Below are 68,586 nucleotides of genomic sequence, written 5' to 3'. Positions count from 1 at the left end.
CAGACTACCTTGCTTACAACACCTATCACTGTCAAGGAAAGGGATTGAGAACACTTCCCCTTTTCTCACTGAATCTAAGACCCTGACAGACTCTTAGAACAGGAAGAGGGACTACATACTACCACCACAGGACATTTAGTGGCCTTCCCCACCATTGAAAAGGTCCCAAGACAATGTGACAAGTGACAACATATATGCATCTACACACCATCTTGTGGAGGCATGTGCCTTCCAATACCTCGCATATAACCTCAAACATGAGTTCTGCATCACGTCACAGATAGAGAGCTGCTCTTGGCAGATCAGAACTGACTACTCTGGAGTCCATCACACTGCATGAACTCAATCACCTGCAACACTTTTTTGAAAGATTATTTCTTACAGCTCACCAGGAAGAATGAAAAATGAGGTTCTCAGACTGTTCCTCACACCTCTGTTCTGCCCATCATGTACAAACAACATCGATGGAATGTAATTAGAGTATCTGCTTCCATTAGGATGCAAAGTATGTCAAAGTGGGAAGGAAGGAATGCTCTAGGGTACTACTCAGAGGTTATGATTCACTCATCAGCATAACAGCTTCCATCCTTGCCAACCCACCTTCAGTCCAGAGGGATCTTCAGCTGCTGTCTCCTCTGTTGGACAGGATTCTAGAGATTTATGAAGATGATTAATAGCCTCAAATGTGGCCCTGTGTACAGCCCTGATTCGGTCTTCTGTCATTCTTCCCCCATACAGATTCTGCACACCAACACTCACTGCAAAGATAGAGTATCAGAGATGTGTTTACAAAGCTAACTTTCCAAGCAGATCTTTCACCTCAGAGATTGACTTCAGTGGCTGCAGATGCCTGAGGGACAGTATGCAGCTCGTAGTAACAAAAAAGGTTTAGTACTCTCACATATATCCACAAGTTGCAGGATTATTTCAGAAATAGTACTCAACAGTGTTCTCTGTAATGACAGAATCTTTCTATACTTACTTCCAAACCTTTGGCCACTGGAACCCAAAGCAGCAGCAGCCAAGGGGTGACTGTGTGAGCCTGCAGAGGCCTTTGCTGAAGAATCCTGGAGCGGGAGTGGTGCTATCAGCTTTGTACCACCTGGCCTGCCAGCTGGGTTAGACAAAGATTCTTCATGGTGGCAGCTGCTGCTCATGCTGTCCTGCCCTTAAGGAGAAAGGAAGCACAGGCTGAAAAGGTTGCACCGTGAACCTCAGAGCCTTGCTCTACAGCCCAGAGAAGAGCCTTCATTTTGCCCAACAGTCTGCTTGCAAAATACTGTGAAGTGGTGACACCAATTTAATAGCAGGTTAGCACATCACCTGAGCCACTACAACATGTGCTCTTGGCCTGCTGCTGTGACAGGCAACGTGTCCAGCTCCAGCTTCAGTATGTGGTTTATAGCCACACAGTGAACTCTGCAACTGTGATCAGAGCAGTGCAAAAAGGTCAGTTTTGCACACTGTTCCCAGACAATTTATTAATCTTGAAGATATCTCTCCTGTCAATATTTTGAACACAAAAACTATTGAAACATCCAAGAACAAATGGGCCAAGAGCTCATGAGCTTTTCTCTCTCAGGAATAGCACACTGGAAGCTGCTCATTTTGAATCTGGTAACTGGAATATTCAAATCACAACAACATGCCTAAACAGCACAGTTCCATCCTGCAACAGAGGGAGTTAACACTTCACTGGCACGTTCTCATGGAGATACCCGTCTCAGTCATGTAGCCAAAGCTGGAAACCTAGATCCTAATGGTGGGAGGAAACTCCCTTGGGAAGCCACCACATTTCACAGGAAACTTTTGAGTTGTTCCATTCATCTGCTCCCAGACACGTATTTTGCAATTTACACTTTCCATCTTCAGTAAATCTCAACAAACATTTTATAGACCACAGGCCATATATAAGTTTATGCTGTATTTCCTCCATATTAACAACTATTTTTAAGACAAATTGTTTTGTAAACTTCTGGAGGCAAAAAAAACCAATTATCCCTACCTTTTTCACTAGTATCTGCTGTTGAAATGTTAAGAGCACTGAGTGCAGCTTCCAAATCCTGCACTTGCTTTAATAACCGTTCCCCTTTATCTGGCAGCAGCTGAATGTTCACTGTAGCCAATGTACTCTGCAAACACGAAAAAAAACCAAAACCTGAGTGTGGTTACCAAGCTCTCTGCCAACACAGAACAATCTGGTCAGAAGTCTAAGCAGAACTAATCTTATCTCATTTTGATTTGTATTTTGATACTGTTCTGTAATCGCCAAAAGCTTTCAAGTGTCATTCAGTACAATTAAACAGTCTTTTAGCAGAAAATAAACTAACCATTAGTGTTCTTCAGAAAAGATGGAAGGACACAGGGACTCCTTTTTATGAAACAGGTAGTCATGTGACTTGGACAATCCTGACCTCTCTCAAAGCATCCAACATTTAACCTACTTGAACAAACAACACTTCTGACTTTATTTTGAGGTTCTTTTCTGAACTCTAGGCAAACAGAGAGGTTCACAGTAAAAACTGTAGAACATAGTGATTGGCAATTACTTAAAAAAAAAAAAAAAAGCAAACAGGTAGTTAAGTTTACTTCATCCTAGTGTGAACTTTCATAGCTAGATCACTCCTACTGCACAAGGCCAAGAGAGGCTACCAGAAACAGCCATGTTACTTACAAAAGTTAAGCTGGCTGTGCACTATCCCATCTTATGCAAATTACTTTCAGGGTAAAAGACAAGACACAACCTCAGGTGGGCATCCCCAAATGCAGAAGGCTGTATTACCTTATAGGTAATTGTTTTGTATCTGCTTAATACAACCAGTCTGTACATAGGCTGAATTCCCTCTCGCACCACATCTTCCTACACCACATTTTGAGTTTGTGCTGCAAAGAGATACCATATTCTGATGCCTGTCATGAGTAAGGGAAGTGACTCTGAAAACAATAACACCCTCCCCACCCCCCAAAATAGGTGCAATAAATGACCTTTTTCTGTTTCAGCTGGACTACAAGATGGTTATGAAGCATTTTAGGGTCCTTGGGTCCTTCCATGTGACATGATGCTCCTGCTCCTGGCAAAGATGTCCCCTGCACACTCTTTCCTGAAGGAATCTCAACTGATTTCTCAGGTTTACTTTTACCTGAGGAGGAACAACCAAATTGTACTTCATCACTGTCACTGCCAGAAGCTTCCCCAGAAGACCCTGGTCCAAGCTGTGCCTTGGGCAGCTCTGCCTGTGCACCTCCCCTCAGGGCAGCACACTTCGATGCTGACTGTGCCCCTGAGGGGGAAAGGGCATCTTCTTTAGACACCAGTTTAATTCCACCATTCTTCTGACCAGTGCAATCTTTCTCTCTTGTTTCCTTATCCCCACAACTTTTTAAGCTTTTGTCTCCAAGCTGCTCCTCCACTGGAGGCTTGGTACTTGTACTTTGCTTTCCAAGACTTAGTGGCAAGAGTTTTGATCTCGCGCCTGGCTCCTTGTCCACATGCTCAGAAGGCTTATTGGATTCCCTGCCACTGCCACCATATTTCTCTTCCTCTGAAAGCATATTTTTCCCTTTCCTGGTCTCAGAAAGGCCAAGTTTAGATTCAGACACTGTAGTCTCCTGAAATTCTGAGTCACTTTTACTTCCTGTGGATGGTTTCTTTTTATTTTTGAGTTCTTCTAGAGGTTCTGTCTCTGTGGAGGAATCAGGGGTTGATTTCTTTTCTTTATGTGACACCAACACTCTCTCATTCTCTGCTTTAACTCCTTTTGCTTTACTTTCCTCTCCATTTCCTTGATTCATCTGTTTCCAGGATGATGGTGCACAATTCTTGTCCAGCACTTTGAATGGATTTCTTTGGCTAGTGGGATTGAAGAAAGGTGCTGTGCTGGGCTGGGATTCCACGGCTTTTGACGCTTTGGTAGCTTTTGGATCCTGTAATTTATACAAGGGAATAAATGCTAACATATAAATTATTAAAGCCTGTTAACTACACACACAACCTGATCACCTCAAACAAGACTTCATTCTCTACCAAGATCATCTTTCCTATCATTCTAACACAATCAGGATAAACGTTTCATTAGAAATCCAAAACAAAACTGCTGGTTTTCTACTTCCTTTGCCATTCCCATGGTTTTTTGGGATCAAGTCCCAACACCACAATCTCTAGAAAAGAGGACAGCCAGGAATCAAATCCAAGTTCCTTCTAAGACTGAAGAATAGTGAGTACTTCACACAACCTAAGAGAAAGAGAAGTCTCATCTAGAGAACAGCAGGCCTCGTACACTTTTCAGTTAGCAGACAGAAAATCTCCCACTAAGTACTTTCAGAGGTGACTACTGTATATGGAATGAAATATCATGCTGGAATGAGGTGATACTAGAATACAAAGGAAACACTCATACCTGCCATGGCACGCTTCCACACCATTTCTTCCCATTCAGCTTACTTTTAAGGCACCGGTAAAACAACCTACCAAGGATTAAAACAAGATTTCAACCCCAGGAGCCAGTAAAGAAGCTCTAAGCACTCTTTAAAAAGTATTTTGCACCAAAAAGCATCACAGACAAGTTCTGTTCATCTTTACATTCAGACCTTTGCATAACAAAAGGCCATGAACATGGGCAACAGAGAACAGTGTTCTCTGGATAAAGATTCCTAGGCTTTGGGGTTTTTTTTTTTCATTTTAGCTATAGAAGAGTAACTGCTCAAGCAAAAATACCATCTACGTTTAGAGCCTTAGAAGCATCTTATGATTTCAAGGTGTAAGGAAACAACTCTTCTTTTAGCTACACTGCACAGACCACCTCATCTTTACAGCAACTCAGGGACAGAAACACTTTGGATGTGATTTCTTTTTCAAACTAGCAGCCAACCAGAACTGCTGCAAGTACTTTATCAGAAGTAACACTGGTGAATTTGATGCTAAGTTTGGATGAACGCAGCCACAGAGCCCTGTTAAATTCTGTTAAAAACAAACATTATCTGATGACCCAGGTTTATACTATTGGATATAACTGCTAATAAAAGTGGCAAACATTTGGAAACAGGGTAAATGAAGGCCTCAGGGCTCGACGACCCTTTTCAATTTTAGAAGGAAACTGCAAGTCAGTCACCATAAAACAATTCCAAACATTTCAACATGCACATTAAACCCCCATTTCCACTTTGAATGGCTGGCATTCAACTCTCACTTCTCATAAATAATAGAGAGAGCTAAGATCCTCCTGATCCTAAGAATGATGATCTTTATTTCAAATAGGCAGTATACTACAAAGTAAGTCTTCAAATATACCATAAAAATGAGATACTCTAATAATAGCCCTCCTTTCCCCACAGGACACATGTACAGCCTAGGTGGATGTTAAATCCTCATTTCAGAAAAACTGCCAAATCACAGGATTCAAGTTTTCTGACCAGTAACTGCAAAAACGAAAGGACCATTAGTCAGAAGCACTTCGAGAAGATTATTTTAAGAACTAAACATAGGATAAAGAAGGAAGAAGGAACATAGGTTTTACCCTAAAACCATAGGTTTTAAGGCAGACACACGGGTTTAAAAAATTTGAGGAACTTACTGGTATTCCTCTCTGTCCGGCTGCTGAACCAGGACTTGCAGCTCCACCACGCACCCCTCATGGATCAAGCAGTGAGAAGCAGGAACCCTGAAAGGAGGAAAGGAGAAGCGGAATAATAGAGACAAGACGAGCTGCCCAGGAAACTGCCACGGCAAAACAATCACTTGCGACAAAACAAAGATTACGTAAGAAAACAGGTTTGAGGCTGCTGACACAGCAGTGAACTTCCCTCAGGACAGGCACGTGTGTTCCCTGTCCCACAGTCCCCCTCCTGCCGCCCCCTGCCCTGCACCTACGGCGCCGGGAGGACGAAGCCGCAGGCAGCGGGGCCCTGCGTCCCGCACACGTAGAAGCTCTTCCCTTTGTTGGGGCCATCGCGGACGCCCGTTTTCAGCAAGCAGAGGGACCCTGCGGAGCGGAGAAAAGCAGAACCGGTCAGTCCGAGACCCCCACACCAAACCCCGCCGGGCCCCCCGGGCCGCCCCTCACCGTGCTCGGCGCACGGAACAGCCTCCATGGCCGGGCAGCCCTTTGAAGCGGCCAAGGCCGCCCGGCCGGCGCGGCACAGCCAATCACCGCGGCGCTGCGCTGCGCGCGCCCCGATCCCCGCCCGCCCCGCGCCCTCCGGGCCGCGAACAAGCGCGAGGGAGACGCCAACGGGGCGCGGCCACGCCATGAGGGGCGCGGGCGGGGCGTGGCCGTGGGCAAGGGCCCCGGGCAAGGGCCCCGCCTCGGGATCACACCCGGCACGGCCGCGCTCCCAAAGCCGGCCCGGTGCGCAGGGAGGAGCCGTGTTCTACCCAGGACACCTCCCCGTCCTGGAAACGGCTCCAGCTGCCGCGGCTAACAGGTCCATCCTGCCAGCTGGACATACGTTTGAAAGTAAAATATTCAAACATTAATTTAAGTTGAAATAATAGTACAAACAAACAAACATCAGGAACTGAGGATAAGTTGTTTTTTCTCTCTTCTGTATTTAAGATGGGAAATACAGTTTTACAAAATGTGTGCATTTCTCAATTACCGCTTTTGTTAACGACAACTCAAGTGAGAGAACGACTCCGGTAATAACAGAGTTACGGAAGGGTTATAAGGTGTGTACAAAAATACGAATAACATTAGCGATATTAACTCTGGCAGCCAAATTCAACCACGGTGTAAACTCTTGCAACCCCCCTGACCTGCCTGAAGGCTGTATTTGTCTCAGAACCTGTGTGAAAAACGTGTTTTTTACACAATACTATCGCTTTTGTGCTTTCACACGTGCCTTGGAATTTTTTCTCCTACACAAAAGAGCGTTTTGGGCCAGCACTGACTCCTCCACGATGCATTAATACTTGCACGTGCCCTTCTGACATTCAGCAACGACTCTGCTCAACTTGTTCTGAAGCAGGAATATGGAATAAAAGGGATGCAGACAAAATACTTCCAGGCAAGTGTATAGCTTAAGGAGTGTTCAGTACTACAAGCAACTGTGATTGTAATGTTAATGACAGCAATAATGACCTCGATGCAGGGTGTTTCCCGGCAAATACTGGGATTTTTGGTTCTTTTTTTCCTAAAGTGTGCCCACAGATGCAAATTTCTCTAACACATAAGAAGTAAAAAACGCAGGAGTTAGAACCTCACTATTATTAATTGGTTTATTCCTGCATTATGCTAGGAGCCATCTTACTGGAGCTTAAGTGTTCTTGCTCTAACAGCCTGTTCTTAAATCAGCAAACCATGTACTGAATTTTAAGCATGCAGTTATATTTTACATGGGAACGCAGTGGGATTCAGGCTAGTTCAGAAAGTCAAGTTGCTTTGTCCAGAGATGGACATAAGCTTGTGCTGAAATACATCTCTGAGTTGGGAACACAGACAAATAGGATGTCTAAATACAGTACTGGACCGAGGCTCTGCCTCACAACACTTCGCTTCTGTGCCTCTGAGCAAGTCACACAAAGACAAAACAAGTATACGCCTCGTTTTTGCCCAGATGGAAACATCCTGCTCCTGATTTCCAAACAACCTGCAGCAAAACCTCATACAAAGAAAGCACTTCTGGGGAAAGGTAGAGGCACAGAGGAGCAGACAGAGTAAACAAATGCAAATCCTTGGTCCTTAAGTCCATTTGCTACTGACACCCACCCCCAAGGAATTATCCTTCTCACATGTCTTCCTCTCTTTGAAATACGAAGTAAGGCAGGGCTGTAACCCACCAAAGTAAGGAAGGGGATAGCCCAGGAAGGCACAGAAAGGTTCCTCAAGCTGAACATACACATATGATCCACCTCATCCCTCTTTTCCTTACAAACCTTCCCACCTTTACAGCTTGTTTCACCGCCAGCAGCTTGGCTGTGCCGAGTTCCCCTTCTTTGGCAAGGAGGGCTCATCAGCCCTCTGACAAAGGCCTAACAAGGTAATGTCTGTACAGTGCTTAAGAACATGCAAAGTGCAGTGTAAGTGCCAAATGTTCTTATTTTTGAGATTACTGAATTAATACTCCAAAGAAATAGAAGCACTGAGGTAACTACAGCTTAAATACTACATTCCCTCAGGATTTAAAAAAACAACTTTCTTCTCTCTAGAAGATGAATCCTGAATATGAAGTGGTAATATCTTACTTAAGTTCTCTCAAGCTTAGCATGGCCACTCAGTGCCCTTTTAATAACAGCAAAACCAGGGACATGAGCTGAAGTTCTCAGAGAAACTAAGAATTCTGCACTAATGATTTCCTCAAATCCCATCTCTATGCTGTTCCCAGCCCAGGTCTGCTTCTAGCCATTACACCCAGAGGAGCTGGAGTCCTGTGCTGCCAAGCAAAGCAGAGTCCAGTATCAGATCTGGCATTCTGAACAGAAATAAATATCCCCCAGCAAAGGTAAGTAGGACCATAATCCGCACGAGCTCTCTGAAAAGTTCAGGTTTTGCCCTTAGTGAAGTCCTTGTTCCTCAGCTGGGAGTCTCTGACAGTAAGGCTTTATCCAATGCACAGGCTCATATCAGAGCACTCCAGCTATCAAGTACCAACTGATTATCCTGGTGGTCAGAAGAAGATGGATGCAACAAAGAATTAAACACTGCACATACGTTTTCTGTTTTGTTCCTGTATCAGCTTTGGCCAATAATGGACCCAAGATTCAACTGACTAATGATCTGGTCAATGAAACCAACCCCTGCATTCCTATGCACTGTGTGATAATGACATGGCAGAAGACTCAAAGAGCACCCTAAGCAGTAAACAAACACTGCTGCAAAATGCTGATGCAAGTACCAGAATTCAGCTGTTTCCATGTGTTGAAAAAACATTGGAAACATCCCGACACGGTATCCTGGTTCTGGTGAAACACTAACAGCTGCAGTAGGCCCTGCTTAGTGGTTTCGTTCTGTTTTCTTACTCCAGTGCTTGTGTCAAATGTTCCCTTCATCGATGCTCTGCAACTTCAGTCTTTGGCTGGCATGGGGCCTGGCACCACGCCGCGTGTTCCCACTGCTTCCTGCCAGAGTCCGCAAGGGGAACAGGGCTCCTGGTAAAGCATCTTCCCCAAACAGGCTGAGTTTCGCATCAGCTTCAATAGCTCTGGCCAGACTGGCTGCGTAACTGTCCAGAGATTTATGGACTTCAGCTTTTACATGAAGAACAGAATTCTTTGCAGCTTCTGAAAAAAAAAAAGATAACAGTTGATGAGCATGACTGTGCAAATGCTTGAAAACTAATATAGATCCTGTTGTAAAGGCATGATCATGCTCTCTGCAAAATAACTACCCAACAGAGCACATTTACCAACAATATTCAGGCTTCCTACACCATTCTGTGGCCACAAAGCTTCAGAGTGGGATAATCTGCATTGATGCAGTCGTTTTTGTAGCATTTGTATACCTCTCTACCCACCAACATGTTGAACAACACAAGAGTTCATCCCAAATGTAACTCTTCAGTGAGGCTGCTGAAATAATTTAAAGCCCCAGGGATCCTGAAAACCCTGAGACTCACCAGGGAGAACTACTAAACCTTTGGGGACCTGAGCACTAAGATTTCCCTCTTTCACTCAGACAAGAAATTATATGTCTGCTCGTATGTAATCACTCAGAAAGATAGTGGGAAATGTATGCTAATGTATTTGTACAAGGGAATATTCATTTCATGCTGGGAAGAGGACAAAAGGGAATTTTGCCAAGATCTTTATAAATTCTATTGAAAGAGTTTTCTCATTATTTCAGGTTTTATTATTACTTGATTCTTAAAGGCATTCTGCTTATTTTCATACTGTCCACAATCATATATTGTTTAGAAAATTCAGTTGTTATTATCGAGTCTTCTATTGAAATTATTGTAACTATCAGCCTAAATTAATGTTCCAACATTTTACAGATGATCACAGCAACATTCTGGCAGCCCAGAACCAAAAAGCAAGTTGACTGAAAAAAGTGCATGTGGTTCATCTGTTTTCACCCGTACCTGCTGAGGAACACACCCAGTAAAGTGAAGTGGAATTTAAGTAAATAAAAGTAAACTAAACAGAATAAAATTATATTCAGTTCATTCAAGTCTGTAAATGGAAGAATTTCAAGTCTGTAAGTGACAAAGTTGAGAAGAGACAGCAAGTGAGAAACACAGGGATAATGCAATCAAAATATGAGGGCAGGAAAATATATGCCCTGAGAAACAAAACAGACTGTAACAGCCACCAAGATGAGTGGAGTTGCAGAGAGGATACCGCTGTGCAATATAATTTTTATATGGCAGGGAATCCCAGCTTCTAACTCTTGTCCTTGCTTGCTGCTCCTTGAGATCTGGAAGAAAGACCTGATTTTGCTTTCTGTTGTAGCTGCATGAATGATCAGGTCTGTTAAGGCAAACAGTGGTCAGATACTTTTCAAGACAATTCTCAAGGTCCTGGAAGGCTTCCTGAGCCTACAATATAGTTGACTCTGAGCATTTTCATACTTACTCCTACACTCACCTTTAATTTGCTCTACTTCATCTTCAAACGTCACTGAACTCCTCCTTCGAGGGGGACAGACGCAGTGTGGGGCGAGAGGGCCATCTGAGCTATAATCTTCAAGAAGCATTGTATCTGTTCCTGAAAAGAGCAAGAGTCCTCAAGTAAAACAGTAAGACTGGGATACAATATGGTGGCAAAAAATTTTCAGCAGTTCCTTCAGAAGATGTCTAAACCCAGCTTTTGTGAGTAAATTTCAGCTCAAATTAAACACTGCATGGAAAAAGAATGAGGTCAGTTTTCATTCAAAGGATTGGGAAACCTTCTCATTAGAGACTGGGCATTGCAGGCCCCAGGATCATGTACTGCATGCAGCAGGTAACACTGAAGAGGGACTAAGGCTTCCTTCTGCTCTTCAGTAACTCACAGTAAAAGCATCCAAGTGAAATAGTATTTCACAGTGGATCACTGTATATCCATTCCCAGACTATGGACTGTGCTCCCTCCTTAACCAACAGAGGTACTTCTAACAGCATTTGGTGTCTCTTTAGTTTTGTTCATTTGTTTAAACTGCTTTCACAAGATGGTAACACCACATCCTCTTCACTGAGGCAGGTTTACCAGGAGGCTACTCTCCTTTATCACATACAGCTGCAGAATATCCACAACAGGCATAAAGCTACCACCACAAAACAACTACCAAAAATAAATCCCAGCTCCACAGACTTCCTTTACAATTGTAGGAAACAACTCCCTTACACCAAGCAACCTTTTAAAGATCCCCCTCTGGTGTCTCTAAAGCAGAAGTACTCTCTAAAATAACTACTGTAGTTAAGGACTGGTAGCTGAGTTAACTGCCAGAAAAATCTAGTGACAGATCTGGACAGAAAATTACCATCAGAACTCTTTTTTTGTTTTCCAAACCATCTTCAGTTGAGAGATCTTAAGTAGTAATGAAATCATAAGCTGAAACCATCCCAAGTGTTTATGTTTACACTGCAGGATGAACAAGACAAAGTCTCTTACAGAATAGGAAACAGAGAAGCACATTCTTCAGAGCACTTTGTTGCTCTGTTCCTTGTGGATACAGAGAAAGTCTCTAAACAACAGAAACTGAAGAAGGGCACAAAAGCAGTGCATCTTGTTCCCAGGACACATTACCAAGGGAGGGTCATCATCCAGTAAGCAGCATTTTGCAAGTAAATCTATCAAAAGCAAGGGAGGAAAAAAGCAACTGCAGTTTTGTTGTAACAGCTGGAACAGATGCTTCATGTCATTCGTCCACCAGGAGACATCTGTGGGTGTAAATACTGACTGTCCATGAGAGTGCTGCCAAGTGCAAACTTCTGTCCAAGTAGGGAGCAAGAGACTTGCAGTTACCTGAATCCTGTGAGCAGCTGAAACCCGTGTCTCCTGTGCTGCTGCTGTTTCCCAGTGGCCTCCCACCCGCCATGAGGGCAGTAAGGTGAGGAGATAGTCCCAAATCTGCAAGAAAATTTTGCTTTTGTTACACAGTGAATGGTTAAGGAATTTGCAAGAGTAAACTTCTCTTCCAGTAATACCACTCCACTGCCTTATTTATTATTCTGCATATAAAACTTACCTTGCTGATGCAGAGAGCACAGTATCAGGACTTCTGGACTTTACATCTAAGAAATCCAGTCAGCAGCTCTCAGGTTCAGAAAGGCAAATCTACTTTCTCCCTGCAACATGTCCCTCCCACTCTTTTGCAACTGTGTGTGTTTTATCAGCCAGACAAGTTGAGCACCAAGCAAATGCTCTCACATGGATGGGGAGATTTGTCAGGCATCTTCTAGACAGAGAATAACCTGGTAGCCACTGGCAGCTGTGACAGGCCATTAGTGTGGGAAGAAGCTTATGAGCAAGGCTGAGGCACAGAGATGCCCAACTTCTTTCAAATTTCCAAAACAAGAAGGGAGGAGATCCTGGGATTTTTACAAAGGTGCTGTCTTTGGATCCCACCTTGAAATTTTGTTGTGGGTTTGTTGGGGGTCTTTTTCCCCTCCCTATCAGCCTCCAGCTAATACATCTGATAAGAAGCTGACAGCTTCAAGTTTATCACTTGGAAAGAGAAAGAAATTTCCTTTCTTTTCCCTCCCCACCTCAGTTTCCAATGTATTTATCCATACATTTCTTGGATACAGACTTGCCAAAGCTCCTGCAGCTTGTGATGTGGCTACAGCTCCATAACTCTTTTATTTACATGACAGTCTCTTGCAGTGTTCCCAGGCTGCAGAAAAGATAACGAATGCCTTGCTGCTCTCATCTTCCTTCTGCATTTTAGATCATCCTTCCCAATTAAATAATTTCAGGTTTTGCCTCTGCATTAAATATCCCTTGAAGATGTTCTGGTTTTGGAAGCTTCTGAATAGGACCAGGGAAATTATTAAAAATCTGAATGTCATTGCTTTGCTACTTAAAAAAATCCCAAACCACCAAACTGAGCAACTGGAGGTCTCAGTCTGCAACATGGGGAGACACCAAATAGTTCTATGGTTTTACACGGTTTTACTTTGTTTATGATCTTTTCTTCACAACCATTAAGCCTAAAAACTGAACTTGCAGAAGCAGTTACACTGGTGGAACCTTACTGGATTTCAGAGAGTTGCAGCATAAGGCCATTAATCAAAGAAAAAGTGCTGCAAAAAGTACTGTCGGTAGAGCTCAAATCTGGGCAACACAAAATGGAAGGCACACAAAAGGAAATGCTAAGAAAGAACAAAATAAATTATTTTTATTATCCTCATCACTATGTCTTCTCTGCCTGAGAAAGTTTTATTATAGAAGGAGAAAGATGTTAACTGCAAAAAAATGGAAAAATTCTCCATTCAAATGTCTATAACCTGACTGATAAAAGACTTCGGAAAACTCCAGAAACATTCAACTTTCGTTACAGAGCCCTGAAACATGCCAAACATAGGCAGACAGGAAGCCTTGCTCTTAGTAGTATTAAGAAAGTATCTTTTGCAGCTAAATCTTACCTGTGATCCTGTTGGAAATGCTGAATAGCCTCGATGTCCTGTGCCGCTGAACAAAGGACTCGCGGTAATACCGATCCCCAAAGCACATTCCCAGGAGTTCCTTGCGCACTGTCTTGTTCCACAGCCCATAAATTAGCGGATGGCAAATGGCACTGGAAAAGGACAGCCATGTAGCCAATGTCTCCAAAGCAGGGGAAATACTGTTTTTCCCCCAAAGTGCCTCTGATGTAATTACCACCATGTAAGGCCCCCACGTAATGACAAAAGCCCCGATGACAACCAAGATGGTTATGAAAGCTTTGCACTGATTGGCTGAGTAAACAACCCCTTGGAAAGCGTTCCTTCGGCTGCCAGAGGAGGACGTGGAGGTGCTGGAGTTCTTCCTCCCGTTCCTCTGCGAGTCCTCCTCCACAATGACAATGCTCCCACAGTGGATTTTGCGGGCCTTAATCCTTGCCACGCGGAATATGAATCCATAGCAGATCATCATGACCACGAAGGGCAGTAGCGCACACCAGATCTGCCAAAAGGCCGTGTAGGCAGCCTCCTTGTGCCAGGCTGCCACACACATCCACTTGAATTGGTCAAACTCCAAAGAGGACCAGCCAAAAAGAGGAGGGAGGCAGCCAATAAGGGAATGCAGCCACACGTACACAAGAGCTACCACTGCTCTGTTGCCCGTTATCTTCATCGGATAAACCATTGGGTACAGCACAGCGTAGTACCTGGGGGGCAAGAAAAGAAGTAGTCCACAGGAGCATATAAGACATACAATAAAGAAAAGAACATGCTTTAATGATGTTGATATCTAGTTCTTTTTTCTTCAAACAAGCTCAGAAACTCTCTTTCTAGAAACAGTTACATACAGGCATCACTGCAGTCAAGACTATCAAACTTGGATGAAGGCACTCATGCAACCATTACATCTGTTCCTACATGTGAGCGTATGCTTAGGGTATAATCTGGAATTTTAAGTCACTATTTCATGTTTATCAAATAGTATGTTATTATACCATCAAGAGCTTTAAAAAACTCTAGATGCATCTCTGCATTTTCCGTTATTGATGACATCATTTTCTCTTGCTCCACATCAAAATTTCACAAGGGGCTGGAGGAAAAATGTCACTCCAGCAGTACACCATGTTCCCCTCTGCAGTGCTTCTCAACTTTTATGCACAGCCAGTGAGTTACTCTACGAGATGTGCACATAATTTGTTGCCATTCATTACCAAAGAGCAGCTTACCGGTCTACAGCTATGAGTCCCAGAGTGAGCATGCTGGCTGAGCTGATCAGCATGTAGAGCAGGGCTGAGAAATTGCACCAAACAACCCCGAAGATCCATTCTCGCCTGATGGAGCTGGTGACAACAAAAGGCAGCACCAGCACAGAGAGTAGGAAGTTGGAAAGGGTCAGGCTGAACACAAACTTGTTGCTCAAGGTGAGAAGGTACGACTTCCGATACAGGGTGACGACAATCACCAGGTTGCCCAAACAGATGAAGATGGCAATGACGATTATAGCAATGGACTCAGTTACTCTGACTGCCCCATCTTCCTCTGTGGTCAGGTTCCTCAGGCCCTTCCCATTGCTGAGGGAGGAATTGCTGGTCATGGTCAGAGTGTGCAGATCTGGAGCAGCCAAGACATGCTGAGCAGCTAGAAGCAGAACAACGCTCAGAAACATTCAGGTAGTAGTTCTTCAAACTCTTTCCAATGACTGGAGGCCCTTTTGCCTTTGTTAAAATTTACCTGTAGTATGTGGGAAACCATTTTAGATGGGCAAGTGAAGGGGCAGTAAATTGCCTATGGTCACACCAAAGATGACAACACCAAGCCTGAAACAGGGAAGACAAGAAGAGGTGAAGGGGGGGGAATAAGAAAGAAAATAAGCACTTTTTACTTCAAAAATTTCTAAGGATCTTACTTGTTTCTAAATCCTACTTACCAGCTCCTTCATCTAGGCTGTAAAGAAACAAGAATGCCACTATCAGTCTTTGTTTCTCTTACTTTAAAGAAAGTCACTTAAAAAAAAAAAATCTGCCTGTTTACCCTGATTGTTACCTTGTATTCTGCCTATGCAGCATTTGCTGGTGGTCTATGGATGCCTGGCTAGTCATACCCTGCTGACTGTTTCGTAACAGCTGCTAAGTAACATTCAAAGACTCAGGGACCACTTCATGTACTCTCCCAACATCATTTCTCCACGTTCATAATCACCTTAGCTACAGTGCTGATTGTATTTTATTGCCTATACCAAAGAACTGGGGGAATTGGCTTTCTGTATGAGAGGTCTGAAAGACACTTCCTCACATTAAGGTGAGGTCCATGCTATAGAAATGCTTGAGAACTTTTAATCCTTGACTTCTCAGTGTTAGCATCCATCCCACTGATTCACAACCTCATCTTGTGAAACCTTGTTATTTCTCCCAATTCCTTAGCAATTCTTCTTTTCCCTGCTGCCTCCAAATGACATTCACTACCCACTTAATTCAGTTCTTCAACCATCTACAGCACAGCATAGTGAACAAACAAACAAACAAAACCAAAAAATGCAAATATGCAGACCAAAAAAGTAAAAGAGTCTACCAATTAATATAAAGTTGATTTTAGCATTACTTGGAAGTAAGAGACTCAGGAAAGTTATCTCAGCTAATTCTGCAGCTGTGCGAGACATTGGTCCCAGACAGACGGGAGTACTCACAGAAACACTTCCATCTGTGTGGCTGCTGTGGCATTAGGCAGCAGTGTCAGCCTGGAAAGACGCCTTTTTTCCATTTTTATCTGTACTTTCCTAAGAACATAATTAAAGACATTACTGGGCCATGCTCTGTAAAAGCGTAACTTAGCCCTTCCCTAGCCTCTGACTGAGGATGTTTGCAAAAACACTTCCCCTCGAGTTTCTTTCTCTCTCAGCATGCCTGCACCACATCTGTGTGCCTTTCCAACACTTTTTGGCCGGAGCGGGTTTTGGAAACGCAGCTTCCATCGCGGCCGCTCCCCTGCGATATCGATGCCCGGGGGCACCTGGCGCTCCCCGTCCCCTCACGGCCCTGCTGCACCCTGGGGGCGAAAGCGGCCTCTGGCAGAGGTGGCCCTCCCGGGGCAGGGCAACCTGGGGCGGGGACAGCACCGCATCCCATCCCATCCCGTCCCATCCCATCCCATCCCATCCTTGCCGCGGGCAGCGCGGCCAGGATTCCCGCACTCACAGAGCGGGTGGGACCGAGTTGGAAATACGGTGGGGAAGGGGGGTTTCGCCATTTTACCCCGCGCTCCCTCCGGCAGCGAACAAAGGGCTGGAACAGGGTCCTCCGCCCCGGGCATCCATCGCCTCCCCCCACCCGCCGGCGGCGAGCGGGTCCCGCCGCCGCTCCCGCCGCCTCTACCCCCGTCCCGGCTCCGCACTCACCGCCCACGGCCGCCGGAGCGGGACGTTCCTGGCTGAGGCGGCCGGGACCCCCCTGCACCGCCGCGGCCCCAGCCTCCCCCGCCATGGCCACGGCCCCGTGCCTGCCCCTCCCGCCGTCCCGCCCCGCCGCCTCAGCCAGCCGCGCCCCCTCCCCGCCCGCCATGTTCTCCGCGGCCGCCCCGGGGTGGTCCGCGCACTTCCCGGGAGCCCGGTTCAAAGGAGCGGGGCACATAATTTACATGGATGAGGTAAAGTCACTTGCTCCGGCTCGTAGTACCAGGCAGTCGCAGAGCCTAAGTGCCAAGACTTCCTAGACCCCAAAACACTATTAAAAGTATCACAGAGAAGATTCGGGGGAGTTTTTCCCACACACAGGCTTGAAGCAACACATCGGATATAGGTGTCAGTATAAAGGGCACAGTATAAAGGGTGAACGATAATTAAATGCCGTGCTTGTGCATCCCTAATTCCTGGCTTTCCCTGGGGGGAAAGAGCGCAGAGGTGACTGCCCTGATGTGAGCTGTTCTGTGTTTTGATTGCACTGGGTAGTTTTTAATGCTGCGAACATCAGTTTCCTGTGGCTGCTGTCTCAGTTTGCTCCAATGCTCCAACAGCAGGAGCTGGACCGTGTGTCTTGCTCCTGTGCCAAGGGAAGTCCATAAGGAGTTAGTCTGCCCTTTCGATGACACAGAAAAGCAAGACAAGCACCCACCCATCACTGCTGGAATACTAAGCTAATGTATCATTTTCAACCAGTTCTATTGATGCTTTTCTACAGGACTTTTTTAAACTTACCACGCCATTGCACTTTGACATTTTAAAAAGAGCATCTTTGGACAGCATTCAAAAATATATCAAATCAGCACAGGCGATTCCACAATGAGCAAAAACTGATGCACAGAAGTTCAACTTAAATGTGATGAAGAACATCATCTTGTCCAACGTCTTGTGCAAGTGACTGTGCACTGGTTGCCCAGAGAGGTTGTGCAGTCTCCCTTGCTGGAGATATTCCAGACCTGTCTAGATACAATCCCGTGCCATGGGTTCTGGAATGACCCTGCCTGAACAGGGAAGTTGGACCAGATGATCCATTGTGCCCCCTTCCAACCTTGCCCAGCTGTGATTTTGTGTGCACGTGTGTGTACTATCTAACACAGCTCAGGGCACCTGTGTGATGAAGCCAGGTAATGCTTGCTGCAACTGTGAGTGTGGCCATGGAGATGGCCCAGGGCCACCAGAGGCTTCTGAGCTTCCCATGACTGCTCCTACCCAGCCATCCCACTGCTCTTGGCAAGGTACTTATGGGGAAGTAGCTGGAGGCACAAGCACTTGTGGGGCACACAAACATTTTCTGCTGGCTTCTGCAGCCCAGCTTCCCTGGAACAAGGGCTTGGGTGAGCTTGCTGGCTCTTCATGCTGGGCAGAGGAGATTGGAGAGCCCACTCTCCCCATGGTAGCTCCAGCAGCACAGAGAAGTGTGGATCCCCACCCCTCACCCACCTGCTGCCACACATCACCTCACAGAATCACAATAGGGTAGGTTGGAAGGGGCCACAATGGGTTATCTGGTCCAACCTCCCTGCTCAAGCAGGGTCATTCCAGAGCCCATGCCACAGGACTGTGTCTAAACAGGTCTGGAATATCTCCAGTGAGGGAGACACCACAACTTCTCTGGGCAACCTGTTCCAGTGCACGGTCATCTGCACAGTAAAGAAGTTCTTCCTTATGTTCAGGTGGAACTTCCTGTGCATCAGTTTCTGCCCGTTGCCTCTTGTCCTATTGCTTGGCACCACCGAGAAGAGCCTGGATCCATACTCTTGGAATTCCCTCTTTAGATATTTGTACACATTGATGAGGGCCCCTGTCAGCCACCACTTCTCAAGGCTGAACAGGCCCAGCTCCCGCAGCCCTTCCACCAAAGGGAGATGCCCCAGTCATTTTCGTTGCCCTCCGCTGGACCCGCTCCCGGAGCTCCATGTCTCCCCTGCCCTGAGGAGCCCAGAATTACAGAGAGCACTGCCGATGTGCCTCACTAGGGCTCAGCAAAGGGGCAGAACCTCCTCCCTCCTCTGCTGGCAACGCTCTTCCTGATGCATCCCAGGATTCCGCTGCCGCCGGGGCTCCGCGCCGCGCGCGCCCCTGGAAGCGGAAACGCCAGGAGGCGGTGGTTCCGGGGGCGCCGCCGCTGCCGTGAGGGCTGTGCGGGAGGAGAGGGGAGGAGAGGGGCTCCGCCGCCTCCGCCGCCGCCCCTTCCGCCACCTCCTGCCTTCTCCTCGGCGGAGAGGAGGCCGCCATGCACCCCGTTTTCCAGAGCAGTCGGCGCGACTTCACCTTCGGGCCGTGGAAGCTGAGCGCCGCCCGGACGCACATCATGAAGTCGGCGCAGGCCGAGAGGTGGGGCGGGCTCCGGGCCGGGGGTGCAGGGAGGCACAGCACGGGACGGTGTCCCCGCTGCTCGGGGGCCGCCGCGGGGCTGCGGCCTCGGCCCTCACAGCGAGGGGCGGGAGGTATCGGGTGGCCTTGCGAAAGAAACACAGAGCGCTCCTAGGCTGGGGGAGACGCTGTTCGGCCCAGTTACGGGGGGCACTGGGGTTTTTCCTTCTCTTCAAGCTTGATTCTCTGGCTGGAGAAACTGGGGTGATTGGGTTTGCAGGAAATTTCCAAAATTAGTTAAAAATCAGTTAAAAAATCAGTTAAAATCAGTTTAATTTTTTTTTTTTTTGTTTTAATGATTGCAGAAGGCAGCCTACAAGAAAGACGAAGAGGGACTTTTTACAGGGACATGTAGTACTAGGACAAGGGGGAATGGATTCGAACTGAAAGAGAGGAGATGTAGTTTGGATCCTAGGAAGAAATTCCTGACTGTGAGGATGATGAGTCACTGGAACGGGTTGCCCAGAGAAGCTGTAAGTGCTCCATCCCTGGAGATGTTCAAGGCCAGGTTAGATGGGGCTTTGGGCAACCTGGTCTAGTGGAGATGTCCTTGCCCATGGCAAAGGGGTTGGAACTTGACCTTAAAGGTTTCTTCCAACTCAAACCATTCTGCAATAGTGTGATTATAATGGTTTTGGATCTCTGGACCTCTGTGAACTGAGACCTACTAACCAGAAGCCTCATTTTCTTAATTAGTTTTGAAAAAGGATCTTTTAAATGTCTTATACCATGTCTTGGTAACAGCTATTTTAAGATAATGGTTTTCATTAAAAAGTTATATTTTGCTGTCTTCTTGTAGTAATTTCCAGTCCAGTCAAGCCATTGGGGGAAATGTTCCTGTATCAGCATCAAGTACTTAAGTCAGATTTGCTAATGTGGAACAGTTCAGCCGTGCCATAACTGACCTTAGTGGCAGATGAATTTGGCAGATATTTCTTGGCTTCATTTTCTGGAATAAATTTCAGCATACATAGGAATCTCATTAGTCTTTTTAAATGTACTTTCGTTTATCTTGGTTTTACTTTTTCTGAGGCCAGTGAGGCATTCTCTGGGAGGAAGTGGCTGGTCCTGGCTTGGATGGGTGTGCTACTTGCTGGGTACAACACTGGCTGGATGGCTGAGCTCAAAGAGCGCTGGTGAATGGAGTTACATCCAGCTGGAGGCCTGTCAGCAGTGGTGTTCCCCTGGGCTCAGTATTGGGGCCAGTCCTGTTCAATATCTTTATTGATGATCTGGACGAGGTGCTTGAGTGCGCCCTCAGTAAGTTCACAGATGACCCCAAGTCAGGTGGGAGTGCTAATTTGCTGGAGGGTAGGAAGCCTCAGCAGAGGGGTCTGGACATGTTGGATTGTTGTGCTGAGGCCAATTGTAGGAGGTGCAACAAGGTCACAGCAACCCATTTTGTCTTTTTTATTGCTTAGGGAGCATAACTAGTATCTATAGGAATTTTATTTCTGCAAAATATATGTTGCAAAAATCCCTCAGCAACCTGTGTGGAAAGGGGAAGGATTAAATGTGCCATAGCCAAGAACTCTTTTCTGTGTGGGAGTTGGTTTTTGCGGGTCAGGATTTCCTACACTTGATGAAATGGAAAAGTCCGTAATGTTACTCTGCCTTCTCTGGGAAAAATGTAGGATCTTATTCTCCAAGTCTATGAATTTGCTATTTTTATTTTAGTTAGGTTAGTGTATTGTTCTTTTGTATGGAGGGTTACAGAAATAACCACTTTTGTTCAGAAATGCCTTACTATCAATGAGAACATTATGATTAGGACACTCTTCTTCCTCCCCTCCTTCAAATTAGTGTATTTCCTAAAGCTTTCTTCTCTTCAGATGTCACGTATCCTTTTTGATCTTGATAAGTCAAGTAAGTAGGGAGGAAAAGAAGTATAGGAAGCCTTTTGGAAATGAAGGTCAGAGGATATATCCAGTGTTGGGGTTTGTGTCTATTTATATATAGTATATGTATATATGCACATAAGTTTAAGTAAGTGTACAGACTGATGTAAAACAAAACGTGAAATAGGATGCTTTGGGATCTTCTGCAGGGATGGTGCTTACTTGGTTCATGCAGTACCTTGTTCAGTTGGGTCTGTGGCTTTGGCTGTGGCTTTCCTGCTTAAAGTTATGAATACCAGTACGTGTCTTTGACCAGCTTGAAAGCCTAGTAGAGCACAGTAGTGTCTTCTGCACTTTTTACATACTCTGCCAGGGTTGTTTTAAGTATCTTTTTTATAGGCTTCTAAATTTGGAGGTATGGACCACTGTGCAGTGAATTTAAACTTGCTGATGACGAGTCCTTGTTCCTAAAAGTTTTTTTGAGCACCTTCCGAAGTTGGTCCATCGACCATCCAAGGATTTGCTAGCACAGGTTGGAAATTGCTTCTACATGCTTCTCAAGTATTTTTTTGATTCCTCATATGTGAGACTTTTCTATGAGCCTGATGGAGAAGGAGTGTTTTAGAAATGCTTTTGTGGTGGAAAAGTCACTTCGGATCAATGACTCCGCATTTCAGGTGAAATGAATTAACCTGGGAAAACAACAAAGTCTTGCAGAACATATTGATGATGTGTCTTCTAAATTATCATGGTCTAAAGAATCCTTGTTCCAAAACAAGGACTGCTTTGACCGAGCTATAGCTGACTCATGTCTCTTTTGTTTTTCTGTGCAGGTTGGCTGATGAATTACACATGCCTTCCCTGCCAGAGATGATGTTTGGAGACAATGTCCTAAGAATACAGCATGACCATGGTTTTGGAATAGAGTTCAATGCTACAGATGCTTTAAAATGTGTCAATAATTGTCAAGGTATGATCAAAGTCGCTTGTGCAGAGGAGTGGCAAGAGAGCAGGTACAGTATTTTATCACCGGTGGGCAAGTACTGGTGTGTTGTATATGAAACCATCATACAGTAGTTAAAGGAGCAAACTGAACTCTTGAAGAGCAGGTTGCATTTGGTTCTACCCTAGATACAGCATGTGATCACAGAAGTCACTTCACTTTTCTTTGCTGTCATCATCCTTTGTTAAATTGGGTCAGCTGTATTTTTCAGCTGTATCTTGGCTTTCTTAAACTTCAAGTTTAACCTGACTTAATGCTGTTCCTGTTTATTCAAACTCACAGGGCCTTGAGCATTACAAGATTGTATTGTGTGGTGTTGCAAAGTGCTGTACATGTTCAAAATCTTAGCCTTAGGAATAAAGCAGAACAATTACCATGCATAAGAACTAATTATAATGCTTAGTATTTGCCAGATTGGATTAGTTGTAGAGCACCTGGAAATAAAGCCCAGAGAGAAAGCAAAGTTGTCATGAAAACTAAGGCAAATTGCAGTGTTAATGATTGCTGTGTGTTGTCAACAGATCACTTTCTGCCTACTTAAAGAAAAATTGATCTTGAAATACAAATTTTTCAACTGTATTGCATGAAAATCTTTATTTTGAGTCATATAACTGAGATAGTGTTACATTGAGAATTCTTATAACTGTTTTCAATAACTGTTGTTATGGAAACAGATGTTGTGAAACCATGATTGTAGCGCTTGTCTTGACATTGTAATTGTAGCACAGACAATGCTGCTGGTTTTCTTTAGGAACAGTGTGGGAATTCTAATGCGCAGTCTTACGTGAGGTTGTAGTTTTTTGGGAATTATTACAAGGCAATTACTACAAAGCTGTTTTTCACTTTTTGAGGAGTGAGACTGAGCACACTAAGGAAGTTGTCAAGCCATATGACTGGACTTACACAACAGACTACAAAGGAACTTTGCTGGGAGATACTGCAACATTAAAGGTAATAATTTTCTTCTTGTTAATTGCTGACTGCATCTGGCTTCAGTCAAACTTTTTTTTTAAAGCTGTCATTTACCTTTCAGTAGGTTTCTGTAGAATCTTTTGTGCTTCATAACTTCTGATTTCTCATGTCTCTCAGCATTTTATCCTAATCAAATCATGGCTTATTTTAATAACAGGGTGGGCAGTGTCTTAAAGTGTTTTAGGATTAAAGCACATGGGAGTCCTCAACTCTTGCTGGGGGCCCCTCTGGAACCCCGAGCTCCTCACATACAGCAGAACTGTCAGCTGTGTCATTCTGTAGTACCTTCATGCTCTGCTGCTTGCATGTTTGTCTGCTTTCTGACCTGACTGCTTTCAATGGCCTTATGTTTTTCTGCAACAGTAACTCAGTAACTCCTCATATTTAAACTCACAGGCCCTCCCATGTCTTTACTTACTTGAAAATAAGACCGAAGTTCCCAGCTTCTCTTTACTGCATACAGGTTGCTTGCTACTAAGCAGATAATTTGTATTGATTGGCTAGACTCGCTTTAGTTAGAGATCATTTGAGTTGTACTGGAATTAAAAGTACAGCATAGAAATAAACAGTATTGGTCCGTAGTCTTTGGGGACCAGGAGTCTGTGGAGACCATGAGATGGAAAACATACAAGTACTTGATTTCCATGGGAAGGCTTTACTAGAATCCTTTGCAAGGTGTGTAGTGGGCTAGGGATGCTAAATGCATGGAAATCTGTTTATAAACCTGAACTTCTCATACGTATGTTAAACACAATGCATCTTCAGATGTTTTGAAAGAAAGATTTGAAAGAAAGTGAGCAGAATTGTTTGCAGCTGAAACCCTACTGAGCCTGTACGCAGAGAGAAGTTTATTCAGAATTTTCCACTCTTAGTTTTTGCTTTGGCTTGATATTTATTTCCAAGGAGAAACTCTTGGAAACTTTGATTTTAACTTTTTCTCTTAGAAATTTGGGGTGTCTGATGCTTGGTGCCCTAAAAGTTTTTTCCTTTCTAAAACTCTGGAATTCAAAATATCAGGACAAACTTTATGTAGTTTGGCAAAAAATTAATATGCTAACTCTTCTTAATCTTTTTCTTTAGGTTGTTCCTACAACAGAACACATAAATACAGAGAAATTGAAAGCCAGGGAACAAATTATGTTTTTTGAAGAAGTACTCCTGTTTGAAGATGAACTCCATGATCATGGAGTATCAAGTTTGAGTGTGAAAGTAGTGAGTATTGGGAGGTGTATAAAACATACCTAGGGACTCAGTTGGCTGATAAATGCAAAACACAGCTGCATTTTGCATGTTGTTCCTTCTGGGATTTAAATTTCAAAGCACAAAGTTCTTCATCCTTGCTCTTAGAAATATGATCTTACTGGAAACAATGTTGACTTGAAACCTTTGTCATCTGTCGTTACTCCAGGGGACAAACTTTTGCTCCAGGATCTTTTCCCTCCTTTTGCATCCTGCCTAATAGTCCTTTGAGACACTGTCTGCCCCGCTGTCCAGCCATAGCTGTAGCAAATCAACAGCCCAAATTCTGACTTCATTCTTGAAAACTTCTCATATGGTCTTCCATTGTGAATATCTGATGTAGAAAAGTACATGCTTAAAGTAAACCTTCGTCATGTGCTGAACGGACTATCTTTATTTTTGCAGAGAGTTATGCCTTCCAGCTTTTTTGTGCTGCTGAGGTTCTTCTTGCGAGTGGATGGGGTACTCATCAGGATGAATGATACGAGGCTTCATCATGAGGTAAACCCTTACTTTCCATCATAACTATTTTATAGAGATTCCCTTGCCATTTTACTTTCAGTGACCTGATATTCCTCTAATTTAATATTGATGTTTGGGGGCATAAGAACTTCCAAGTGTATTTTATTATTGTGGTGGTAGCAAACTAGCAACCAAGTGCTGGATGCCATGGTATGTGAGCAGAGTAGGCTATCCCTCATGGGATGTAATCATTTAAATACATTTGTCAGACACAGATTAGAGAAGGAAGTACAAGAGGAAAAAGAGGCAACAGTAAAGAGTTCAATACTGGCATGTCTCCAAGTATGTTATTTTTGTCTTATCTAATAGAATTAGACTGCAAGTGTAACTTGCAAATAACTGTCCCTAGTACATTGAGATCTGGTATCTCATGAATAATACAGGATATTAAGATTCGTGTTTTGGTAATCCTGTGTAGATGTGTAGTAGTTCTAGCTGTGTAAAGATCAATGAGCATATTCAGTCACAGAATTTTTTTTGATGCATGCACACAGAAAGGTGGCTTTTGGAAAAAAGAACATTGGTATTATCTGTCTTCATGAATTTGAATGTACATTTCTTCTCCTAGGTGAAAATATGTGGTCAACCAAATTCCAGTGCTTACTAAATTCAATGTATTTAAAATGCTTAGTTTGTACTGATACCAAATGATCACTTTTTTCCATTAGGCTGACAAGACCTACATGTTGCGAGAATACACATCCAGAGAAAGCAAAATATCAAGTTTAAAGGTATAGCATTTTTTAAACTCACTTTCTTTTTCTTCTGGTTTTTTTTTTTTGTTTTATGGTCAGCATAGAAAATACTGTGACCCTCAGTCATTCTTTGTAAGATTTTGAATTAATACAGAAGAAAATTCTTTCTGCTTATGCAGCATTTGTTTTGATGATTTTAGGGCAGATTGGCATTTTGTGAATGCTCAGATCACATGACAAGATACGGGATTAGGTCACTTTTTCTACTTTTGAGTTAATAAAATGTTTTTATTATTTTATTTTTTCATGAACTGTTCAGCCACAAAATCAGGTACTCCATGTCCCAGGAAGTTAAATTTCATGGCTGGTTGTGTGCTTTCAAGCAGTATTAGGGGTTAAGATCTGTTTGGCAATAGACTCTTCCAGTTTTTTTCATATATTTGAGGTTAATAGGTCACCTTAAAACTCTAGTAATGGCTCAGAGTAATTTGTGGCACATTCGGAGTTGCAGCTGTTGATTTTTATTCTTCAGCCAACACCTGAACTTTCATTTTATTGTACCTTTCCTTCTCCCTTATTTTTCCTTTGCCTCTGGAAAGTAGCTAGTGTGTTACTGACCTGCCAAGGGAATACATTTTCTCTTGTGAGGAAAGGGGCACTGTATCACCCTATAAACAAAACTAAATCCAGACGTGAGCTTTTTGATAGTTTTGTAATTTTTGAAATATAAATCAATGATCTAGGTTTTACTTCACCTTATGTTTAAAAATCTGTGCTGTTAGATCATTTTTCCTGGCTGTTGTTACAGAGCGGAAATGCGCGTGGCTTTCAGCTTCTGTAGGTAAAGCAAAAAAGATTCCTGCTTCACTGAGGTTTGAAATAATTAAAACAGTGGTATGGTTCCTTATGTGGTGTAGAGGTAGCCAAATTAGAGGTTGCATTTGAATAGCTCTGGTTGAACTTAAAGAATGTTGTTAGAAATTTGAAGGTTATTTCATCAGTACAGATTTTTATTTCCCATCAAATGTCTTGTATGTATATGGGAGAGTGGTCTACAGGGATCTCCAGAGTAAAATACTGGTTAACATAATGAAACCACCTTATTTCTTAAAATATGAAATTAAAATCCAAGGAGTTTTAGTATTTCATATAAAAGTCTGTGGTGGACTTCATAAAAACTAAGATACGTGTTGAGATTGAGCAATTGATAATTGTTCAGTCTGAGCAACACCAGTGAATACATTGCAGTGGTGGCTAGAAGAGATGGAATTCTTCATGGCCATCCTAGTCTCGTCTGGAACTAGAACCTTAAAAAGACTGTTCCATTCACATTTAAAATATATTTTTTAAAAACATTGTAGGTGCTTATGGATATCTCTGACTTCCTTGCACTTTTATAATCTGCTGCTTAAAAATGTTCAATACTTTTCCTTGGCCTATTGATCCACATAAGGAATAAGACTGTCCATTTGAAGTTATAAGGTAAATTTTAATAATCATACCTGATTCCAGATGTTTACATCCAGTAAATTATAGATTAATTGTCTGTAAAAGTTTGGGGTTGAAATACTTTTTTCTTATCCCCCCTTTTCTTTCACTTGTTTCACGTAAAATTTTTGCTTTTTAGAACGTTCCACCTTCCCTGTTCACGGAACCTAATGAGATCTCTCAGTATCTACCCATAAAGGAGACAATCTGTGAAAAACTAGAATTCCCAGAGGAGCTGGAGCCTAAACCAGAAACATCACTGGAAACCACATGTTCTAAGTCTAAATAAATGTGACTTTATATGGACTTGAAGTAGACTGGAGATAATGTAACGTAATTGTTGGCATGGGGGGTGTTTCACTACTAGTGGAATGAAGAATTTGGCTAATTTTTCTGTAGCCTTGAGAGAAAACATTTCAAGCAGGTTTTGCTAATGGTGTTTTTTGTTAGTTTTTTTTTTTAACCTGTACCTGGAGTTGATGATAGATTGGTGGGGAGTTACAGTTTTCAACAGCATTGGAGAAATGACTGTTGGGAGTTTGCATTCTGTTTAGTTCACCAAGCAGGCAGGAGTATTGTCTGGACCCCCCTCCACTAACACTTCTATGAAGATTTTGTTATTGCTGCTTCAGATACTAAGAGACTACAGGAGTTGTAAAACTAGCATGATTTTATTTTTATTGAGAAATAATCCACAGTAAAAAAAAAAAGGTAAAAATTCCTTTGCATTTATTTTGATCTGTCACTCCTAAACTACCCATTTTGCTTGGCTTCCCCTGCTGTGAGCTGATAACCAACGAAGTTACTTTTTGTGGTCTCTGATCCAAAATCTCACCTAAGAATATTCATTTCATCTGAGGATAGGCTTAAAGTGTAGGGGAAAAAAAAAATGCATTTATTCGACACTAGATAAAGGTAAAATTATTTGTGAAGCATTAACTCCAGAGCAGGAGAAAAGCTGGAGGTTAACAGAGTAACTGGGAAGTCTCTTCACAAACGCTGGTTTAACCCCTTGTCAGCTGGAGTTCTCTGGGCAGTTGTGGGACTCTCGCTTGGGGTCCCTGTGCTGCTCCAGTCACGTACTGTGCTGGGAAGGCATTGCCGTGCACTGGCCTTCCTTTGAATGTTCCAAGTGTGATGGTTCTACTGCCCTGACAGCCAAATTGCCAAACTGCAGTGGGGCGTAAGGCTGGGGAAGTCTGATCCCTGAAGGATGCTGGTATTTGCAGTTTGAGAAAGGAGATCCTGTATGGCCTTAAAAGGATGCTAATGTATTCCAGATACATAATTTCGGTTTATTTTAAAATTCTTTTTAAGTTCTGATATTAATAGATGTGTGATCACTTGTATAGTCATGGTTTCAACACTCTGTAGATTAAACTTAAATATTGGTATTGCTTTTGGAAATCCTACAGTATATTACTGGTTTGGTGTAAGAATGGGGCAGCTGAGCAGACTTGTCTGGGTTTACTGCTGACACTCAGTACAGGAAGCAAGTAACTGCAGCAAAAAGCAGACCTTGAGGTGTAAAGTGCTTGCAGATAAGAACATGTACACATTCTGATGTCTTGGGGTTTTTGTTTAAAAATCTTCATATTCTACACTGCATGGCTTACTAGAAGCAACCCACCACAAAACCCAGTATTTAACCAGATCTTTTGTGAAGTGGTTTTCATATAGAGAAGACCCTGAGGTTTTTAGGGGAAAAAAAAGTCTACTGCCATCTAAGTGACTGTTTCCTTAGTAAAACAAGTAACACACTTCACTTTTATTTGAGGCAGCCTGGTCTAGTGAATTCAGCATCAGGTGGAAAGGCAGGAACTAGCTGCAGGTTTTCCTGTGCCACTGATTAACCATGGAGAGGTCATTTCTCTGTGCCTCTGTTCCATGTATGTAAAAATGAGAGTTAATATATGCCTACCTCACAGAGGGACTGTGAGGATTAGTTTGTACAAAGTTATTGGTTAGAATATTTTTTTTCTGAATACACCTTCAGCCTTATCTTTGGAATCCTTTGGAAAGGATTACTGCAAAAAAAATCTTACGATCCATAGGATGAGTAAAGAGAACTGAAATGAAACAATTTCTGAAAGAAGTTATCAGCCATGATAATTATCAGACATGATCTGGCTGAAGGAATTTATGGCCACTTTGAAATAGAAATGAGGTCCTCTGTGTTCCCCATTACAGTCCTAAACTTTGTTGGCTTTTTTTCATCTTGTTGCACTTGTTTCCTAAAGATTTTCGTGTCAGGATGAAGAAGGGGACTGCAAATGAATGCAGCATGGAAGAGATGAAAGTCCATTTGGTAATAGAAGATTATTTGGGTCCACTCCAGTGACAGAGGGAAATGAGGGAAGAGTGAAAAGGAAGGGAACAGCGAATGGGGATGAAGAGAGATTTTTCTGGTAGAAGTAAATCATGACACTTCTTTTACTGTAAGCACATATTAGTTTACATGCCTTAAAGCTTATAAAAACACACTTTAAAGCTGGTGTGACTGAGAGCAGATCTCATTTAGTGCTGGCATGAAGGAAACTGTATCTGCATTTGTTAATTCAAACTGTGATTTGGGCTTGGTCGGTGATGCTAACATTAAACTCCTTTGGGCTGAAGTAGAGTGTGGGGGAAAGCCACAGAGTGGAGAGGGAGCAGTGGGAAAGGCACTCTGCATGTTTAGCTTATACTGTGTATTTTCTCTTGTCCATTAGACATCCTAATTTGTGACCTGTTGGTAAAGTTCTATGGAATGGACTTGTATCCTGACTCTATAGATACGTGCTCTCCATCTGTTCTAAAGGGTGATGTGCATTTCAGTGGAACACACGTGTTGGGGAAATCACAAGAACACATTTAGGAAGTTACACTTAAAACAAGTTCAAAATTGGAGCACTTTGTGACTTTCTTACACCACGCAGATTACCAAGAAGCAACAGTATAAACTGGCATACAGCAAGCTCTCTGGCACAAAATTTCCACAGAAAGTACCACTTTGAATAAATAACTAGGGGGGAGGGAGTGGGGTGATTCTCCAGCTGTTTTGTGTCGAGTTTAATGTGGCAGTTTATATTGTTCCTTGTATGTTGCTGAATAAAATGTACCAAACATTTTATAGTTCTGTTTTTAACTGAGCGAAATAAACTGAAATAACTTACTTGTGATTCTGAGTTTTGCTTGCTAGTAGGACATTGCATCCACATTACCTTTGTCTGGCAGGAGACTGCTCTGGCTCATTACGAAAATAAAGTGAGACTCTTTCAAAGCGCGAGAAGAGCCACAGTTGTGGGATTAAAATGAAACCTCTCTGACTATAAAATGCGTTTTGCTACTGCCAAGTAATGGATTCCAAAGTGCTGGGAGGCGATAGGATCCATCCACATCCGGACTACATCCCCCGGCAGCCTGCGCGCCGCCCCGCCGGCCTTCCCCCCACCTGCGGCGCGCAGGTGGGCGCGGTGCCTGCCGGGGCTGGTAGTCCCTGGGGAGGGGAGGGGAGGGAAGAGCGGGGAAGGGAAGGGCAGGGCAGGGCGCTCCGGCCGGGCGGGCGGGGTGTGGAGCCATGGACAAGCTGAAGCGGGTGCTGAGCGGCCGCGACGCGGAGGAGCCGAGCGGCCTGGCTGAGGTAGCGCGGCGCTGCCGCTCCTGCCTCGCTCCGGGGCGGGGGGACCCGGGCACCCCTTTCCCGGTGTGTTCGGCGAGGTGGCGGAGCAGCCACCGCGGAGAAGTCGCCGGTGGCGTGGGCGGGCGGTCCCGCGTGGGCTCCGCCAGCGCTCCCCCCGCGCGTCCCGGTGCCTCGGCATCCCCCGCTTCCCGCGGGACACGTCGGGAGGGTGCCTGAACAGGACACGGCGCAGCATCTGAGAGGAAGTTTTCGCGCTTGGTAGGAGGCAAGAGCTACAAGTAAACAAGTTTCGCTTTTGTTTTCCTCGTTTCCAGGTTATCGATTCGACTTCGTTAGGTTGGGGCACCCGAGTGAAAGGCTTCATTGCGTGTTTTGCGATTGGATGCCTGTGCTCGATCTTGGTAAGGACTTTTTTCAGATCTCCCCAATATCTGAGTTTCAGGAGCCCAGATAATTACAGCCTTGCTCTGTGCTGTTGCTTGATTTTTCCGAGTCTCTGCGGAGACGTCTGACTGTTCCAGTTATACGCAATACGCTGACTCTTAACAAGAATGCCAATAAATGCGATTTACTTTTGTATGTGTGATTCTGCAGTTTGGCTTTAAGTTTTCCTAAGATTTCTTTTGTGATGTGACACTTCTTGGAGATATATATATATAGTTTATATATATATTGTTTCAATTTAAAGCCTGTTAATTTTTCCCTCCTTTCTCTCTAAACGTTCCTTTTTAGGGTAGTTGTCTGCTATGGATACCAAAGAAAGGGCTGGTACTCTTTGCAGTTTTTTATACTCTGGGGAATATTGCATCTATTGGGAGGTAACAATCTTTATATATCATTTCCCTAATACAGATGAGAAACAAAAGCAGAATGATAGTGCATAAGTGGTAGAAACTCTTGCATTTGCAAGAGAAGATATGCTTTTGTAGATAATTTTCTTGTTGAATTTTACACAATAGCATTTCCCCAGAAGTGCTCTGAAATAGTAAAGAACATTTTAATTTTGTGTGCTGTTATTAGTAATGCATTCAAGGTAAATGTTGCTCGTCAGTAAACAAGAATCAAACTCGTGCTTTAAACATTGAGGTTTTTTGATTTTGTTGGTTCCTCCTCCCCAAGATAAAAATAATTCTTCACCATTTTGCATTTGGAAGTGTTCTCTGTGTGTTGGTGAATATATTTGGGGCAGTCTGTCTGTCAGGGCAAGCATATGTGGTAAGACTTCATGGCCATTGAGGTTCCTGAAGCAAAGCCCTACATGCTCTGTGACAGGCCCAACTTTCTGTGATTGTGGAAACTTAGCATGATGTTAGAAAGCATAAATACTGGAATTTGAAGTAATATGTAATAAGGTAGAATAATATAGTATATGGGGCAGAAATATCACTTTAGGTAAAATTTTCACCTTGTATAATTCATCCAGTATCAATCACCAGGGCTCTAAATGAGGCTGCAGGTCTGGTAAGGGATCAGAGAATGGATCCAGGCCTGAAAACAGCCCTTTATGTAGAGGAATTGAGCTGGATTACCTGGCAATTCATGCAGATCCTCTGTGGATGGTGTTCTTGAAATGCAGATTTAAAAAGCATTTTTGAAAAGCAGGTTAGAAAAGCATCTGTCAAGGATGATCTGATTGGAGCTGACCTTGCCTTGTGCTTCTAACTTGATAGCTCTGCTCTGCTTATGTTAATTTTAACTGAACAAGTGTGAATAAAATTGTAAATACCTTGCACAAAGAAAAGGGGGAATGAATTTTGTCTCATTGTATAATCCCATTTCTTTTGTTGTGCAGCACTGATTGCCATAACAACACAGTGTACTGGTGCCCCTATGGCAGCAGACAATTTCATCTTACCGAGTTTCACTTTTACCTCTCTCATTTCCGTGTTCATCTTGACTTGTTTTTCATAGCACTATGTTTCTTATGGGACCAATGAAACAATTGAAGCGGATGTTTGAGCCTACACGTTTGATTGCTACTATTGTTATGCTAGTAAGTATCCAAGGAGTAGCTTTTAACTCATACAAACCAGGGAACAATTTTCATTGTGAAGTCCTTTCATATCCAGTGATCCATCTATGTCTCAGGATGTGTCTGGGGGTGGTTTTTTGGTTCATCTTTTCTTAAAATACCAAACACTGCACATCTGCTGTAGTGGAAAGGTAAGCGTAGCACCAGAAAAGCACCTCTTTGTTAGGCAAGACTGAGCTGAAGCCAGGTTGTTTTGCTAAATGAGCATTAAGGGTCTGTGGCTGGTCTGTGTGAACCATGCACATGCTTTTTTTAGGGTGCTTGAGGTCACAACATCGTATTTATGTGTTGCCTAAGAAATGAACGATGGGAAACTAGTTTTCTAAAAGTTGTCCTATGGATGTTGCTAGATATGTTATTTTGCATAATTTTGTCTTTTTATATTCTGTCTGATGGCCTTGAAAGAGCTGTGTAGGTATTTCTACCTTGATAAAATCATCTCTTTGTGACAAAGCAGCTGGGGAAACTCTGTGCCTTGGTCACCTTGCATTAGGGATCATCCCAGCTGGTTGATAGCTTCAGGTTTTGAAACTTGTATGACAGAATGAAATTGAAAATTCAGCATTCAGTGGGGTCACTATTGGAATTATTTTATTCTCAGAAGATGGAAATTATAGCAACCCTTGTGCTGTGTGTGTTTCTGTGTCTGAAAGTTGCTGCTAAGTTTCAGACTGACTCTTCTTTAAAGTGCATGGGTTTTTTTGATTCTGCAACTTTCCCATTTTCTCCTGGCAAGTCAAAAACATGAAAGGTGGTTTAACTTGCATGAAACTCCTGTGTCCAGTCTGAATGTCTTCAGAGTGTTTGCTTGGCATCAGCACTTCCTAATTTCTCTTTACACATCCAGAGGTGCTGCAGAGCTTGAGAAATTGACTGTGTATGCTTGCAGATCCAAGCAAGAAGCTACTGTATGGTGTATCTGTGTTTGTATGCATTCAGGATACCCGGAGTCAGGAGAATTCCTGGAATGTTGTTCACTGGGATAAAGCCAGTCATTAGATGTATGATGCAGTATTTAGACCAATATACAAACCACCACCTTAAAACTAATGGAAGAACTGCATTTATTGTCAGGACTCCTGGTTGAGCTCAACTGTGTGACTTCTTTGGCAATGCATGTCTCAGCGTCTGAATATACAGTACTGTATTTTTTTTTCCATTCTAGCAGAAAAATACACATTATAAGCTCCAGTAGCACAATGGTCCATGTGTATCTAAAGGCTGTTAGATGTTGATAAAGCAACATGAATTATCAGCCTCTATCATAGATAAATGAGCAGTCATGTCTTAAACTGAAAATTAAAACTAATGGGAGGCTTATCTTAAAAGTGAGGGTTAAAGCAGAAAAATAATCCACAATATCCTACTACCCCCCAAGATTTTACCTGTAGTAAAGAAAGAAAGACACAGTGCAACTCTGAAAACAGAAAAAGTGCTGGGTTAAATGACTGTGCCTTACTTGAATATGTACACAGGAGATCTACTGAGCAATAGCCCAAAGTTCTTGAAAGTGTAGCATAGTTTTAATTGATGAGCTTTTAAGTAATGGCATAACTTCAACCCCAGGGTAACCATGTAATCATCAGGAACTGTGCAGGAGCAGAAGGACTAAGACTGGTAACTGAAAAGTATTTGAAAAGTCTTACTTATGCAAAATGATGAAATGTGGTGTGTGCCTATGACACCAAGAAGTGTGTGGGATGGAGTAGTGACCTGCAAAAGAACTGCAGGAATCTCTTCCTCTTGTTCCTTTGCAGCCGTAAAATCATTTTCTGGGGATACCAGGCTGATATTTCCTCATTGCTTTAATTCACTTCAGAAGTGTAATAGCAAGAACATTTTAAATACAAGGAGCTCTTACAATGCAGGATTGAATAAAACTGTGAAATGATGTAATTCATTTCTGTCTCTGTGAAGGACCCCATTACAGCGTTGCAATATCTATAGAAGCTGGAGTTGTTTCTATTTTTAATTTAAATAATTTGTTTTCTTCTAGTTGTGCCTCATACTAACACTGTGTTCTGCTTTCTGGGTGAGTACTGGAGTCCTGTATGTTTATCTAACTGGAGCTAATATAACTGGAGTATATTTTAAAAGTAAGATTCTTACACTGTTTTCTCTGCTGTGTTTCTTCCTCTCTCCTCTCCCCTCCAGTGGCGTAAGGCGGGACTCGCGCTGCTTTTCTGCATCTTACAGTTTTTTGCCATGGCATGGTGAGTGATTTCCTTCCTACACACTCCACTTTCTGTTGCACCTGACATCAGTAGCTGAATTGTGAGTGGATTTTGACCTGGAGTTAGAGGGAAGGAAAATTTTTACCTTGTCAATCCCTTAGATTCAAGACAATGCATCAGTGAGGAGCTGACCTGTTCCCAATTCTTGGTCTCTCACACCACTGCAGAGGCTTTGGAGGCAGAGCTCAGGGCTCCATTTCTAGAGGAAGTTCCTTTGGTTTCTCTGAGCTTGAACTGAACTTGTTTTTTTTCTTTCCCCTTTAAATCAATTCGTTGCCTACTATCTGGGATTCCTCTTTTACACTCTCCTGAATTTGTCTTGTTCAGAGACCCAGTTACGCCAATCAAATTGTTAATGTTCTTCATGTTAACATATGGCCTGTGCAAGGTCACCAAAGGAGTGCACAAACTGATATGGATACCTAGCCAGCCCTCAGCAGTAATCTTGCCTACCTGTAGATGTTGGAGCATGAAGAATACCAGATGCAGGAGAGCTGTGTTTAAAATGCTTTCACAACATCCCCCTCTATTTGGCCATAGTGTTTCATACCCTGGCTGGGCTAAGATGGCTTGCAAGGATACTCCTTCCTGTTACTCACAAACTCAAAGCTTCATTTTGGTTGTGTAACTTGCAGTTTAGCATATCAGAGGGGTTGCTCTTGTTTGTGACTCTGATAAAATCTGACGTGAAAAGTAACTTTCAAATTTTTCTTCCTAGGTACAGCATTTCCTTCATACCATATGCAAGGTAAACTTTCCTACTCTCTTACTCTTTGTAATTTTGAGGTTTAATCATACAGAAGGTTAGTTTAGAGAGCCATTGTAATGTGTGGCTTTAGAAGGTTTTCCATGGTGCAGGAAATACAAGTAGTTAAATCTGAAAATGAAAATAAGCATCTTCTCTAGTGGGAGAACACAAATGAAAAAAACAAGAGGGCTTCCCTAGAGATATGTAAGCCTGCTGACCAAATGCTGAGCATAAGGCTTGCCTTTGGAATGCCTAAGTGTTGTCCAAAATGCTGCTAGACAAGTGTGTTCTTCTGTGTCGCTTTTGTCCTGTTCTCCCCTGTGAGCCCTGTTCTGTGTGAGCACACAGTTCTCTCTCCTGCCCCGTTGCCCCACCCTTCTCCAGTGCACTGCCTCAGTGCAGCCTTGCAGGTGCCACCTCCACAGCAGGTGAGCACTGAGCAGACCTGCTTGTCTCTACGGCATTTGTGTAGTCATGCAAATCATACTAATGCAATTAATACATGGTCAGCTGATCTCTACAGTCCTCAGTGTCAGTGTGATAGCAGCATGGAATGCCTCTTATCAAATAACATAACTGAGGTGAGTCTGACTCTTTTTCTTTCTCCTGCCTGTAGGGATGCTGTGAAGAAATGTGTTTCAGTCTGTCTGTCCTAACAGGAATTCTGGATGCCTCACAAAGTTCTAGGAAGCTCTAGGTAGAACTGTGTTGAGATCACTGTGTTGTGTAGTTTCCTACTTCTGTCTTGAACACGTGCCTTTCAGCTGCTTGTTAGAAGCTCCTTGTGTTACACCCAGCATCTGCAATTGCTTGGGTTGGTAAGCAATGGTGTCTGTGGGACAGGGGGCTTGTGATCAAATGAAATTCAGTCTGGCAGAAGAACTGGGCAGAGATCCACAGTTTGTTATGGTAATTCTTGCATGAATTCGTGCATTTGGTTTCGCAAAAGTTTCAAAGTAATACGTGAAGTGTGTAAAATGAAGACCTTGGCTCTGATGGGACTGTGCCAATTCTAGAGTTGAAAATTGATTTCTTACCGACAACTTGGGATTTTTTTAAATAGCCTTATGTCACTTAATCTTTGCACTGTTTGCCTTGGATAATGGAATATTGGTATTCTTTCTTTTCTTGTCTCTCTTGCAAAATCTTAGGTTTATGAGACTTCTAAAGGATGTAATTTGAAAGTCAAACACTGTTGTGGACTAACCATGAGATGTTTGCATCTGTAATGAAGTATTTAATTCTCAGTCTATACTGATAGTGTTACCTTAAACAAGGAAAGGGACATTTTCCTCTGTAAAAACTTGTTGTTGTAGGAAAAGCACTTGTAAAATAAGGTTCATTGATGTTTTCAGCCACCAGGAACCTGAGTTCTTCTCCTTGCTTACAGCTCATGGTTACAAAGTAGGAAGCTGACATTTTTCACATGAAGTGAGGTGCTTCTCTTCTCCTCCAGCTGTAGCATGAGAACAATGCAAAGGGCATGGTAGGCAAGCAATAAAGGAATTTATGTATATCCTTTCTTAAAGGACAAACTGTCATAAGGTGGAAGTGAGCTATTGTTTTAAGCAGCCTGGGTCAGGGAGAAGACATTTTCTTCTGAACTTGTAAATAAGTTAAAACTCCAACATTTCTCTTTGTTTCTTTGTAAGTGGAATCAGTTTTGTTTCTGGTAAAACTCTTGCACACCCCAGTGAACTTCTCTGCACAGAGGAGAAAGCACAATATTCTATTGCCTGTCGTAGCAAGGAGAGTTTGTAACAATCCTGCTGCCAGCTCCAGGCAAATGCTGAGCCATCAGTATCCAAATTCCAAGGCCACTCTGCGCTCTCTTTATCTTCTGAGCTGCATATAATCTTTTACTCCCACAGCATTGCAGTGGTCAGTTTCATATCTGAGCACAGATTCCTGCTTTTGCTGTGTGGGGTACTGTTTAACTGCTTTCCCCTTTCCTTTTACCAAACTGTCTTGCTGGATGATGATTATCCAGTGCATTCTAGTGGGAACTGAAGCATCTCTTCCTCAGTCTACCAAGAGTTTAGTTGTTTAAGAACATTGGTTTTGCATGGCAAGTGTATCCCTGACTTGTACCACAAAGATTTTAATGTAGGAAAAACTTAGATCTATTTGGCAGTACAGTATAAGCTCACAGTGAAGGCAAATAGTTCTGTGGCTTCCAGAAAGTTAATAAGAATTTAGTTAATCCAAAATTTTTAATTGAAGTGTCCTGATAATTTATAAAGCTCAGTACCATCCAGCTGTTAGGATCCTCTAAAAAAAAAAATTTAAAGATTCCCTTTTGCAGATGGTATCAAAGGGAGATTTTGACGAGTGTTCTGTGGATTCCAGGTGTCCAGAATTACTGTTGCAAAGACATTTGAATGGAAAATCCCACCTTGGAAAGATGGCACTGATGGTGGGATGAATCAATTTTACAGGTTCAAGTGCTATGTCCTGGTGCTTTTTTTATCTCCCTGGATTTAGAAGCTAGTGTTGAAATAACTACATTGACTATTGCTCTTCTTGAAAAGAATTGGTTAAATGCCCAAGAGAGACTGGGAATTAAAGAAAACTGATACTTCTTTTCCCTGGCTGATCTAAGACAAGTGTCCGAAGTGATGTGTGTCTTTTTTATCAGGGAGTAAGTTCAAAACCTAATTTACATCTGTCAAAGGACCTAAGCTAGTCTCTTCTTAGGACTTTGATAATGTTTACAGAATTCCTTTGTATAGGGGAAATTGAAAGGCTACCCTAATGCCTTTTAAATTCCAATAGTCCTTTAATTTTAACATCTCTGAATGACCCTGGAAAAGCTACAAGTACAGTATACATTGTTTCTCCTTCCCCTCTCCAGCAAGGTTATGTTAACCCTGATCATCATTCCAGGTTCAGCAGCCAAGATAATGGAATTTGACTTCTGGGGTTCTTTTTTTGGTTACTTCAGATCAGGAGGAGTAAAAGCCTTTTGCTTATTCCTTGGCTAGCTTGGGCAGGATTCTGGTAGACTGTCTGGCAGTTCTTCTGGAAGAACAATAGAATGGGGTATGTTGAATGTTAGTTTTTCAACTTGCAGAGTAGCTAACTAGAACCTTTTAGCTGGCTCTTGTGAGTACAGCCACGCAGAAGTAGGAAATTTATGAAACTACCAATAGATAGCACATAAATGATTATTTTCCTTTCCCCCTCTCTTACCAGTTTCAGACTGTAATTCCAGATTCACAGGCTTTTATTCAGTAAGAGAGAACAAATCTTCATTTGACTGCACAGCACATGAGGCTAAGAAATTGTGCCCTTACAGGAAGGGAAGCCAAGGGGAGATGGCAAGGACACAAGGATCACCAGAGTGCCACTGGGGTTTATGCTGCCCTTTGGTGTTGTATTCTGTTCCTGGGGACATCAGACAGTAGGAGAGATTTGCCTTATTCTTGCCAATATATGAAACATACTCAGGGTTTGTCGCTTCATCTACAAGCAGTTTTGGTTTAAAATAGCTCTCCCAGAACAAAACTCTTTAGATTCTTACTTTTAAGTAGTTGTGTTGAGGCTGTTGCCAAGTTTAACAGCAAAAGAGATTTCCACTTTTTTGAATGCTTTATTTTATATGATTTTTACATAACCAGGGAGTAAACTATATGAATATTCCTTCTTGAGTAGTTTTCAGTCTGAATTAGATTATACCATTTTACTTTTTTTTTTTGGTCATTAAACCTACTTTGTGTTACATTTTGATATCATCAGCTTTGGTTATGTGCTTGGCAGGAGGCACGGTGAGCATTTCTGAAGCTTTCTGTCTCACTGTCCTTCAGGGCAGGAATGTTTGCTGTGTGCGCTCTGCTGCGAATAGAGAGTATGTGGTTTAAATCACAAAGCTCCTTGCTTCCCAAAGTCCTTGCTCAGTTACCTACAGCACTTACCTCAAGGCTGAATTCCCTAAGGAAACTTGTTTGATGTTGGGTGCCCATCTCAGTAGGATTTGGTGTTCTATCAGGAAGTGCTTTTTGCCCAGCCTCACTGTTGACCAACTTGTCCACTTTTTTTACTTTTTGCAGTACAGATAACATAACCTCAGCCAAGCAGCCTTAGTGTGCAGTTCTAGCAGGAAATTTGTATGTCCTGGATCACCTGACTTTCCAGCTATAGTAGAAGTGGAAATGAGGAAGGTGGTAGTCATGTATTCCCAAAGTACTGGGACTCTATGCATTGAAATGTGGGATTTTTTTTTTTCACTACTTCAAGGTTTTGCTCTGTTTTATGTGATGAAGTCCGTTATGAATACTGGTACTATCTGAAATGATTCTACACTGATGATGCTAACAATTTGATCTCATTTAGTGTTTACAGTAATAAGATTGTTCATGAGCTGTTACAAAAACCAAGGACGAATTTTCTGCCACAAGTTGAAATTCTTTTCAGAAACCACGTTTTAAAAAGGAAAGCGTGTTGGGCTCTGTGTGTGCCTCCGACTTTCTGAGAACGGCTCTTGCTTCGTTTTGGTCCTTAATCATGTTCATGAAAGTGAGATCACTGTGCTATTGTACACTGAGGAGGAGAAGGATATTTAAACACATTTGTCTTAAATACTGATGTTTACAACCATGGCAAATACTGACCATTTTGGAGAGAAAGCACAGAAATGGTTTATCCTCTTAAAACCACGTGCCTCGCTATAATGTGAGCACTAAATTTTTGAACGGCTGTGGAATCGTTTTGTAAAATAAAAACCAGACTCAGAAATTCTCTGCAATGTTTTGTACTGTTACTGATTCTGTTTGCTGATGTGCTTTTTCTATGTATTTACACTGTTTGATTTCTACTTTGATAAATATTCTTTTTTCTGACTTACAACTTTTTCTCTAATGAAGTGAAACCTTTGCAAGTGCTGTTTTTTTCCTTCAATAAAGTTATCCCTGCATTAAATGAATGGTTCTTATGGTTAATATTCTTAATGTACTTACAGCTTTTTTAATGATGCTGATTCTCCAGATGATGCTGAAGTTGCTGTGGGAGGTTTGTTTTCTTCTGTGTATTTGTTTTTCTTTAAAGTTATTGTCCTGTCCTCACTTCCTTTGCTGTGCACACAACATGTACTGCTGGGGGGAGTCCTTGTGTCACCAGTCTTTTGCAGCAGCTTCACCCAGCAGTTGCAGGCACCTAGACAACTCGTTGGCATGACTGGAGTTAAGGTGAGGATAATGCTTTTGTTGCTTCATATTTATTTACCTCAAGAGTCAATATAGACATGCCAACAAGCTATCCTTAGTCCATGCTACAGAGAAAGTAATGCCTGGTGCTATTCTCTCAGCAGAGATACCAGGAAGCAACACGCTTCTGAAATCAACATGCTCTGAGTGCTGATGTACACTCAATAAAATGTAAATGAAGCAAAATATCAATGATTTATGAATGTGTGTTAAAAATAAATAGAGGCAATTATTTTAATTTTTTTTAACTTTCAAAAAGCTGGTCTGTTTAAGTGTGTGCCTAATATGAATCCAAAGAGTTGCTGTGGTTTAATATTCCTTGGCAGCATATCAAGCTGTGTGTGCATCAGGCTGTTCAGGGTTTGTTACACTTTCTCCTAATTGACAGGCAGGTGGTTTTTTTTCCTGTCTGCAAGGGTGGTGGTGAGACTTGTGTGCTATGGGAGACTGCATTATGTTTTCAATTACCTTTCTTTTCTTGTTTTTTTGATTGCAAGCTCTGTCTTGCAGCTGACTCAACTGAAATTTCTATCCTACAGGAAACTCCAAAGTTGTGTTTGGAATACAAGCAGCAGCCTGTCTTTTGTAGTATAGAAACCTAGGGGTTTGCATTTTATCTTTTTGAAAAGCTTAGAGTGTCCCAGGAGTGTCAGGAAAGCTGGATACATCTGTGTCATATCAAGACAACTGTGATTCCTCAAAGGGCAATAAATCCTTTCCATGTCTAATAGTTTAGAGGTATTTTGCTTGCCTAACAACCTCCTGCATAACAACAAAGCTGTTGAACTTTGCCACTTCATTCTCATGCTGACATCTTAATACCTGAATGGTTAAAAAAGAAGTGAAATCTTCATTTGGAATCCCTAAACAGTGATCAGCTGCTGTAAAATGCATTCTGTTGATGAATGACTTTGCTCCTTAGAAATGCTTTGAAAGGCTTGTGCTACAGCATCTACTCCCTGAATGCCATTACCTTGCATTCAAAGTTACGAGCATTCAAATTCAGTGACAAGGCTCTTGGGAAGCTGCTGTAATGTCTGCCCCTTTCCTTTCTCCTTCCCCAGTGTCTGATTTGCAAGAGAAGGTATTTCATGGATGTGAGCGATTCAAAGATGGGGGTTGATAGGAATTTCTATCCCTTGCTTGTACCTTTCCTACTAAGCTCAGCCTTGGTTGCAATACATGTGGGGGTACAGGCTTGTAACTGCTCAGCTGAAAATTCCTAAAGAGAAAAAATTCTGATTTTCTCACTTTTCAGAAAAAAGCTGCTGATGAATTAGAGATGGAATAGTCTATCTCAGCTGCCAATCTTTGGGATTTCTATTTTAAGTTAGCCTGGTTGAAACCCTTTTAAGTTTCTCTTGCGTTCCCTTGTGGCATCTCTAAGAGAAGTTATTCCCAAGAATTCGTGCTTTCAAACCTCTGTGGGAATAAGTGTGGAGCAACATGGGTGTAGTGTAAAAATGGTACAATGAAAGTCTCATGTAGTCAGCGTGATTTCATTGCAGCTCTGAAGGGCTGTCATGCCCTGAAAGCTGGGGAAGTACTGAAAGCTGGAGAGGGGCTTTATACAAGGGCACATAGTCAGAGGGCAAGGGTGGATGGCTTCAAACTGAAGAGGGGAAGTTTGAATTAAAGATTAGGAAGAAATCCTTTACTGTGCGAGTACTGAGGCACTGGCACAGGTTGCCCAGAGATGCTCTTGATGCCCCATCCTTGGAAGTGTTCAAGGCCAGGCTGGATGGGGCTCTGAGCAACCTGGACTAGCAGAAGGTGTCCCTGCCCATGGGAGGGGGGCTGGAACGAGATGATCTTGAAGGTCCCTTCCAACCCAAACCATTCTCTGGTACAATATGTGGTGTGAAAACAAAATATTTTGTTTTCACAGGCATATACTCCTGTGGTTTCTGGTTGTGTGTAACAGGATGTGTGAGGCTCACTGCTTTTGAGAGAATCAACTGCTTCATAGGAGTTACACTTGAAACTTGTTAACCCTCGTAGTTAGCAGAAAGCTTTAACCTACACATCCAGGTCAAAAGTGCATGTTGCCCAATAAACACTCAATGTATTACTTTTGTTCTGAGATGTTGTAAGTAGAACTTAAAGCTTTGTTTAGAATCTCCTACTTTTTTTTTATAATTTTCTGATCTTAAAGATGGGGACAGTAATAGTTTCTTCCTCTAGGTGACAATTCATGTCTAAAGACATCACTGAAGATTTTCAAGTAGAAAAAAATGAATTAGGGAAAAGTATAATTATTGTTTAAAATAAACTAAGTTACATTTATCACCAGCCTGACTACATATATTTGGTTTGCTGTCAATGTTTTGGTGAGGGGGCTACAGGGGTGGCTTCCCTGAGAAGCTGCCAGAAGCTTCCCATATGTTAATAGAGCCAAGGCCAGCCAACTCCAAGATGAACCCACTGCTGGCCAAGGCTGAGCCCACCAGCAACTGTGGTAGTGCCTCTGGGGTAATGTATTTGAGGAGGAAAAAACCTTGCACTAATGCAGCCAAAGAGGTGGGACAGAATTTGTGAGAGGAACAGCTCTGCGGACACCAAGGTCAGTGGAGAAGGAGGGGCAGGAGGTGCTCCAGGTGCCAGAGCAGACATTCCCCTGCCGCTTGTGGAGCTGACCATGGTGAGGCAGCTGTGCCCCTGCAGCCCATGGAGGTCCATGGGGATGCAGAGACCCACCTGCAGCTGGTGCAGGACCCCATGCCAGAGCAGATGGATGCCCATAGGAGGGTGTGACTTTTTGGGAAGCCCAAGCTGGAGCAGACTCCTGGACAGAGGAGCCCACAACGGAGCAGGTTTGCTGGTGGGACTTGTGACTCTGCAGAGGACCCACACTGGAGCAGCCTGTTCCTGAAGGATTGCAGCCCATGGAAATGACCCACACTAGAGCAGTATGTGAAAAACTGCAGGCTGGGGCAAGGACTGGTGGAGAAATTCATAGAGGACTGCTTTCCATGGGAGGGGTCCTATGCTGGAGCAGGGGAAGAGTGTGAGGAGCCCTTCCCCTGAGAAGGTCGCTGGCAGGGAGGAAGAAGAGAAAATCAGGAGGGAAGTTAGGCCTGGGAAGAAATGAGAGGTGGAGGAAAGATGTTTTAACATTTGGTTTTATTTCTTATTAGCTTACTCAGTTTTGATTGGTAATAAATTAAACTAATTTCCCCAAGTCAAGCTTGTTTTGCCCATGATGGTAACTGGTGAGTGATCTCTCCCTGTCCTTATTTCAACCCATGAGCCTGAGGAGGGGAGAGACAGAGCAGCTTTGGTGGGTACCTGACACCCCTCCGGGGTCAACCCATCACGCTACATTAGGTTTTTTCTTTGGCTTTGTTTTCTTTTTTTCCTTCTCTTTTTAAAAAGCAGAAAGACTGCTGTGGAAAGCCTTCCCTGCTCTCTGGGCTCGGAATTAATCTCAGTTATAACACCAGACAGGGAGGTACCACTTGAACAAGCTGCCTGCCTTGCTGCTAAAAACATACCCGATGGAAGTTACTGGCACTGTCCCCTCACCCTGACATTAATGCAAAGGCTAATCTTCTTTAAGTCTCTTCTAGCCTAGCAATCTCTTAAGGGGCTGAATACATGATTAAAAAACAGAAGGAAAGCAGCTGTCTTTTTATCCTTTCTTAATTATTCCGTGGTAGCTGATAGGTGTTGATTTCCTGGGAGTGTCATGGTGATGGAGGTTACATTTCCCTGTGTTGTTGGGACTCAGTGTTCAGAGCAGGGTTAGTTGAATGCTGCAGTGGGAGCTTTGGAGATGGAAAGAGTGAGTCTTATTTTCTGCAATTTCATCTGATGATGAAGGGCTGCCTTCTATTTGGAAACATGCAGCTAAAGGCCAAAAAACAGCTATCCAATGTCAAGGCAAGAAAGGGCTCTTTAATTACCTTTTTTCTTGTTTGGGTTATTTTTTTCTTTCTTTCTGTGTACCCCACCAGCTGGTGGCCGGGAGCATTTAAGAACAAGCTTAATTAGAAAGTCAAAAATAACCCCTAGCTTTTTCCTGCTGTAGCTTGGGGAGTAAAATCCAGTAAGTATTGCAGGATTGTTCTGACTGTTCTTTCACTGCTCTCCCCAGTCCTCATTGCTTCATTTAAAATATGAGTTACTAAATTCTTATTAGTAAATTGGAGATTATTGTGTTGTGCTTGCATTTTGAGCTAGTTCTGACTGGCTATGAGCCACAAGGAGTCTGATCCCTGCTTGAAAGTACCCAGCTGGGTTTCAGGGAAAGATTACAACATTGTGGGTTTTGTAGGGGCATTTTCTGTTCCTTCTGCTGCCCCTGCTGATTTGCTTGTCTAATTAAATGGGTGACAAGTGCAAGAAGGGCAGTGAACAGTCTTCTGTCCTGTGTGTGTCCCACTTGCAGTGACACTGGCCATGAGTCATCAGGAGCACCTACTGTACTCCTCTGTAAGTCCAGCTACCTTTTCTTCAAATGTCAGGTTCAAGGAGCTTTAACTTCCAGCCCAAGAAATAACCCACATCTGAGAATGGATTGTTCTGGGTGTCCTGGCAATTCCTACAGCCAGTGGCATTAATCTGTTTGTGCCTCAGTTTCAGCACCTGTAGACTTGGAAAAATTAATCTTGCAAGAAAGTAGGAGAAAGAAGGGTTGTTTGGAAAGCATTCCAAGTTGTTATTTAGGTGAACGGAGGGACAAAAGATTAGAGGATGTCTCTTACTTCTCCTAAAACAGGCTAAATGTTCAAAATAAATTTCCACACATATTTTTGTTAAATGAAAAGCCAACAATAAACAAATAACTGTGACTCTGAATCTATCCAGTTTCTGTTCTGCAGCCCTCTCCTATGGAAGCTGTGTGACACAGACACAGTGCACAACTCAAGGAAACCTGATTGATGGAATCTGGATGTGTATTTTAAAGCAAAATCTCAGGTCCAAGTACATTCAGCTGATCATGTGCTTGCATGCATGCAAACTTGTTATTCCTTAGGCTAATTCTTTTTGGTTGGAAAGATTTGTCAGTGATGAACTGTGCCTTCCTGCTACATACATCACAAATTGCTCTCAGGCTGAACTCTTAGAGCTGAAACACCCTTCCCCATGCTGAAAATAGTAATTGGGCTGTTCCCACTAACCAACCACAGGTAACTACTCTCATTTTGGAAAATGTTGTGGTTTCAGGCATCCTGAGCCATGGTAACATAGTTACTAAAATTCAAACTGTGTGAAAGTCAGGTATTTTAAGTTGTTAGATTTGTGGTTTATTTTTTCCTCTGGACACTAGGCTTTCAAGCATCAGGCACCTTGTATGAGTGATAACCGTAAGCACACAAGTGTTACCTACTTCTGGGATCTGAAAGGGTGTTTTATTGCCGTGCAGGACACAAGTTCCAGTATGACACTCCAAAGTAAACACATTCATGCTTCTCCCTTAGGGATGCTAGTTGTAGAAAATCCAGTTTTATTGACTCTCTTCCCAACCTATTACTGGAACAGGTCATTATCCACTCCCTCCATACACCCTTCCTTCTCTACAGCTCAGTCCCAGGAGTGCTTTGGGCAAGCAGTGCACTCCAAGCAGGACCTCCCTTTCTCTTGCTTTGTGGCAGCCTCCATTTCCAATCCATCTTTGCTGAGCATATTCTCTACTTCTAGTGATGCACCAGTGTCTGCTGGTGAGAGTTTCACTTCCTTGTTTGGAAACCCTTCTACCAACGGGAACTGTTGTTACTTTTGTGCATGCTTTCTGTTTCTTTTAAGTTCTAAGCATCTTGAGGAAGGTAGATTGGATCTGATTTTTGGAGGCTATAATCCAGTATCACTCCACTTGAAGACCTGTAGGAGAGACGGGCAGTGAGTACTTCTGAAAGGCCAGGCTTCTCTTTTTATTTGTCTATTGAAAGAACTGTGTGTAACTACTGGCATATTATTACTTTTATGATATGTCGTCTCTTTACTTGCCTCAACTTTGAATCTCCTGATTTCTGAGCAACTATATCTTAAAAAGCTGGATGGAAATAGGGCTTCAGCTAAAAAAAATCCCAAAATAACATGTATCTGTTTTAGAACTGACTGAAAACCTGAAGATATGGAATTGAAATACACAGCACTTCAACCAGCTCCAATTTCTCTGTCTATTTGCATTTGTAGTGTAATAAAATTAAACACTGTCTCATATAGTATCCTATGCATTTCCTATGCCATTTGAGCATGTGCAGGGAAAAACTACAGTAGTAGCTTCTCTCTCTTCTGAGTATTTGGAAAGGGGAACCCAAACATAAACATATTCCCTTTACACCAGCATACCTAAGATGCAATTATTTTTCCAAATGTAAAGTGGTACCCTTCGAGGTATCTAATTATCCTATAGATTTTAAAGTACATTCTTTAGTTGTTCAGCAGTGAGAGTGGGCTGTTTATCATCTAGAAGTTGCTATTTGACACCTGCTAATGTAACTCACAACCTGAGTTTACTTATAAAATAATCTAAGTACTTTTGTTATGAGTTGACAATTAAAAAAGAAGAGGGGGAAGAGGTGTCAGAGTGTGAAGTTTGAAAGGAGCATAGAATCATAGGATGATTTGGGTTGGAAGAGTGCCAATAAGGTGCTGTCAAGCTCTGGCCATTGCTGTTTAGGTGGATGGTAACTCTCAGGTTTTTTTGTTTAGCCTTGATCAGTGATGGATTTAACTTAAATTCTGTTTTATAAAGTCTGCCATACTCTTTCTTGTCTGTAAAAATCCCAGCAGTGATCCACCAAGTCATTTTGTCTTTCTAAAAGAGACAGAAACACAGAAATTCAATAGGGACTATTGAATTGAAAGAATGCAAAGTTCCCAATAAGCAGACAGAAAATGTATTTCTCTAAAAGTGACCTCTAGCACTACATTTTCATAATCAAGACCCTGAGTATCTCATGTCCAACAGACCAGAATTTTCGAAGACACTATCAGAGATGGATGTATCAGGAGAAGTTAGGGGCTCAAACACTTGTTATATACCAAAGCCCAGTGTTTACAGGTCACTGTCGTTCATGGGGCCCCCACTTAACCCTCCAGCAGGGGACTGAAGCCACATTTCTCATACCCTTGGCTGAATGCTGACATTGTTGGAGTCCTCTGTAAAACGGCAGCTTCTTTGTGGAGGGCATGTGTTGTTGGATTAGGCTTGTCAGAGAAGGTCTCAGCATGAGGTGAGAGGGATGCTGAGGGAGCTTTTGTATGAGATGGACCTTGAGTCGGTCAGCAGTGCCAGGCCTCAGGCGGTTGAGCTGATACCAGCCCCAGCAATGTGCAGTCTGTCTGTGGAAACACAGCCAGAGGGGAGTTCTGCCACCTGTAAGGTGCAGCAGGGATTTTGTGAATGACGGTGGGACCAAGTGATGGACACAATACCCATCAACAGTGGAGTGTAGGGACGCTACCTTCTCCTTGTGCATTGCAACCTCAGTGCAGAAGGGTCTCTAACTATTATATTTTGATTTAGGAACATAGAAGAATGAGGTTAATGCATTTATGCAACATTCCTGGTGAAAATATTTTAAGACAACCTTCTCTATCTTAACTATCTTGACTCTTCCCAGCTCCTTCAGTTAGAGTCCGCACCAGTGTGAATGCAATTTCCATGCATTGTTTCAGTCTGGAAATGAAACAATTTTCATTAATGGAAACCTGGTTCTCAAGCAGAACAATTAGACCCACTTCAGGTTGAAAAAAGATAAAAGCATGCTAATTTGGATGGAGGACTCTTCTTTCAAGGCAGCCAATTGAGTCATCAGCCAGCCACCCACCTGACTGTCTAACAGGTAATTAGGAGGTAGTCCTCTTTTTGTGTGGAGCGTATGCGTAAACCTCCACACACTGGTGTCACTGCCCATTGGGACTTCAGGGGAAAGAGCTAGGCAGTGGCAAAAGAGTGAGGAGAGCACGTTTGCCAGACGGTGCCCAATGAACTGACTTCTTTTTTTATTTAGCTTATTATTTTTGTCTTTTCAACAGCTACCTGAAGTTTCTGACAGTAAAGCCGTCATGGCAGACCTGGGCTGCAAAAAGCCCAGTGACTGCACCGTCTCCAGGCTCCTCAGCGTAGTGGAGAGCGAACTCCGGGCTGGGAGAGACAAAGGCGACCCCACGGAGAAACAGCTCCAGGTTGTCTTGGAGGATGCGACGCTCTGGCAGAGATTCAGGGAAGTCACTAATGAGATGATCGTGACCAAGAATGGCAGGTGAGTGATCTGCACAGTGCTGCGGGCTCAGTGGAGGTGGCAGCCAGGGGGGTTAGACTCTGTGATAATAAACAGTGTGTGCAGACTTGAGGGAACTGCACACCAGAGCTTTTTAGGGGACTGCAGCCTTGCAGTCCACTAAAACCAGCATATGAACAAGATGGAGTGACCCTGCTTCTTTTTGGTCACTGCCAAACCATTCCTCCTATGAAACATGCTGGAAAAATATATTGACTAACTTGCGATTTCACAAAAAGGCAACTTTTTCAAGGGAATAGATGGTACCTCTCAAAACCTTTGGAATGACTTCTTATGCTAATAATCATCAGCCTATATTAGCAAGTCCTCACCTGTACACTTCAAATTACTGTACAGAAGCAGATTGATGTTGTTATCCCCAGCTGCAGTTCCCAGGTATGAACAGATTGTACGAGCAGTCTGTACCAGAACGGGTGCAATAAAACTGTGCCCTACGTGCGCTGTATGCAGGTACAGTCTGAATTGCATGGTCCCACAGTTGTTGCTGATGCCTTTAGAAACAAGTGTGGAATATTGCTTGATTTACACAGTTTTAGGAGGACAAAATATTGTGGTATAAATGGATCACATATCTTACTCTTTGGGGAACACAGAAAGGCACAGGAAAAGAGTGAAAAATCTGGTGAGAAGGATGCCAGTTCTGAATCGGGCACTGGCTTGAAGAAGGCTCTCCACAGAGGTTCTGCTCTGAACTGGGCTGACAGCAGAGTCCAGCCCATAACAGACAAGCAGCTACCAGAATAAGATTTGCCAGCACAGTGGTACTAAAGTTTTTATTTAATGTATCCTTGCCAGCCCTCTGCTGTGGCCCCCCGGGCCCCCCCCCCCCCCGCTCCCTCAACATGCACACATTTTTTCTGCGAAACCTCTCAGGAGACCCACCCAGGAGACAGGAATTAAGAGATGGAGATAAAGATTTACTCATATGATGTGACTTTCATTAATTTTGCAGACTTTGATTTAACAGAATTTGTGGATGAAATTACTGCTGACTGCAGCTTGATAAGGGACATAGGTGAAAGCAGTAAAAAGGAAAAATATAGTCCCTTTTGGCTCAGCAAGGTGATTCTGTGGAGAAAACAGTTACCTTCCCAAAGTACCCAGCTCTTGGTGTAACAGTACCTGTTGCCATTCTGATTGCTCCTAATAACCTATACTGATAGAAATCTGCTGCCGAGATTCTCTTTATATCGAGAAGCTCCTTCTGCTTCATTTAAATTGCTTTCAAAACTGCTGTTAGGCTACAGCAGACTTCTAAGTGGACTTTCACTTGGTGTACAGTAGCTTAAACTGGCTCCTTAGCCGCATAAGTGACTAAAAGTGAGGTAAGATGGGTTTGCCTCTGGTTAATTAAATTGGTACAAAGAATCACACCATACCAACAGGTTTTTTTCAGTTTCTTTCCTTGCAGCTAATGAAAATCATGACTTCATGGTGATACTAGTTCTTTCTGAAATGTCAGGGTGAGTGTGTAGATAAAATCTTTTTATAGTGTTGATAAGGGAATCTTTCATTATGTGAATGTGCCTGGGTACTCCTTATTTCATTGTGTAAGCTGCCTGATTTTTTAATTTTAACTTATACACTCCTTATCAGCCTGATTCTACTTTTCTTATAGCCAATGACATCTCCAGAAATGTCAGTGGGGACAGAAATAAGTTCTTTATGATCAAACAGCAATCTCTAAATAAAAAACTGCAAAGTATGTCACACAGCCATTTGCATTAATCCTTTTAACATAGTTACTGTAGCATCAGAGATTATGAAAAAGAATCTCTGCATTTCTGAAAGTATCTTCCATCAAAAAACACATCAGCACACTAAAACAAAGAAAACACAGACGGTGGCCTGCAGCAAAGCACTCTGAACAACTCTATGCTATTCAAAAGGAGACCAACTTGAGACCATTTCCTATGACTGCTGAGTTTTTCTCAGGTTCAGGATTCTTCAGTGCCTGTCTCCAGAGAGATTCTCAGTAGAAAAAATATTGATCTTATTCTGCTTCTGCTAAATAAGTACAACCAGATCATTCTTGCTGAAGGGTAGATGAATGCTTTGAAAACTGTGTTCTACAATGAAAGAGAAGAGCCAGCCTGAACTTTTGTGTGTGAAAACGAAAACAGTTGGTGTGGACAGACACATTATTGGCAAAGCTCAGAAATTAAACAGAAACCTGATACAGTAGCATCCCACAGAATGAAAGTCTAATTGATTAGTGATCCTCAAGTGTCAAATTCTAGCATGCACAATTCTATCTGCTCTGAGTCATCTCTAATTGGTACCGAGGGTCCCAAAATGTCACAGTTAGATGAACCACCTTCAGTGTTAATATATAGATATGTCTCTGTGGCTGTATCATACTTCATTATGATAATCACTTGGCCTAGCAATATGCCTGGGGGAGATAGATATATTCTGAACAGGATAGACATCATTAAAATTAAATCACGTGCTGTATCACAAAATACGTCCCAATGGGTGCAGCTGATACGGTGGAAACCATCTCCTATTTTACTCAGACTTATTGTATTCAATTGACACTTCAATATCAAAGGTACTGTTATCTGACTGAGTAGGTTTTCTCTCTCAGTGTTTATACCATATTAGCTAGGCACTATCCTGAGACTTCGCAATCCCTGTTATTGCCTGGAGACAGGAAGGTGCCACTGTTCCTCTCTGTGTATGGGGAGAATCCATAGGGGGTCAGTGCAGGCAGCCATGAGTGGGGCAAAGAAGCCCTTTCCAGGCTTAAACGCTAGAGCAACTTAACTGGTTACTGCACGTTCAAGTTTGATATCAAACATCTTCCCGCTCAAGGTCTGTACTGTGGAGTAATTGTAGCAGATTTGCTCTAAATAAATTGAAGAGGCTGAAGTGCTCAGCTATTGCAGCAGTAGAGGTCACGTGTACACCTACCTGATCATTGACACAAACGTTCTGACAAACAAATTTGGAGAAATCACAATTTGCCATGCTAAAAGTCAGATTTTAACAGTAAAGCCACTTAATCAGCAGAACAAGTTAGGTGGTGAGCTTTCCATCATTAGAGTCTGTACAGTCAAAACATGCTGGTCCAAGCGAGGCAGAGATTAACTGGGATTGAAGCCGGGTAACACAGGGAAGTGCTCTAATCTTAGTGCTTACAGGAGGTTAAAATTGATGGTGACTGCATTCTTTTATGGAATTGGTCTTTGGGTCCTTTGGGGATAAACTTGAGCCTCTCAAATAGAAAGGCAGAGCAGCTTGCCTGTATTGTGGGCAGAGGAATTAACAATCTGCGTGTAACACAAACAGCTCTGAGAAATCTAGTGAAATTAAATTTTCATGTGGATTAATTTTGCCCTCTAATTCAATTTCAGCTATGTATCTAAATGTGTTACTTTGAACATCGACTGGGGGAGATGTAAGCATTGGAAAGAGCAATGCATCCATACTTTTTATCACATCCCAGTTTGGTAGCTGGTGCATCCTGATCAGAAAGACATGTGCAGCATATAAATCCTTGACTAAGCATCTATTTAATTAGAAACATCATGGTTCACAGTACCTTGGAGACCAGGGAGGAGTGCTGTTCCTCAGGGGTCAGTACTGGGACTAGAGCTTTTCAATGCCTTTGTTGGTGACAGGGGCACACCCTTCACACCCTTAGGAAGTTTGCCAGCAACCCCCAGCTGTGTTCTGGTTGACAAGTGGAGGGCAGGGATGTCATCTAGAGGGATCTGGACAGGCTTCAGAGCAGGGCCTGTGCAAACCTCATAAAGTGAACTTAAAATACAGGCTGGGTGGAGAACGGGTTCAGAGCAGCCCTGAGAACAAGGACTCAGGAGTGTTGGTGGACAAGAAGCACAACATGACCCAGCAACGTGCACTGGCAGCCCAGAAAGCCAAATGCATCCTGGGCTGCATCCAAAGCAGAGTGGCCAGCAGGGGAGTGAGGGGATTCTCACCCTCTGCTCCAGTCTGGTGAGACCCACCTGGAGTGCTGCATTCTCCAGGACAGGAAGGACATCAACCCCTTGGAGCAAGTCTGTAGGAAAAGCTGAGATAGTTGCAGCCGTTCAGCCTGGAGAGGAGACTGACCTTATAGCAGCCTCCCAGTACCTAAAGGGGGCTACAAGAGAGCTGGAGAGGGACTTTTTACAAGGGCATGGAGTGATACAAGGGGTGGTGAGGCACTGCCCAGAGAAGTTGTGGATGCCTCATCCCTGGATGTGTTCAAGGCCAGATTAAATGGGGCTTAGAGCAACCTGGTGTAGTGGAAAGTGTTGGGGACACCAATCCAGGGATTGGGACAAGATGATCTTTAAGGTCCCTTCCAACCCAAACCAAATTCTATGGTGTTTTCCTCAATGCTGCACTGACCCTGTATCACCAAGTATTAATATTAGATCAAAAATCTCAAATTTCTCAAATTCTGTCTTTTCCTGTCAGCAGAAGGTGCTGAATGCATACAGCAAAAACTGTTATAGAGGTCTCCAGAAAGGTGAGTGGGATGTCATGGGAGACTAATTGTTAGCAACTTGCATTTGGGTGTCACTAGAGAGTATGACTGCAGGGGCAGAGACTTCCAGTGTCCTTTGAGACAGCCTAGAGTTTCAGCTCCCTTCTTATGTATTTTGGAAGTCTTGTACAGCTACTAAGCCTAGAGAGCTACCTTACCTTAGCCCCATGGCCACGGACTTCAGGCCATTTCTCTGGTGGCTTGGTGTACCCTCTCTGTACCCATAGAGAAAAGGAGCTTGAAGATTCATTGGCCAGTCCATAAGAACGTGGCATGGAGAAACGGCAGCGGCCAGGAGAGGTCAGTATGAGGGTGTCTGGGGCAGGGAGGCCTGTTACTCATGGAAGAAGAATGTAAGAGGTGATATGTAACAGCAATTGCATGGATTCCTTGAAAAGCTATGAAACTTAATGAATAGGATACCTTTTCTGGGAGACCCCTCTGTTCTGCTGTCCACAAATCATTCCCAGTTCCTGAAACTGTTAGAGCCCTACTAGCTCTGTTGCTGCAGACTTTCAGGCACTGAGGTGCCAATTCAGAGCTGTGTGGCATCGATCACAAGCACTGGGACACACAGAAAACCACTGAAAATCAAACTGTGAGCTCCTGCAAATCTCCTTTACGAAAGAAAAAAAAAATAGTAAAAGGGGATTGAGAAAAGCTGGCATTAGACCTCTAGGCACAAAAGGAGCAGTTTCCCAAAATTAACAAAGGCAGGGTTTCAGTTTTAAACACATGAGATGGTGGAAGGCTGGATAGAAGTTTAGAGCTTGCATGTAAGATGGAACTAAAAGCAAAAGAACATTGTCAAGCTGGTGAGGTCAGGGAATATGGATGTACGGGACCAAATTACTGGAGGAACTGCCAACTGCAAGGTCTGATGGCAAGAGTGGATGGAAGGAAGGGAGGATGTTTTTTTATACTGAAATAGTCAGTGAGCATCTGGAAACAAACACTGAGGAGAATCTTTCCAGACCAGTTTCCAGTGGTGTCCCCCTTTCTTGTTTCCTTGGCCAGGCGGATGTTCCCCGTTTTGAAGATCAGCGTGTCAGGCTTGGATCCAAACGCCATGTACTCCTTCCTGTTGGACTTCGCTCCGACTGATGGCCACCGCTGGAAGTACGTCAATGGAGAATGGGTGCCAGCTGGGAAACCAGAGCCACCGAACCACAGCTGTGTCTACATCCACCCAGACTCTCCCAACTTTGGGGCCCATTGGATGAAAGCTGCCATTTCCTTCAGCAAAGTCAAACTTACCAACAAGCTCAATGGGAGTGGGCAGGTATGGCCTGATGCTTCCACACCACCTCTTGGCTTCAATTGCAAGCACCTACCAATCAAGAAATATCAAGGGTGCATTTATGTAATTATAGAAGCCCTTAAAGGCCTCTTCACCCACAGATGCCAATTATTCTCTGGAGGCCAAATGTAAACAGGGATAAACAGGCCTTAATTGGCACTTTCAGATTTTAATGGACTTCTTGATGTTAAGAGAGACAGAGTGCTGTGGTTTACTTAATCATCAGGGGTCTTTTCAGAGTTGGTCTTGTGTGCTGGGGATTTTTACATAGGACTTCAGAGAAAGGGGGGAAAAATGGTCACGGGTGTTAGGTTTTTGTTGTGTTCCCCAATGTTGTGTGGTGTAAGTGGAATGTTGGCAGGAGTCAGATGGCAGAATAAAAGGCTGCTCCTAAATGAAATAATTACTATGTCTGCTTTTGCATCATGATAATTATCAATATTCTATTGAATCAGCTTTGTCCTTTGGAAAGAAACCACATGTACCAGAAATAAGTGACTTTCTCTTTGAACCCCTTAAAAATGAAAACAGGAAAATTAATTTTGTTTCATATTTTATTTTTGATGATGCATCTAAAGGCAAAATGTTGCACAAGACCTTTTGTTCGCCTGTTTGTTTTGTACAAAACTCCTACAGTGGATGATACTTGTAAGCCCAGAATCAACTTCTTTCATGTAAATGTTATACGTTGTCAATCTGTTATTTCCATTAGGTTTGTGAGGTACCTCTGTAAGCTTAATACTCTAATGAGGTAGGAAATTATCTCAGGTTTTACAGATTGGAGAACAGGAAGATGATCTGGCTTTTCCTAAGCCTTACATGGAACCAGCACACAAGAATCATTGTAGAGCATAGAACAGGATCTGAATTTGCAAATGCTTGTCTTGTATCCAGGACCTCAGAAAAGTCAAAAGCCTCAGGAAAATATGCAGAGGGGGGAAAGAAGCTACAGGAAACTTGGAGGGTCAAAGAGTCCCTGGAGAAATGAACAGGGGAACACTGTATATATATATATATATATATATGATGGAGAGGAAAATAGTAGAAAGCAGGGAAGGAAAAGCCATATGAGAAACAGAACCCAAACCAAAGTCACTAAATAACAAATAATTGAAGCTCCTCTTGTTTTCTGTTGAATCTTGACCACAGTGTTAAAGTAAAGCATGTCCCCACTGTGCTGCAGCTGCCCCTTCTGTGATGGTATTAGAAAGTAATTATGCTAATAGCTGTGTTCTTTCTTTTATATATATATATGTAGGTATACATCACTTTGCAAAGTACAAATTTTAAAAAAGAATCTTCTTCTTGCACTGGAGACAATTAAACAACCTAATAGACTTCCTGGATCAATGCTATTCACAGCTTTTAGTGCCAGGTTAGATGCTCTGCCAAGGCTTGATTAGATACACTTCATCTTGCCCAGAGAGATGACTGGGTGACTGCCTTATCTTCTTCCTGGCACCTTTTCTGTGGGTGACTCTGAATCTTCCAAACAGCAGAAGCAGGACAGGGAGGGCCTCTGAGCTATTTCAGCAGCCCCTAGTGCCGTGGAAGTCCAGTGGTTTGAGGGCCATAGCTGCTAACACAAATACTCACTGATGCTGCTGCATCCAAAGCCTTAAATACAGTCCAGTGAAGTCTCATTCTGTTCAGCCATGTGGTTATTGCAAGGGAGGAAGAGACCAGCCCTCCTGCTTCAGTAACTGCTGGCTGGGGAGGTTCAGCAGCGACACCTGCTCTGTCACAGAGCCAAAGGGTGGCTGTGAGGTACCAGAGTGGCACTGGGGGCTGTCTCTCTGTTTTGTTTCCTGCAGATAATGTTGAACTCCCTGCATAAATATGAGCCCCAGGTACACATAGTTCGTGTGGGAGGCCCTCACCGGATGGTGATGAACTGCTCCTTCCCTGAGACCCAGTTCATAGCTGTGACTGCCTATCAGAATGAAGAGGTAGGAGAGTGCCCCACTGTGCTCTGGTCACCACTGATGAGATCTGTTAGAAGCTGATTAACTACAAGACCAGCGTGCCTGTTTCTTGTTTCCCCACCAGTCCCATGCAGTGTGATATTCCATCCAGTCTAATACTCTGTCATTTCTCTGCAGTAGAACACTGACGAACCTAGTGTCTGGTTCCAGTACTAAGCCAGGTTTAGCTTAATATCCTGGCACAGCTGTTCTAGACTGGTCCATCTGTCCTGGCATCCCAACCCTTTACTGGAAAAAAAAGCCAAACAGCCCTACAGTCAAGCCCAATATCTTCCTCCAGCAATAACTGGTAGTTATAATGATAACCCCGTCTCTCCTTGTTCCCTGTAACACATACAACTGCAGAACAACACAGTACTCCGTGGGAAAATTTCTGCACTTAAGGGATGCCTTGGATTGTAAGAATTGCTAACTCCTGTGCCACATCCCTTAGCTAATGTTGGTGCAGATTTTATTTGTACTTGATAGGAATTCAGTGTTTAAACTCTCTTGAAAGGGTCCATCATTCCACCAGATTTGCCAGACCAGCTCATGCCAGGCTGCCCCAACTGGTGTTTTGATCAGTACACAGCAAAGCTGTCTCCTACCCAGCCCTGGAAAACCTCATGTGTGGGGATATATTTTAGGCTAACCCAGGCAGTTCCACTCAGATTACTCTGGAAGATGTTTTGTCAAGTTTCTGTTTCAAATTGCCTTCACTAACATGCCTTGTTTTCTGTAAACTCAAGATAACAGCTCTCAAAATCAAGTATAATCCCTTTGCCAAAGCCTTCCTGGATGCAAAGGAAAGGTGAGTTCATCTTTTTTTTTTTTTTTTTGGATCCAGTAGCTTTTTGCTGCTGATCGGGTTAAAACTGTGACATCACCATAAGAAAGATAAATTACATAACTGAAGCTTCTTTCTGCTGTCTTAAATCCAGAGTTACTCCAATAACATTAGTGGGGAGACTATATAATTATTACAACAGGTGCTCAAGTGGGTGAATATGGTCTTGGAGATCCTAGCACTTATCTCTGTCTGCACAGAAAACCTGAAATGAGATGATCTGAACTTCCCCAGTAGCGTTATACCCTGCATGTGTTCACGACATCGTACTTGCACTCCAGTGAATCCAGGGAGAAAACATGTTAACTGCAGGTGTCAAAAAGCATAGCTGAAGTGAAATTGTAGTGTAACTACACTGCTGTTATTAAGCCTGTGTGATAATATATGATGTGTTTAGTAAAGGTAAGATGTCAGAGATGCTCCCATCAGAAATTAATTGTAGTTTGTCTTTAGAAATTTTACTTGCATCACCCATGTTAATGTAGAGTGGCATGTAAACAATGTATTCCAGCCCATAATTTCTAATAAATTTTGTTTGGACCTGCTTTGTCTTCTGACATGTGAAGTGTCCCATGTACCTGCAGGGGAATCTGTATTTTGTTTCGTTCCTCTCACCACTTAAGAATCTGCTGTGTCTCGGTATCAGGGTTTCCAGCTGGAGAAGGGGGAGTGCTGCCTTCAGCTTGCCTGCAAGCAAGAATGGTGCCCACTGGTAGATTTAGAATTCCAGGTTCAGCTCCCAAATATGGCACAAACTTAGGAACATTTTTGTTTATGTCGTCAAACATAAGCTCCTGCTTCCTTTATGGCAGAATGTAGGAGGGTCTACTGCTGCCTGGCACATGGTTAAAGAAGAGGGATTTCCCTCCTTTTTTATTCACTTCTCCAATTTTTTACTGAGTAGTTCTGGTTATGACTTTTGTAATTTCTCAATGAGAACACTAACTACAAAGTATTTTGCTTTTCAGAAACCATTCTAAGGATGCTCCAGAAACAGTCTGTGAAGGTCAACATATGACATACTCTCACTGTAAGGTTTTTATTCATGTCAGCTGCAAGTTTTGTGAGATATGATGGGTGTTGGTAACCTGGACCTTGCTTAACTGGTTCATACTGATCACTTACTGAGTCCTGAACTGTGCTCATAGAGAGGGTCGCTTTAAAAAACATAAGGAGATTGAAGAGACTTCACAGTATGAAGTAATGTGAGAGGTCCTGCAGAGGCATCATCTTCCTTACAATCCAGTTTTTCAATATTAAAAGGAATCTAGAATCAAGATGATATATGACATTTTTAGGGCTTTTTTACCCCTTTTTTAAAAATTTGTGAATATTTTTGTCACCTATAAAATTACCTTGCATAGGTAAACAGGTAAAAAAATTAGGGGGAGCATTTGCTTTTTTGATAGTTATTCTTTCATTTGTTCTTTAATGTTTGTGACATTTTCTGGTTGCTTTCAGGTCTTGTTTTTAGGGTTGGTGGGTTGGGAGGCAGGTGGAGGGTTGCTATTTTTTTGTCAGTTGTTTCACAAACCAGTATCTTGGAATCTGCTTGGTATTTCGGAGGCACAGCTGATTCTGCAAGGAGGCTGGTTATTTCTTAATTGTATTGTAGCATTTTAACGCAGCAACAGTAACAGCTTTGTTCTCTCTTTTACCTCGAAGGTGGCTGGTTGATTTCCAACCCAGACCCAATGTGTGCCTCGGGAAGCTCGAATTACCAGTACAGTGGACCTTTGCCTCTGCCCGCTCCGCACGCTCCGCACAGCTGCGAGAGATACTCAGCCCTGCGAGGCCATCGGGCTGCTCCATACCCACCCTCCTACATGCAGAGGAATCACTCCCCTACAGGTACTCCTGGAGCACTGCTTTGCTGCTCTGCCTGCCTGCCCCTTCCTTAGGTTAGCACAAACACTGGGGCAAGCAGGAGCTGAGGCTAGGAAAGGGCATGGTGAGTCTCTGTAACCACCTGCACAGAGCCCTTCATGCACCCAGCGTGACTGAGGCAGCAAAACAAAGAGGTACCAAGAGCTGGGTGCACTGTTACTGATAAACCAGAGTGTATGATCTTGCTTTAGCTACAGCTTCCAGTTAAACAAAAAGAGCATTGCAGGTCTTCTTTCAATGTCCTGCCATTATGCAGTTGAGCTCTCAAGTCAAAGCAGCTCTCAAGAATATGGTAGAAGCTGATGTGAGACAAAGGCATTTTGGTATTGCCAGAAAATCTTTAAAGTCCATTTCACTTCCTAGATCTGGGTGCAGAGTCCCAGAAACAGATTCTACTTTGATCAGAAGAAGTTGGTCAGAAAGAAGAATAAGGATAAAGTAATCTGTTTGCTAATTACAATTTAGCAAGAATTCCTGTTTAATGGAAGTATTTATCATAGAATGGTTTGGTTTGAAGGGGACCTTAAAGATAATGTTGTTCCAACACCCATGCCATGGGCAGAGACATCTTCCACTAGACCAGATTGCCCAGAGCCCCATCCAGTCTGGCCTTGAAAATTTCCAGGAATGGGGCAATATTTATAAAATTTTATTAAATATTTTAGCTCAAATTATAACGAAATCTATATCAAAACATTGCCTGATATACGTCAATTAGTAATTAAAAACTTTTAATCAGACTTGCAAAAATGCATACTCTTACATCTGTCATGCTGTACCTTCTCATAAGTCAGACCTGGAATTGCAATGGCACCTTGCTACTCTCTTAATGAACACAGGAATTTTGTCCTTTCACCATGCTTGGGAGTTTTGTCCTTTTACCTGTGGTTGGGGACCTCATGATCAGATTGCTGCCTTAAGCCTGCCCGTGTTCTGTTGTCTTAAGGCAATGTCTGCAGTAGTCACTGAGGATTTGTTTATTGCTTTTTTTTTCCTCCCCAAAGTTAATTTGCTGGAGAGCTCCAGCAGTAATCTTCAGGTATTCTCAGGACATGACAGCTGGACTTTGCCATCCTCTCCACATGCTAACTTGCTCTCAGTGCCACATACAAAGGGAGGTGCCAGCCCTGGACCCAGGTAAGGTTACAGGAAAACTGCTGGTATGAGGCATACTGAAGCTTGTAGGACTGCCTTGGTGATTTGTCCTTTGTCCCAAACTTGAATCAGACTCTAGGATTTGAAATGTGTCCTAAGTGCCCAATTCAAGATTCCTGGGCAGATCTTTCTGACAAGCTAATTGTCTTCTGCTCTTAAATCAATGGGAGCTTCATTTTTATGCCAGCACTGCTGAAAACCAGGATCTTGGAACACCCACAAACAACTCTGGTCTCTACAATCTGTGAGCATTTTAAAACCAAATTACTTTTCTCCATATATTTCTCACTATTATCCTGCATGAAATGAGGATCCTATTGTAGGAGTAGATGGAATTTAGACCTAGAGAATCAATTAATTATCAAATATTTTCCCTTCTTTTCCCCAAATGAATGCAATAACTTCTTCTCTAACTTCTGTGCCAGGAAAATGAGCTGCAATTTCAAATGCACTGTTATCTGGTCTGAGCAGGTTTTCTTCTCAGTGTTTATACCATAGCAGCTAGGTATAAACATATAGGTATACATGAGACTTTGTAACCTCCCTCTCTAGAAACTCTTTCAACTCATTTCCTGAAATGGGAAGAAGAGAAGTCACAGAGGTACATAAAAAGATCCTTAAATTTTGAAACCTCCATATACTTGTACATTTCTCTCCATGCCTCCCTCCGAGGTCACCAGGTGTGATGGTTGCTGGTGAATTTTCACTTAAGATCTTCAAGGCTGATCTGGTTTGGTGACTTGATTTGAATAGCTGCCTTTGAACAGATAATGAAGTTATATTTCCTGTGGCAAGTCTTATGGGCCAAATGCTAAATTCTGGCAGGGCTAAATGCTTTGAAACAAGTCACTCAATCTGTGCTGCTTTTTTTCCAGCCACTACCCTTGCCTGTGGACAGTGAGCAACAGTGCTGTAAATGTTGTCAACCCAGCAAGTGAGGTGAACAGCAGCCCTCCAAGCATGTTTTTAAGGGGTAATGTTCCCTTACCTGCTGCATCATCAGTGCAAATCCCTCTGCAGGGAATGGTGTCTGGCAGCACGGAAGCACAAGGGGAAGGCGCTCTCGCCAGATTGTCCGACTCCGCGTGGACATCCTCACACTCCTTCTAATGGACAGGCAGCTCCCGAGGGAAGCTCACCCAAACAAGATGGACACAAACAGCAAATGATCCCTGAGGAGTGCAGTGCAGGGCAGAACGTATGCAGGAAAAGGATTTCATCACTTCCCATAATGTACCTTTTGTGTGCCAGTTAAACCAAAATGTAAAGGCTGGAAATATTATAGGAAACAGCTTATTACTGTAACCATTATGCATCATTCAGGATGATGTCCAGAAAGAATCATTTTAGTTAGCTTTGCTTCTATATCACATTAAAAATGGTCAGAGACATGGGACTGAGTGAAGTAGACATGGCAGCTGGATATTTGCATGTCATTCTAGAAGCTCTTTCTGTAACTAACAGCCAAGTTCAGGGAAAATTGTGAGCAAGTTTGCAACTGGTCATTTGAAGGGACAGCACTGCTTTAAAGGCTTCTGAATCTCTTACATAAAGGTTTTCACAATACCTGAAAGTAAACCCCTCAGGGGATGAATTAGTCTGCCATCCTAATGCCACCTGCATACAGCATTCTCTGTCCCCTTCCCTTCTCCAGCTGCTGTTTGCTGTGTGTGTGCCACGGGGATAGTGGGCACACTCAAGCTGCAAAACTGGCTGCACTGTAGCAGCAGGGTGAAGGGCAGCTAGTTTAGCATTTAGAGTCTGATGTTACAGTCTTTGAAAGTTCCAGTGTTTCCAATATGTGCTATTTTTGAAAGGGTGGAGAGAAAAGAATTATAGAAAAAATATTCAGCTTGCATTTCCACTTTGCTTCAGATATACAGTACAAATAAAGTATGAATACGTGGTGTATTATCTCCTCAGTGCCTTTCCAAGGTGTAAACACACACCCAGTCTTTCTCACCTAACAAACTCTGAGCTATTTAAAGCAGCTCTGTCAGAAGCAAGTTGACAGAACAGGAATTTTTGATTCTTTGTCTAGTTAATGGGTGTATGCTCCTGGGCATTGTATTTCATGTCTTCACACCTGTTTCCCCTCTCACTTTGTCTCCTTCAGCTTCCTTTTTCAGGCCACAGCTTTTCCCATCCTGTGTGAGTGTACAGCATTTAGCACAGTGGAGGCCTCATTCTGTTTGGGATTTCTAACCACTGCTGTGATGCAAATAACAACAGCCATCCCCCAGTCTTCCTTGTCCTTTCATGTATCTCCTCAGGCAAGCCCTATCAAATTCTCAGAGAAGAGTGCTGCTGTTTGATTTCTATAAAGAAAAAATTGCAATCTAACTCATGTAGATATGTCCTTGTATAATGAAATGCCCAGCAGCAATTCAGGTCTGTTTAGAGTCATGTGCTTTAATAGGGGACAATCCTCAGCATAGAAGGGGATTCTCCAAAGCTCCTGTGAGCTGGTGTCTCTGCTTCTGCTAGATACAGCAACAATCCCTTTGTGAATACTCATTTATTGCATACAGACCCTGGGAGCAATATTTTCTTTTGGGTAGACATTAGAGGCAGCAGCAAGAGACCTCGATTCAGGCTGTCAAATGTGCATGTGTCTGGTGAACTTAGCAAGCTTCTGTTTGGTATTCTATTACCTGGCCCTGAACCATGCCCTTAAGTTGCTCTTAGTGTTAAGCATTTCCATGCCTTCCCCATCTGGCTTTTCAGATTTGCTGCAGGCAAGATCATGTGCCAGAATGTACTCATTAACACTGTTAGTTTTGCTGAGTTGTGCTGCAATCCCCTAAGATCAAGTAATCATGTTGCTTCAGATGTGCCTTTTTATTACTAGAGGCATTGGTCAAACAAGAGTTAATAGAGTGCAAAAAGTTCTCCATCCTGCTATCAGTCTAATCCTTGTCAGTCCTGACTGCAAATCTGCCTTCCCACGTTCTGACAAAAGCTTGGTGATGAGTTTCTCAATGTTATGTTTCCCTACCTTGCAGCAAGAAATGTAGGTAGGTGTTTCTCTCAAAAATAACTCTGCTTTACAGATGAGGTTTATTAACTAACTTATGCTACCCTCTTCTGGCTGTTCAGCTCCCCACAGACACACCACACACAGAGTCTACACAAGATGCTAAAAAGCAGGCAGGTGGTGACTTCTCTGTCCAGGACTCACAATGCTTCCTCCATGGTTAATGAGTTGGATAATTTCTTATCCCATATACTGCATTACAGTAATACAAGAGTGATAATAAGGTGTTACACAAACTGCATTTTTATTACACAAATAAACAATGTAGGGGAACATCTAATTAGCTTTCCTGATAGTCCCATAGGATTGAAAGAATTAGAAAATGATCAAAGTGAACGGGCAAAGTAATTTTTCTTTCTTTTCACTGTAAAAGCAGCCATGATTCACGTCACAGGAAGGGAAAAGTTCTGAGACCTCAGAACTGAGCTAAGTCTTTGTCATTGCAGACAATCTGATTTAGCCCAAGCCTGAGAAATGACACAGAAAGATAAAATTACCCTTGGTTTGCTCACTACTCTTGGCCCCATCTCAGTACAAGCTGCTGTTTGTAGCCCAAAGCCCTAGGCTTGAGGACAGCAGGGAGTGGGCTGATCTTGGGTTTTGCGTTGGGGAGTCCTGCAAGGAACAGGGAGTTTGACTCGATCCTTATGGGTTCCTTTCAGCTTGAGATCTGTGATTCTGTTCTATGATTCTGGAACTTGGTAAATGGTTTGGGAACTCCTATCTGGTTTGGACAGGTTACTCCTAAGCAGTGGAAGCACTGGAGAAAGCTTTTGCTAACTGTTCACAAGAAAAACTGCTGTTCCAACTTCACAGATCTCCTTTCCCACCACCATGGACTTCCCTACAGCACAGTAAAAGGCTGGGATGCTGTCTGCACTGTTCTCCTGTGGGTGGCAGATTCCCTTAACTGTGATGAAAACGGTTCTCCTCCTAATAAACCATTACTGTGGATTTGGGTTTGCACCGATAGTGTACTTCTTTCTCAGCAGGTTTCTGCTTGCCGTTAAACACCATACAATGATAACTTCTGAATGAGTATTTCATTGGTTGTTGTAAACAGTAACTGAAATAGCAGCATGAAAAGAGAGCAGAGAGCGCTCTCCCCAGTTTTTATATGCTTTAACAAAATCACTTCCTGACTTTGCAGAAAAGAAATGCACTAAAAGACTGGAATAGCTCTTCTGAGGTCTCCAGGGTAGATGTACTACCTGGTATTATTGATAGTTTGTCATTTTTAACCTAATTTGATCATGGAGCCTACATGGTAGGTTTTTGTCCTGCCAGAAGCAATGCTGGCTTCGTGGCTGGTACCCCTCAGGCCTCTCCCTGGGACAGCCAAGGGGCCAGGGCTTGGGAACACAGCTCCGTGCAAATCTCCATGTTATTAGAGGGAGGAATCCTTTATTTTCAATTTCTGCAGGGTTTTAGCACTGTACTCAGCTACTAAATGAGAAGCTGAGGAGTGGTTTGTGCAACACTTCATTAAGGTTATTAAAAAAGAAGTGGAGGGAAGTGGCTAATGAAAGCAAAAGAGCTACGAGGTAAAAAACCCTGCAATGTTAGGACAACCTGGTTGCCTCCGATGCCGCAGGTCCTGCCTCATGGTCTGCAGCTGTCACAGGGCCTCAGTGTCCCTGTCCCAGGAGCTGGGTAGGGTGGCTGGGAGCCTGCCCTTAAATCCTTCCCGGGGGCTCCAGCAACCCCTGGATCGGGGCTTCTCCTCAGCGTTCCCATCCTCTCCCGTGCCGCCTGCCTGCCTCTCCTGCTGGCCTGAGGCAGGTGCCTTTTGTCCCAGGCTTTTCCCTCGAAGTTTATTTTCCTGGCACTGGGCCATGGGTCTCCCAGGAAGGCAAGAAATCACCTCTGGCTATGCCCAAGGAAGTGTGGAGCAACTCTTCCTTCAGAGCCCACAGTCCCCCAGACAGCTCCCTTTGGAAGCCCGAATGGAAGGCTAATGCCTGCCCGTCTCTGGGCGCTGTGGTGGGGGTGCTCAGCAGCCCATGGGGCCTCATCCCAAAAAGTCACCTCTCCTGTGAGAAGAGCAGCAGCCAATTCTTTAAGTTGACAAGTTTATTGAATGGGAATAATCAGGGTCTCCATGACAAGTTAGCCAAATCCGCTGACGAAAGGGCCACACTAACTACCTAACCACCATCAAGCAAAGCAGTCAGAAACCCCAAAATTCCCAGGGTATTCCTTTTTATACCCTCCCCGGAGTACCACCCCTTTCCCCAAGAGTCCTCCCTCTAGAGATGTGTTGATTGGAGGATATTGGCTTGTTGTCTTGGCGATTGGTCCATCCAAATGGGGTGATGCCAGTGCATCAAATGATTGGTTGTTCTTCTTGTCCAATTAAGACTCTTGGTTTATCCCTTTTTCTAGAAGATTCCACCCGTTCCTGTCAATCATTCTCAATTATTCCACCCCTAATGCTAATACCAAGAATGAGCCTGATGCCACCCCCCTCCAGAACCCCACACAACAAACCCCAACAGCATCTCCTATAACATATCCCCAATCAAACATTGTTCCAAACTAACAACAAACCGCAGCCTCCCACCCACTGCAAACATTCAAACCCTCAACTGCTTGGTCCTACAAAAGCCAACCCTCCTTGCTTATTCATAACACCTGTGTTTCACTGGGTCTCTTTGGGAGATGGGCTGCTCCAGCCCATGCACCTCACTCAGGCCAAGGGAAGGGCTTAACATGCAGCTTCAGGTGTTCTCTTCTGTGACTGTGGAGTTTTAAGGGAACTTCCCTATGCTTCCAGATAGGCAGAAAACCAGAGAGCAGATAAACTCCACCTTCCTGAATTCTCCCATACCAGCCCAGGTTTCCCGTGAGCCAGCCAGGGGTGCCCATCAACACAGATGATCATGGCCCCACCAGTTTAAGCTTAACTGCTGCTGTTTGTCTGCCACACTGGGGGCTTGGTTCAGCGCTTGTGTGTAGTTTTGTCGTGAAGCTGGTTCTGGGTTCTCATCCTTAGGCAGATCCTCTGCGCAGCTCACTTGGGTTCTGCATTTCTGTTTGCTCTTAAAATGAGCATGGTAACAACTGCTAATATTGAACGCTTTTTGTATTTTAGCCATATATACTGGTTATACAAGTATGTAGGTTAAAAATAAACATTCTAAATTTAACACACTGGTACAAAAATACATAATGGTTCTACCTAATTGTTGTAGGTATTGTGTGACATAGGCTGGTAGGCCTACAGCAACAATAAATAACACTGCTTACCACAGAGATGCTAATGCTTGCTATGCAGCTTGAAATGGTCTCATTTTAAGAAGTTATCAGAACATAAATTATCAGTGATTTTTATGGTGAGTTGAACGATAGGGTCAGTTTTAAAATGAAGAATTAATGGAACTAGCGGAGGATGTGAATTATCTGGACTGAAACCCTATAGTTTTCATAGAGTCTCTGTAGGACTTGTATAAGTGACTTACAGCCTCATAGGTCAGGTGCCTGAGCATCTTTTTATTGTCTCAGGGGCAGTGTTGCATCAAACATTTCCATTTCTTATCTGAAAACTGGGCATTTTGCCTTCCTCTCAACCTCTGTAGTGAAAGGTCTGTGAGGTAGGAGTTCCTCTTACTGCACATACGTACGACACTGGCAAAATGAGGCCTTGTCCTGCTGGGGCCTTTTGGTGTAATCTTACATGTAAAAATTACATATCCTTGAATGATTGTATGTGTATGACCAGCAGAGGCAGAATCAGTAGCACTGTGGTCTTAATACTCTCAAATCTCTGAGATGAGCTCTGAACAAGACATCGTTGCTGTTCCAAAGACATGACTCCAAGAAGGAAGCAATGTGTCCAAGTAATCTGCTGTGGTGGATGGTGCCCCAGAAAATGTTTTAGAAATCTGTTTGCCAGGCTGTACATTTGCAGTGAAACAGAGGTACAACTGTCTTCTGTCATTCTAGGTTCCATGTAGTTCACCTCACCTTTACTTCTGTGCCAAACCTCAGACTGAGGTCAGATGCAGCCCTGGACCAGGACAGACTGTGGGCTTTGTGGATTGCACAGGGTGTCATCAGCAAGAGTACCAAACACCACAAGGATGGTCAGGTCTGGAGTTCATGTCCCCAGGTCGCTGTGATCTCTGTGGCTGTAGCTGGTATATCACTCCTAGAAAAGGAGTGGAGAGTCAAATTCCACAGGCACAGTGTGCTTGCTGGCTGCTGTAGCCTGTACTTACTGGATTTTACTATTAGATTGCTTTTCAGAGAGGATGTGGTAAAATACAAAATACAAAACTGTAACTTCTGGTGATGAGACATTTACAAAGCACCTAATTTAAAACACAAAAATACCCTGTGTTGTCAGTCCCCTGGATTCACTAATAAGCCTTAGTTGTCCTGACCAGCCTCACCTGGAGCCTCCACCCACACTCCTGGAGCTTATTTAAGCTCAGCCCGAGGGCATTAGGTCCTAGTTGGGATGTTTTAAGGAGTATGCATTCTCACTTTTTTCTTTAGTTGTTGCTTGACTTTCTTGGACCTGATGCCTGCTGGGCTGTTGGTATGATGTGCTTTCCATTTCAGTCCTGCCCCACCTGCTGGGTTCAGCCGTGGTGGGTTTGTGCCCTGCTGCTGAGAGCCCTGCCTGCACTGGGGCAGCCCTTGCCTTCCCATCCTCTGCTTCTCAACAGGTTTGTAGCAGTTTAATTTGTGTCTCACTTTTAT

At 43.1% G+C, this 68,586-nt stretch overlaps 5 protein-coding genes and 1 long non-coding RNA gene across 12 annotated transcripts in view; 4 read left to right on the top strand and 2 right to left on the bottom strand.

Annotated features, from left to right (window-relative positions):
* TTF2 (transcription termination factor 2) overlaps window positions 1-6,184 on the bottom strand; it is an 18,022-nt gene extending 11,838 nt beyond the window's left edge. Inside the window, exons 1-8 of one of the 2 annotated variants that reach the window (XM_042031122.1) lie at window positions 6,060-6,184; window positions 5,867-5,978; window positions 5,571-5,657; window positions 4,398-4,464; window positions 2,986-3,924; window positions 2,006-2,132; window positions 983-1,168; window positions 601-758 (exon numbers count right to left, since the gene is read on the bottom strand). In XM_042031122.1, the coding sequence (XP_041887056.1) occupies window positions 601-758; window positions 983-1,168; window positions 2,006-2,132; window positions 2,986-3,924; window positions 4,398-4,464; window positions 5,571-5,657; window positions 5,867-5,978; window positions 6,060-6,087 (1,704 nt within the window). In that variant the 5' untranslated portion in view covers window positions 6,088-6,184. Of the gene's footprint in view, window positions 1-600; window positions 759-982; window positions 1,169-2,005; window positions 2,133-2,985; window positions 3,951-4,397; window positions 4,465-5,570; window positions 5,658-5,866; window positions 5,979-6,059 lie in introns of those variants that run through there. The other variant, XM_042031123.1, reaches the window with a different exon arrangement.
* LOC121666090 overlaps window positions 1-10,215 on the top strand; it is a 24,154-nt gene extending 13,939 nt beyond the window's left edge. Inside the window, exons 3-5 of the long non-coding RNA XR_006016579.1 lie at window positions 5,332-6,004; window positions 6,865-8,436; window positions 9,928-10,215. This is a non-coding gene — a long non-coding RNA (uncharacterized LOC121666090). The remainder of the gene's footprint in view (window positions 1-5,331; window positions 6,005-6,864; window positions 8,437-9,927) is intronic.
* On the bottom strand, window positions 6,521-17,003 carry GPR161 (G protein-coupled receptor 161). 4 transcript variants are annotated; one of them, XM_042031130.1, is made up of 8 exons: window positions 16,910-17,003; window positions 16,202-16,291; window positions 15,446-15,462; window positions 14,745-15,335; window positions 13,501-14,225; window positions 11,879-11,983; window positions 10,520-10,639; window positions 6,521-9,214 (listed from the first exon to the last, which is right to left on the bottom strand). In XM_042031130.1, the coding sequence occupies exons 4-8, from the start codon at window positions 15,182-15,184 to the stop codon at window positions 8,967-8,969; spliced, it is 1,638 nt and encodes a 545-aa protein (XP_041887064.1). In that variant the 5' UTR covers window positions 15,185-15,335; window positions 15,446-15,462; window positions 16,202-16,291; window positions 16,910-17,003; the 3' UTR covers window positions 6,521-8,966. The 4 variants fall into 4 exon arrangements, with proteins under 4 accessions (XP_041887064.1, XP_041887065.1, XP_041887062.1 ...); XM_042031131.1 differs by lacking the exon at window positions 15,446-15,462 and having other exon boundaries at window positions 14,745-15,156; window positions 15,250-15,335; XM_042031128.1 differs by lacking the exon at window positions 15,446-15,462.
* Window positions 17,004-19,062: 2,059 nt separating this feature from the next.
* TIPRL (TOR signaling pathway regulator) lies at window positions 19,063-30,253 on the top strand. The gene is made up of 7 exons (XM_042031147.1): window positions 19,063-19,303; window positions 22,014-22,193; window positions 23,035-23,134; window positions 24,236-24,367; window positions 24,800-24,895; window positions 25,585-25,647; window positions 27,239-30,253. The coding sequence occupies exons 1-7, from the start codon at window positions 19,203-19,205 to the stop codon at window positions 27,386-27,388; spliced, it is 822 nt and encodes a 273-aa protein (XP_041887081.1). The 5' UTR covers window positions 19,063-19,202; the 3' UTR covers window positions 27,389-30,253.
* A 357-nt stretch (window positions 30,254-30,610) lies between these two features.
* Window positions 30,611-40,656, top strand: SFT2D2 (SFT2 domain containing 2). Of its 2 annotated transcripts, none has more exons than XM_042031152.1 (8): window positions 30,611-30,721; window positions 31,036-31,122; window positions 31,454-31,539; window positions 32,633-32,714; window positions 34,750-34,785; window positions 34,908-34,966; window positions 35,706-35,735; window positions 36,352-40,656. In XM_042031152.1, the coding sequence occupies exons 1-8, from the start codon at window positions 30,659-30,661 to the stop codon at window positions 36,389-36,391; spliced, it is 483 nt and encodes a 160-aa protein (XP_041887086.1). In that variant the 5' UTR covers window positions 30,611-30,658; the 3' UTR covers window positions 36,392-40,656. The 2 variants fall into 2 exon arrangements, with proteins under 2 accessions (XP_041887086.1, XP_041887087.1); XM_042031153.1 differs by lacking the exon at window positions 36,352-40,656 and adding an exon at window positions 36,246-36,345.
* Window positions 40,657-40,752: 96 nt separating this feature from the next.
* TBX19 (T-box transcription factor 19) lies at window positions 40,753-64,833 on the top strand. Of its 2 annotated transcripts, XM_042031133.1 has the most exons (11): window positions 40,753-40,918; window positions 48,508-48,729; window positions 48,923-49,149; window positions 54,707-54,971; window positions 56,804-56,938; window positions 57,703-57,764; window positions 58,769-58,830; window positions 59,466-59,651; window positions 60,692-60,824; window positions 61,718-61,781; window positions 61,863-64,833. In XM_042031133.1, exons 3-11 carry the CDS (start codon window positions 48,953-48,955, stop codon window positions 61,950-61,952), a joined length of 1,194 nt encoding a protein of 397 aa, XP_041887067.1. In that variant the 5' UTR covers window positions 40,753-40,918; window positions 48,508-48,729; window positions 48,923-48,952; the 3' UTR covers window positions 61,953-64,833. The 2 variants fall into 2 exon arrangements, with proteins under 2 accessions (XP_041887067.1, XP_041887066.1); XM_042031132.1 differs by having other exon boundaries at window positions 61,718-64,833.
* The last annotated feature ends 3,753 nt before the right edge of the window (window positions 64,834-68,586 follow it).

Source organism: Corvus kubaryi, unplaced genomic scaffold (genome assembly GCF_017639235.1).
Source record: "Corvus kubaryi isolate FWS band 111438036 unplaced genomic scaffold, C.kubaryi_AGA036_p1.0 37341, whole genome shotgun sequence".
In the NCBI taxonomy this organism is placed as follows: Eukaryota; Metazoa; Chordata; class Aves; order Passeriformes; family Corvidae; genus Corvus; species Corvus kubaryi.
The sequence above is the reverse complement of the archived record's forward strand: the minus strand, read 5'-3'. Positions and strand labels throughout refer to the sequence as shown.

What these genes read in the sequence shown, in the direction of transcription:
- TIPRL (XM_042031147.1), top strand. Translation starts at nt 19,203, where the DNA reads ATGCACCCCGTTTTCCAGAGCAGTCGGCGCGACTTCACCTTCGGGCCG. An exon ending in CAAGTTTGAGTGTGAAAGTA is followed by an intron (nt 24,368 to 24,799) that starts GTGAGTATTGGG and finishes TTATTTTTGCAG; the next exon opens with AGAGTTATGCCTTCCAGCTT. An exon ending in ATACGAGGCTTCATCATGAG is followed by an intron (nt 24,896 to 25,584) that starts GTAAACCCTTAC and finishes TTTTTCCATTAG; the next exon opens with GCTGACAAGACCTACATGTT.
- TBX19 (XM_042031132.1), top strand. Translation starts at nt 48,953, where the DNA reads ATGGCAGACCTGGGCTGCAAAAAGCCCAGTGACTGCACCGTCTCCAGG. An exon ending in TTCCTGGATGCAAAGGAAAG is followed by an intron (nt 57,765 to 58,768) that starts GTGAGTTCATCT and finishes TTTGCTTTTCAG; the next exon opens with AAACCATTCTAAGGATGCTC. An exon ending in GGTGCCAGCCCTGGACCCAG is followed by an intron (nt 60,825 to 61,717) that starts GTAAGGTTACAG and finishes CTTTTTTTCCAG; the next exon opens with CCACTACCCTTGCCTGTGGA.
- SFT2D2 (XM_042031152.1), top strand. Translation starts at nt 30,659, where the DNA reads ATGGACAAGCTGAAGCGGGTGCTGAGCGGCCGCGACGCGGAGGAGCCG. An exon ending in GATGCCTGTGCTCGATCTTG is followed by an intron (nt 31,123 to 31,453) that starts GTAAGGACTTTT and finishes GTTCCTTTTTAG; the next exon opens with GGTAGTTGTCTGCTATGGAT. An exon ending in AATATTGCATCTATTGGGAG is followed by an intron (nt 31,540 to 32,632) that starts GTAACAATCTTT and finishes TGTTTTTCATAG; the next exon opens with CACTATGTTTCTTATGGGAC.
- GPR161 (XM_042031130.1), bottom strand. Translation starts at nt 15,184, where the DNA reads ATGTTTCTGAGCGTTGTTCTGCTTCTAGCTGCTCAGCATGTCTTGGCT. An exon ending in CAGCTGCTCACAGGATTCAG is followed by an intron (nt 10,640 to 11,878) that starts GTAACTGCAAGT and finishes TGCTCTTTTCAG; the next exon opens with GAACAGATACAATGCTTCTT. An exon ending in TGAAGTAGAGCAAATTAAAG is followed by an intron (nt 9,215 to 10,519) that starts GTGAGTGTAGGA and finishes TTTTTTTTTCAG; the next exon opens with AAGCTGCAAAGAATTCTGTT.